At 42.9% G+C, this 54,632-nt stretch overlaps 1 protein-coding gene across 4 annotated transcripts; it reads right to left on the bottom strand.

Annotated features, from left to right (window-relative positions):
- Positions 1-3,321: 3,321 nt before the first annotated feature.
- On the bottom strand, positions 3,322-54,374 carry LOC109874401 (Kv channel-interacting protein 1-like). 4 transcript variants are annotated; one of them, XM_031809470.1, is made up of 10 exons: positions 20,670-20,783; positions 12,740-13,218; positions 12,471-12,566; positions 8,549-8,673; positions 7,895-7,964; positions 7,699-7,769; positions 7,120-7,227; positions 6,923-7,027; positions 6,718-6,780; positions 3,322-6,156 (listed from the first exon to the last, which is right to left on the bottom strand). In XM_031809470.1, the coding sequence occupies exons 3-10, from the start codon at positions 12,478-12,480 to the stop codon at positions 6,109-6,111; spliced, it is 600 nt and encodes a 199-aa protein (XP_031665330.1). In that variant the 5' UTR covers positions 12,481-12,566; positions 12,740-13,218; positions 20,670-20,783; the 3' UTR covers positions 3,322-6,108. The 4 variants fall into 4 exon arrangements, with proteins under 4 accessions (XP_031665330.1, XP_020321872.1, XP_031665329.1 ...); XM_020466283.2 differs by lacking the exons at positions 12,471-12,566; positions 12,740-13,218; positions 20,670-20,783 and adding exons at positions 53,302-53,663; positions 54,000-54,374; XM_031809469.1 differs by lacking the exon at positions 20,670-20,783 and adding an exon at positions 53,302-53,396 and having other exon boundaries at positions 12,471-13,218.
- Positions 54,375-54,632: the final 258 nt, after the last annotated feature.

Below are 54,632 nucleotides of genomic sequence, written 5' to 3'. Positions count from 1 at the left end.
TCTCCTTCTCCATGGCCGACATGAGTAAGACATTTATTTTTATTTATTTTTTATTTTACCTTTATTTAACCAGGTAGGCAAGTTGAGAACAAGTTCTCATTTACAATTGCGACCTGGCCAAGATAAAGCAAAGCAGTTCGACAGATAAAACGACACAGAGTTACACATGGAGTAAAAACAAACATACAGTCAATAATGCAGTATAAACAAGTCTATATACAATGTGAGCAAATGAGGTGAGAAGGGAGGTAAAGGCAAAAAAGGCCATGATGGCAAAGTAAATACAATATAGCAAGTAAAATACTGGAATGGTAGTTTTGCAATGGAAGAATGTGCAAAGTAGAAATAAAAATAATGGGGTGCAAAGGAGCAAAATAAATAAATAAATTAAAATTAAATACAGTTGGGAAAGAGGTAGTTGTTTGGGCTAAATTATAGGTGGGCTATGTACAGGTGCAGTAATCTGTGAGCTGCTCTGACAGTTGGTGCTTAAAGCTAGTGAGGGAGATAAGTGTTTCCAGTTTCAGAGATTTTTGTAGTTCGTTCCAGTCATTGGCAGCAGAGAACTGGAAGGAGAGGCGGCCAAAGAAAGAATTGGTTTTGGGGGTGACTAGAGAGATAAAACTGCTGGAGCGTGTGCTACAGGTGGGAGATGCTATGGTGACCAGCAAGCTGAGATAAGGGGGGACTTTACCTAGCAGGGTCTTGTAGATGACATGGAGCCAGTGGGTTTGGCGATGAGTATGAAGCGAGGGCCAGCCAAAGAGAGCGTACAGGTCACAATGGTGGGTAGTATATGGGGCTTTGGTGATAAAACGGATTGCACTGTGATAGACTGCATCCAATTTGTTGAGTAGGGTATTGGAGGCTATTTTGTAAATGACATCGCCAAAGTCGAGGATTGGTAGGATGGTCAGTTTTACAAGGGTATGTTTGGCAGCATGAGTGAAGGATGCTTTGTTGCGAAATAGGAAGCCAATTCTAGATTTAACTTTGGATTGGAGATGTTTGATATGGGTCTGGAAGGAGAGTTTACAGTCTAACCAGACACCTAAGTATTTATAGTTGTCCACGTATTCTAAGTCAGAGCCGTCCAGAGTAGTGATGTTGGACAGGCGGGTAGGTGCAGGTAGCGATCGGTTGAAGAGCATGCATTTAGTTTTACTTGTATTTAAGAGCAATTGGAGGCCACGGAAGGAGAGTTGTATGGCATTGAAGCTTGCCTGGAGGGTTGTTAACACAGTGTCCAAAGAAGGGCCGGAAGTATACAGAATGGTGTCGTCTGCGTAGAGGTGGATCAGGGACTCACCAGCAGCAAGAGCGACCTCATTGATGCATACAGAGAAGAGAGTCGGTCCAAGAATTGAACCCTGTGGCACCCCCATAGAGACTGCCAGAGGTCCGGACAGCAGACATATTTAAGGGTGTTAACCCTTGCAAGGCTGCCGGCCCAGATGACGTCCCTAGCCGCGTCCTCAGAGCATGCACAGACCAGCTGGCTGGTCATATTAATCTCTCCCTATCCCAGTCTGCTGTCCCCACTTGCTTCAAAGTGTCCACCATTGTTCCTGTACCCAAGAAAGCAATGGTAACTGAACTAAATGACTATCGCCCCGTAGCACTCACTTCTGTCATCATGAAGTGCTTTGAGAGGCTAGTTAAGGATCATATCACCTTTACCTTACCTGACACCCTAGACCCACTTCAATTTGCTTACTGCCCCAATAGGTCCACAGACGATGCAATCGCCGTCGTACTGCCCTATCCCATCTGAACAAGAGGAATACCTATGTAAGAATGCTGTTCATTGACTATAGCTCAGCATTCAACACCATACTTCCCGACGGGCCGCCCCTAGGTGATGAAGGTAGGAAACAACAACACCACTTCGCTGATCCTCAACACTGGGGCCCCACAAGGGTACTCCCTGTTCACCCATGACTGCGTGGCCATGCACGCCTCCAACTCAATCCTCAAGTTTGCAGACGTCACAACAGTAGTAGACCTGATTACCAACAATGACGAGAAAGCCTACAGTGAGGAGGTGAGGGCCTTGGGAGAGTGATGCCAGGAAAATAACATGTCACTCAATGTTAACAAAACTAAAGGAGCTGATCGTGGACTTCAGGAAACAGCAGAGGGAGCACACCCCTATCCACATCAACGGGACCGCAGTGGAGAAGGTGGAAAGCTTCAAGTTCCTCTGCGTACACATCACTGACGATCAGAAGTGGTCTACCCACACAAACAGTGTGATGAAGAAGGCGCAACAGTGCCTCTTCAAACTCAGAATGCTGAAAAAAATAGTCTTGCCCCTAAAACCCTCACAAACATTATCACTACCTGGTATCACCGCCTGGTATGGCAACTGTACCGCCCGCAACCGCAGGGCTCTCCAGAGGGTGGTGTGGTCTGCCCAACGCATCACCGCAGGCAAACTGTTTATCTATGCATGGTAACTTTACAAATGACCTTGACTAACCTGTACTCCCGCACCGGTACCCCCGTATATAGCCTCGTTATTGTTATTTAATTTTCTTGTTACTTTTTTGTTTTATAAAATGTCTTCCCTTTATTTAGTAAATATTTTCTTAACTCTATTTCTTGAACTGCATTGTTTGTTAAGGGCTTGTAAGTAAGCATTTCACGGTAAGGTCTACCTACACCTGTTAAATTCGACACGTGACAAATAAAATTATTTGATACTACCTGCCCTCCAGGACACCAACAGCACCCGACTTCACAGGAAGGCCAAAAAGGTAGTCATGGACATCAACCACCTGAGCCATGGCCTGTTCACCCCGCTATCATCCAGAAGGCAAGGTCAGTACAGGTGCATCAAAGCTGGGACCGAGAGACTGAAAAACAGCTTCCATCTCAAGGCTGTCAGACTGTTAAATAGCCATTACTAGCCGGCTTCCACCCGGTTACGCAACACTGCACCTTAGAGGCTGCTGTCCTATATACATAGTCTTAGAATCACTGACCACTTTAATAATGTTTACATACCGCTTTACTCATCTCATATGTATATACTATATTCTATTCTACTGTATTTTAGTCAATGCCACTCCGACATTGCTTGATCTAATATTTATATATTTCTTAATATTATTATTTTACTTTTAGAGTTGTGTGTTTTGTTAGATACTACTGTGCTGTTGGAGCTAGGACACAAGCATTTTGCCACACCCGCAATAACATCTGCTAAATATGTGTATGTAACCAATAAAATGTCATTTCATTTGACTGACTAACTTCATATTTTATTTAATCCAGAGATCCCTCTCTCTCCTCTCCCTCTGTGCACACACACACACATTTTCTCGAAACATTTTATTGGTAGCATTTGCAATGTACAACAGAACATGAAAGCTTAAGCTCTCTCCTATCTGTCTCAGTCAAAGATAGAGTATTGTATGAGGTGAACCTCTTTGTTACATTTTATATTCAGATTGTTTTAAGCGCTGATTATCATTCATCATTATTTACCCCTTTGAAACCTGAGGCAAAAATAATTGCAACATAATCAATATATATCTATAGTGCATTTGTAAAATAGTCAGACAACTTCACTTTTTCCTCTTTTCAAACTTTACAAACTCAACTATTCATTTGCAAATTTATACAAAATAACTGAAACATCACATTTACATAAGTATTCAGACCCTTTAGTCAGTACTTTATTGGCAGCGATTACAGACTTGAGTCTTCTTGTGTATGACGCTACAAGCTTGGCACACCTGTATTTGGGGAGTTTCTCCCATTCTTCTCTGCAGATCCTCTCAAGCTCTGTCAGGTTGGATGGGGAGCATCGCTGCACAGCTATTTTCAGGTTTCTCCAGAGATGTTAGATTGGGTTCAAGTCCAGGCTGGGTCTCTTCAAGTCTCTGGCTGGGCCACTTAAGGACATTCAGAGACTTGTCCCGAAGCCACTCCTGCATTGTCTTGGCTGTGTGCTTATGGTCATTGTCCTGATGGAAGGTGAACCTTCGCTCCAGTCTGCGATCCTGATGACTGCCACCAACATGCATCACTGTAGGGATGGTGCCAAGTTTCTTCCAGGCGTGACACTTCACATTCAGGCTAAAGAGTTCCATCTTGGTTTCATAAGACCAGACAATCTTGTTTCTCATGGTCTCAGAGTTGTTAGGTGCCTTAAGGCAAACTCCAAGCAGGCTGTCATGTGCATTTTACTGAGGAGTGGCTTCTGTCTGGCCACTCTACTATAAAGGCCTGATTGGTGGAGTTCTGAGAGATGGTTGTCCTTCTGGAAGGTTCTCCCATCTCCACAGAGGAACTCTAGAGATCTGTCAGAGTGACCATTGGGTTCTTGGACACCTCCCTGACCAAGGCCCTTCTTCAGCTCTCGGAAGAGTCTTGGTTGTTCCAAACTTGATGGAGGCCACTGTGTTCTTGGGGGCCTTCAATGCTGCAGACATATTTTGGTTACCTTCCTCAAATCTGTGCCTCGACACAATATTGTCTCTGCGCTATACGGACAATTCCATCGACCTCACGGCATGGTTTTTGCTCTAACACGCACCGTCAACTGTGAAAACTTATATAGACAGGTGTGTGCCTTTCCAAATTATGTCCAATCAATTGAATTTACCACAGGTGGACTCCAATCAAGTTGTAGACACATCTCAAGGATGATCAATGGAAACAGGATGCACCTTAGCTCAATTTCGAGTCTCATAGCAAAGGGTCTGAATACCTATGTAAATAATGTGTTTTTTATATTTAATAAATTAGAAAACATTTCTAGAAACCTGTTTTTGCTTTGTCATTATGGGGTATTGTGTGTAGATTGACGAGACAAATAAATAATTTAAATAATTTTAGAATAAGGCTGTAACACAAGAAAATGTGGAAAAGGGGAAGGGGTCTGAATACTTTCCGAATGCACTGTATCTATTTGCCATAATGTACACTGAGGAGGAACTGACAAAGTCAGCACAAATTAGTAATTAGTTGAAGAAAAATTATAGTTGTTTCACATTAGAAGAATGTTGATTTTGTCCTGTGATGAGTTTGGGGGTTTAGCTTAACTCCTGTGTCCCTCACTACACACTTCAACAGACAAGTCAAAACACCAATGACCAACACCTTTCACGTTGAGTTACCCAGATGTTAATTTTCTATCATTAGTTTGATCCAGCCATCATACAAGAGGATGTATCATCAGTCATAAACCAAGTCTATTAGGTGTATTTATAAGCATACAGTAGAACAGGCATCAGTCAGGGACAGACACAATTACAAGGATAGACAGGAGTGCGACAGCCAAGCCAACAGAGGTACAGAGGTCACCACGACAACAGTGAAACAGAAACAACAATTAAAACAAACAAATAATACATTAGGACAACCTCATATTTTTCGAGCATAAACACATTAATAAATAAGCAGATATGTAGATCATAGCTATCGATAAATCAATCACTGAATGAATGAGTTTAAAGGTCCAAGTCCTGGACAAACTAATGGTTGGTAGGGCGCATACACGTAGAATCATGATTCTATTTCTATGGTAGGGAGGGAGGAGTCCCTCTGGCTCAAGCATGCATCTATTTTGGCAAAAAGAACAGAGTCAAAAGAACCCAAAGTATCCCGGCGTAGTTTCAGTGTTTGACAGGTAGGGGTCAGGAGTCTTTCAGGAGTTTCCACATAGGCCTAATCGGGGAGCAGCGTATGGGTTTGAGTTTTCTCAGCTGTGTCACACTGCAGTCTATATTGTATGATCATCTGATTTACAAACCTTTATGTCACATAAAAAGGCAGAAAGCATTTTCCAGGTAATTCGTTTGCATACTCCCAGGCTCAGCAGGGTTCTCTCAGCGGTTCTGGCTTCATCTGATCCATACCCAGGCAGGTAGCCAGGCAGAGACATTATTTGGCAAACATATGAATGCTGACAAGTTAGATGAGAGGATGAGAGAGATAGATATACATCCACATTCATCCACTCTGACAGACACGCACGGATAAACAAACATGTGTGGACACACGCACATGCGCACATGAACTCACACGAATGCACTGAAACACACACACAATCTCTCTCATTATCTAATTCTCTCCTTCCTTCCATCGGCTCCTTTTTTACATCACATTTTCGAAGAGCTGCATGGATCTCATCATCATTTCATCCTGAGGGGAGAAGAGGAGAAAGATGGTAAGACAGAATGTTGCAGCTCGGATGGTTGAAGGGCAGCTCTCTGAGAACTGCTGGAGGATCTTGGATGGTTGGTGGCCTGGCGGTTGGGAGCTTGGGCCGGAGGCCGATAGGTCGCTGGTTCGGGTCCCCATTTTGACTTGGTGGGAGACGTGCCCTTGGGTGAGGTGCTTGACCCTGGTTGCTCTTGTGGGTCGCTCTGGACAAGAGCCGGTTAGATGACTGATTGTAATGTAAATTTTGAGCAACTTCACTGCACGTAGATTGTATGTTTTAATAATATTCAATAATAAAAAAAATATTAAAATATATATATATTTAATAAATTAGCTCAAATCTATAAAAGCCTATTTTCACTTCATCATTATGGGGTATTGTGTGTAGATTTAAGATCATTTGTTTTATTTAATTCATTTTCGAATAAGTCTGTAATGTAACAAAATGTGGAAAAAGGGAAGGGGTCTGAATACTTCCCGAATGCACTGTGGACACCAGCAGCAATATAAAATGTATAAACATGCATGTTCTATACATACCTCCTGGCATGCGACAATGAACTCCTCTAAAGTCACAACTCCAGCTTTGTTTTTATCCATTTTCTGTGGGAAGGGAAAAAGTGAGTGAAATGTACATTTTTAGGTAAGTATGAAATTGTTATGTGGTTTAAACTGTTGTGCCCTACTAAGGGGTAGAGTATGCATGTGCTTTAATATTACATTATACTCTAGGATATCAAGTCACCTGGAAAAAAGCATCCACATGCTGTTTAGGGACATCTCCCTTGAGTGCAGGGTAGGTATATTTCCCCATCATGTCGTAAATGGCCCTCACAATCTCAGTCATCTCCTGAAACACATAAATACAAACGGTATTAAAACAAGATTACTTCATATGTGAATCTTTCAATACATAACTGACATGTAAATACAAACAGAGACCTCTCTGTTAATGTATCCATCATTGTTGATGTCGTAAAGATGAAAAGTCCACTCCAGCTTCTCTCTCATAGTGCCCCGCAGCAGTGTAGACAGTCCCATTACAAACTCCTGAGAGAGTCACCACATGAGCGAGATTAAAGATAAAATACTTAGTAAAGACTGAGTGAATAAGATAGACATAATTCTTCATATTCCTTCATTTAAAGCTGGGGTCGGCAACAGGTGGCCCACGAGTGATTTATTTTGGCGCCCAAAAATTTTCAGTAAAGAAAAAAAAACATGTTTATTTTTTGGGGGATTTTCTTTCTTTTTTTCTTTGTTCCAAAGTATTCCCACGAATAAAAGAAATACATTATATGATTGTATCTCAATGTAATCAAGGTATGAATGTATTTTTATTTTCAAATTACAATATCTTTTTGGGCTTAGTTGTGGTCAATTTGCAGTGTACAAATTATTATAAATATGTTCTGGTCCCCCGTCCATCGGCTCCAACAAAAATCATCCCACGGCTGAATCTAGTTGCCTCCCCTGATTTAAACTGTCCACTGAGTAATAGTGATGGTGTTTGGTTTTTACCTCAAACTTAATGGATCCATTGTTTGTTGTGTCAAATGCATTGAAGAGATAATGAGCGTAAGTGCTGGCATCTGCAACACAACCAGATACAGGCGTGAGATTTTATAACCCCATAGTAGTGCTAGTAAACGAGTCCCAAACAAGTAAGGAAAGTCATGTTATGTGTCTAAATGAGAGGTATCTGGCTGTACTGTACCTCCATGGGGGAAGAACTGGGCGTAGATGTGTTTAAATGTTTCTTCATTCACCACTCCACTCGGACACTCCTGTGGAAACCATGTGAAAACACTATTTCAAGCTAAAATAATGCAGCTTCTTCTGGGTAACGGCCAGATCAACCAATCATTTACACTCGAATGGTACCACCCATGGTTACAGAGAATTAGCGTCAATCAAATCCGACAGCTAATTAACTGGAAATTAACTAGCAATTTCCATATAACTTGTATGTGGGTGTATGTCAATGTGTGGGTGGGTATTTGAGCATGTGTGTATGTAGAGAATATATGTTTATATATATTTTATTTAAAAAATGTTTGGTTTATATGGGTAATGCAGCATGTAATTGTTGCTATGGTGTATGATAGGCTTAGTTGTTCTGGCTGCAGGCCGTACAATCTGATTAGCACCATATGAAGTGATGAAGGCGCGAAGCTAAAATCATTTACATATTGGAGTCGCAGATGAAAGAGAACAGAGCTTTGACAAACACTTGTGAAGATGAGAATCAACATAAGCAGGAGTATACATAAGTGGCAGGGAGAGAGATAGAGTAAAGACAGGCAGAAAGAGAGAGGAAAAGAAGACACAGATAGACAGACAGTAAAGAAAGGAAGAAGGCTGTGCGTACATTCTTGAAGCCGCGGTAGAGGATCTGTAGCTCTCTCTTGGTGAAGTTGGTCTGGGCCTCCAACTGCTCCAGACCCTCAGGCCTGTGACACACCATGGTCATCTCCAACTCATCATCAATCTTGTCTAGATAGATAGAGATTCATTGTATGTTTATATAAGGGACAGATCAAAATGTATTGTGGGGAGGGGCTGTTCCAACTTTATGTGTCATTAAAAAAATGCACCCCCCCCTCCCCAATGCAAAATATATTTTCATAAGATCCTCCCCTTGTACAGTAAAATAAATGGAAAACCCTCCCCCCATAGAATTAATTACAGATAATGTTTACGATCACAAAAACAATAACTGTAGTAACCCTATGTTCATAAACGCGGATATCAACTTCACCACTTCAGCAAGCTTTTGTGGCACAGTTGATCCCACACAGGGCTACAGGCCAGAAGGTTGGGGGTTCGCCAACCACCAGAGATGAGCTCACTCTCTTTGCCTGTTTCATTACACTACGATCAGAACTGGCTACCGACAATGATCAGCTAAGGGGAAATCAGATTTTCAACATAATTATATAAAATATATTCAATGAATTTTCCGACAACAGGTTTCTATGCCAATGCACCATACAACCAATAAACAAAGCATACCGACTTCGGCATTTCAATATCATGGCACTTCAAAAGTTTGGAAACACCTACTCATTCCAGGGTTTTTCTTTATTTGTACTATTTTCTACATTGTAGACATCAAAACTATGACATAACACATATGCAATCATGTAGTAACCAAAAAAGTATTAAACAAATCAAAATATATTTTATTTGAGATTCTTCAAAGTAGCCGACCTTTGCCTTGATGACAGCTTTGCACACTCTTGGCATTCTCACAACCAGCTTCACCTGGAATGCTTTTCCAACAGTCTTGAAGGAGTTCCCACATATGCTGAGCACGTGTTGGCTGCCTATTCTGTCCTCACAGGCACCTGTGAGGCCCAAATGGCCTAAATGTTCCATCCTAACAGGCACCTGAGTCTGTGTAGGGATGTGATTTGAATGTGACTGAAGGAGTGGGATGGTTGTTTAGATTTATTTTTCTATTTTGCAAAATCATGAAAAATAAAAAACAGAAAAGCTTTATTTACATAAGTATTCTGACCCTTTGCTATGAGACTCGAAATTGAGCTCAGGTGAATCCTGCTTCCATTGATCATCCTTGAGATATTTCTGCAACTTGATTGGAGTCCACCTATGGTAAATTCAATTGATTGGACATGATTTGGAAAGGCATTACAGCTCTTTATATGAGGTCCCATAGTTGACAGTGTATGTCAGAGCAAAAACCAAGCCATGAGGTCGAAGGAATTGTCCGACACAGGATTGTGTTGAGGCACAGATCTGGGGAAGGGTACCAAAACATTTCTGCAGCATTGAAGGTCCCCATGAACACAATGGCCTCCATCATTCTTAATTGGAAGAAGTTTGGAACCACCATGACTCTTCCTTGAGCTGGCTTCCCAACCAAACTGAGCAATCGGGGGAGAAGGGCCTTGGTCAGGGAAGCGACCAAGAACCTGATGGTCACTCTGACAGAACTCCAGAGTTCCTCTGTGGAGATGGGAGAACCTTCCAGAAGGACAACCATCTCTGCAGCACTCCACCAATCAGGCCTTTATGGTAGAGTGGCCAGACAGAAGCCACTCCTCAGTAAAATGCACATTACAGCCCACTTGGTTTTCCAAAAGACGCCTAAAGGACTGTCAGACCATGAGAAATAAGATTCCCTGGTCTGATGAACCAAAGATAGAACTCTTTGGCCTGAATGCCAAGTGTCACGTCTGGAGGAAACCTGGCACAATCCCAATGGTGAATTATGGTGGTGGCAGCTACATGCTGTGGGGATGTTTTTAGCAGCAGGGATTGGGAAACTAGTCAGGATAGAGGGAAAGATGAACGGGACAAAGTGGGGCGAAGGTTCACCTTCCAACAGGACAACGACCCTAAGTACAGTGGCTTCGGGACAAGTCTCTGGATGTTCTTGAGTGGCCCAGCCAGAGCCCGGACATGAACCCGATCGAGCATCTTTGGAGAGACCTGAAAATAGCTGTGCAGAGACGCTCCCCATCCAACCTGACAGAGCTTGAGAGGATGTGTAGAGAAGAATGGGAGAAACTAGAGGTGTGCCAAACTTGTAGCGTCATACCCATGAATACTTGAGGCCGTAATTGCTGCCAAAGGTGCTTCAACAAAGTACTGAGTAAAGGTTCTGAATACTTATGTAAATGTGATTTTATTTGCATACATTTGCAAAAATGTCTCAAAATCCATTTTTGCTTTGTCATTATGGGGTATTGTGTGTAGATGGATGAGGGAAAAAAGGTTTTAATCAATTTTACAATAAGACTGTATCGTAACAAAATGTGGAAAAGGCCAAGGGGTCTGAATACTTTCCGATCGCACTGCATGTCTTCAATCATTTCCAATGCCTTTGCGAGTGATGTGTCAAGGACTGTGTCTGCAGCTCTTTTCTCCCTTCTTCTCACACCCCTGCTACCACTGCTGATGCTGTGTGGCATCGGTGAGGAGCAATCCAGTGAAGTACGTCTTTGAGGTGGGCTCAGGATAGAGCTTCCCAGGTCCTGCATGGAGACTGTTTCTAATTCTGCACTGCAAATCTGTGCAGGATATGGACTGGGGGCTGATCACCAGACAGCACTGATGGCAGAGCTAGTGCTTGGGGCCAGTGAAAAGGCAATGCTGGGGCGCAGAGAACAAACCAGGTGCTGTCTCCATTCACTGGTGTTTGAGCGTTGAAAAAGAAAAGTAAAGGGCTATTTAGTACACATCCAAAACATTAATGAACATCGAATATCATTAACCGAGACTACAATAGACTATATATTGTTGCAAACATTTGAGCAGAGTTGAGTAGGCCTGGCCTGGCCTAGCTACTCAACTTTGCTCAAACAAAATTATTTTCTTTCTATGACAAAATGGCATTGGATCAAAAGTTGTAAAGATCTTTAGTTTGGTTGGTTGGCTTGCTTGCTATCCCTGCCTGTGTACGCTGCTAGCCAGCCAAATAGCTAGCGCTAGCTTGCTAGCTACTGTTAGCAAAACATGGCTACTCTTTTCGCCGACTACAATATAACATACAATAACATACCCCATCCTTTGGTGAAGATGGCATGTTGCTTTCAGTCTTCCCATGCTCCACGTGCCAAACAAGCCAGCAGCAACATTTCTGGAGTAGCCTTTCCACCGGAATCTCCACTGCGGCCCTTGTTTCTTTTCTTTGCATTGTCGAACTTGTCACAAACTCTTCCCCAATTTTTTGAACAAGTGGTTGGGTCGGACCCCAGTGTCTCCGCAATCTCCCTCCATGAATTGGCATTTACATGCTAGTCTTTATATAATGCAGTGGAGAAGGTACTTCTTTACCTCCTCAGTCAATCGATGCTCAATGTTGTCGTTTGTCATGTCGAATCCACATAGTTTCGGACTAAATCAACAAAAAGCAGAAACTCGTGTCAACCCTACAGTTGACCAATCAAGGACGAAGGTGCACACTTTGTACAAAATTATAAAATGCAGTACTACAGGATATTTCTTAACGTAGCTCTTTATTAGCTAGCTATAACTGGCATGTTCACGTATCGCCAACCAGGATCAAACTGACGATGACCTAACCATTTGGGTAGTCTTAACCAACCATAGCACAGTATGATATGGCGGTAAAATGCATCCAATTACAATTCAGTATGTTTACACATATGAATATTACAGAGGGGTGTAGACTTCGGCTTCCAAACTTCGGCTGGTCCTTGAGAAAAAATGTTGTGTGCCCGAACAGCCGACGAACCCTAACCGAACTCCAAAACGAACAAAAACATCGCAAAATGAAGTCATAGTATATGCACAAACTGTACCTGGAAGCATGCGGCCGCCTTTGAGGAGGGAGGGAGCAGGTTAGCATTTTTTGTCATCAATCTTGTTCTGGAGGTAGCTCTGCAGAGTGTCACTACCTGGCACAGACACAAAATCAGATTTTTTTTTAAGCCTTAACCTTAAGCACACCGCTAATCCTAATGCCTAACCCTAACCTTAAATGAAGACCAAAATGTAAATGTTTGGTTTCAGGAATTTTTACAATATAGCCAATTTTGACTTTGCAGCTGGCCCATCTAGTGGAAATTACTTAGTTCTGCCTCCTGGACAAGACTCATAAACATCAACCTGGGCCTCCTGAGTGGCGCAGTTGTCTAAGGCACTGTATCACAGTGCTAACTGTGCCACTAGCGATCCTGGTTCAGGTCCAGGGACTGTCGCAGCTGGCTGATGTTCTTGTCCCATCACACTCTAGCAACTCCTGTGGCGGGTCGGTCACCAGGTGTACAGTGTTTCTTCCGACACATTGGTGTGGCTGGGTTAAGTGGGCATTGTGTCAAGAAGCAGTGTGGCTTGGCTGGGTTGTGTTTCGAAGGATGCATGTCATCCTGAAGGGAGGGAGGAGGGATGAGAGGTATGGCAAATTGGACTCCCTTCATTGACTTGGGGAACTGTACTGATGGTAACTTTGTGCTTTGGGTGCCAGAGACAGATGGATGTTGGGTAATGATGTGATGAGCTGGTGTCCTCTCAGGGGGGTTGTTTATCACTCAGACAGCCTCTGGTATACTGTAGGAGAGGAAACAGACACATCAGTGCTCCTCTCAGAACAAACATAGGGGCGTCACGCACTCCAAAAATCTGATGGGGCACAAAGTATGTGAGGAAGGCTTGAGGGTGGTCCGGGAACCCCTCCCTGTCCGTAAATTGGAGAATTTGGCATTTTCAAAAAGCTCTTTCCTGCAATCTAGAGCCATAATCATTATGCATCATTCTATGTAAAAAATACAGTATGTCTATTTTTCTGCATATCTGAGTTGCCTGTATCCGACTGGTGGTTCTATTTTTTAAGAAACTAAATATTCTTCTCTGCATCGCTGCTAACATCTGGGTAAAAGAATGAAAGGATTGTGAGTCTTATTCAGTACATTTAGTTTAGTTTTTCTAAAGTCTACCAACCTTGCCAGCAGGCATGCCAGGTAAGATACAGTAGTTAGACAAACTACCCACTGGGCACAGACATCAATTCAAAGTCTATTCCACATTGGTTCAAAGTAATTTCATTGAAATGAGGTGGAAACAATGTTGATTCAACCAGTGTGTGCCCAGTGAGTAGCTACTCTGACTTGATTGATAGCCTGAAATGGCTTCTTGGTAGCTAATTATGAGGTTGGGCGATCTTTATATACAGTCCAACTGTTAGGAGAGGGAAACTGCTGAGGGGGGAAAAGACCACAATGGAATGATAGATGTGAAGGGTCCCTGATGATGCCGCGCCCTACGCAGACACCACTTGTGCTGGAGGTCTACAATGGCAGGGAGCTGGATCAGGGACCCTTCACATCTATGCCACAAACTGTTTGCCCTCCTACCATCAGGCAGGCGGTACAGGTCTCTACGTTCCTGCACTAGCAGGCTCAAGAACAGTCTCTTTCCAACTGAACTCTGTGACACGGCACTAGCCACATCCACCCACCCACCACTTAGTACTGCCTCTCAGGGACCTTGTTGTATTACTCTCTTTGCACTCTTCACGGTACTACTGGACTCTGATATTGCTTTGCAAAGTCTGATTAAGGACTTTATTCAGTTGTACATGTGTACCTCGGTAACCTCATTGCTGCTATTTCTGCATTTCAATTGCATGCCTCCTTGCACTTTCAATTTGCCTTCATTGCACATTAGGCTTGCCATTTGTACTTGCCATTTGCCTTCATTGCACATTTATACATCCTACTTAATGATATACATTGTACTTAATTGTTACACTTGTACATTTTTTGTACTCTTTTATTTGCGCTTCTGTTTAGATGCTAACTCAAATCAAATCAAATCAAATCAAATTTATTTATATAGCCCTTCGTACATCAGCTGATATCTCAAAGTGCTGTACAGAAACCCAGCCTAAAACCCCAAACAGCAAGCAATGCAGGTGTAGAAGCACGGAAGTACAACTGCATTTCGTTGTACTGTACTTGTTCAATGACAACAAAGTTTAATCTAATCTATACACTCACATATGCATGTGCTCACACACACACACACACACACACACACACACACACACACACACACACACACACACACACACACACACACACACACACACACACACACACACACACACACACACACACACACACACACACACACACACACACACACAGGGTGCGAGGGAGGGAAAGGGTGCTAGGGAGGGACATGAACATGAAAGAAATGAGACTGATGCAGGGGAAATGGACCATGTGGAAGGTGGTACTTTGCAGGGGGCGTCAGTGAGCCCACCCCCCTCCCATCATTCAGACTGAAAAGACTTACTGACTGCTGTACTGACCTTCCTGTAACTCCTAATGATTCACACTGCATCACAATGGGTGTCTGTCTGTACCTCTTTCACATCATAGTTCTACATACTTTTGTGTGGTAATCATTTGGGAACGGACCATATGACACTCCATCGCTCTGTTTGGGTGAAGAGTGGAGTGGTCTTTAGTGCCTAGCTCCTACACGCAGCTCCTTGGTAATAGGTCCCTTAACACACTGTGTAATCACCACTCTACCAATCTGGACACCCTTGCTGGATAGGCATTTCTTTATCCGTTGAATCCATTTGTGCAGTACAGCTCATATTGAATCTTGATATATTGTGTTTTGGTTGTTAGAGGGTTAAATCCTCTGCTCATTACTGTATCAGGGAGATGTGATTTAATTTGAATCCATACTTGAACTGATCAAATGAGGATGTCAGTGAATTCAGATCACGTATCAGTACCAAACAGTGGCGGACAGTGCCGTTTAAGATGAGGGAGGACATTTTTTTTAATGAGCATAGCCTTATTTCTATTACAGCATATTGGATGACTGTCATTCAATGTAACAGTGATAGGTTTAGGCTACAACATGATGCTAGAATTTTCCCTGTATCCATCCTGAGGTTACTACAACCTAGCCTATGAATTACATTTTACAACGTAGGTGCATACAGGTCGAGAGACAAATTTAAGGTGACAGACAGTGACACATGGACAGCCAGTGACATTCAATACAGCCTTGCACACTCTTGCCTGCATCTAGCTGATATAGGGTGTAATCATTAGTTCAACAGTTGCAAACAAGAGTTTCTATTGAACAAATTCAGGTATGTTTATCCCCATTTTGTCCCGTTTGCTTCCGTTTAAGAAACGTTTTTCAACAGAATCAGCGGAATGAATACACCCCTGATCACATGTAAACACAGTTCACTTTCATAGCAGGCACGTTGTAGTCATTCTTGTATCTATGCACTCTCCTCTTACCTCTTCACTTCGCTTGTGGACTTCAATGCACAACACATCAGCTGTATGTGACTGTCAAAAAAACCTTTCCAAGCCAAACCGTTACACACAGCTTACATCGTTGTCACCATATTAGCTAAAGTAATGTCATAGTCAGCATATCTAATGGGACTAAAACATTAGTCAACGCGCTACATTCATACAGTAACATTGCAGTGTACAGTCAGTAAGTAGTTACACCGACGGGCCTCATTGCAGTATATTTGTAAAACCAAAAGCTTACATTGACTTGGAAGAGTTCCAATGCTGTGTTGGAAAGTCATAGTGTGCTAGCTAACATAGAATCCCTCTGTTAATTCAGGGTGTTACAGTAGGCTAAACTAGCTAGCTGCATTTGCTAGCTAAGTAACGTTTTGTGAAACTGAAAGTAAAAAAATATATTTCTCTCTTGCTTCTCCTTCATTTTGATTTTTTTTGTTGTTGTTCAACTACTGTCTTTCTCTCTCTTTGAGTCAACTACTCACCACATTTTATGCACTACAGTACTAGCTAGCTGTAGCTAATGATTTCAGTACTAGATTCATTCTCGGATCCTTTGATTGGGTGGACAACATGTCAGTTCATGCTGCAAGAGCTCTGATAGGTTGGAGGATTTCCTCTGGAAATTGTCATAATTACTGAGTAAGTCTATGGAAGGGGATGAGAACCATGAGCCTCCTAGGTTTTGCCTCTTGAATGTATCCAGAGGAGGACGGAAGCTAGCTGTCCTCTGGCTACACCATGGTGCTACCCTACAGAGTGCTGTTGAGACTACTGTAGACCTTCATTGCAAAATGTGTTTTAATCAATTATTTGGTGACGTGATTATATTTAGTATAGTTTTATCTAAAAACATTAACTTTTAAAATGTTTTTACTATTGTTATTTTTATGAAATTTGCTGAGGAGGATGGTACCTCCTCTGAGGAGCCTCCACTGGTACGAAAACTGATCATGCAGTTGAAGAGGACAGACTACAGGTTTATGATCATCTGGATTAAAGATAATGAGGTAATGAAGCATACACGTTAGAGGGCTCTTCTTCAGGAGACAGACTTCACATACTCATCACAGACTCATTCTCACAAAGACACTCCTTCCTCACTAACTTTGTTACGAGGAATATCTTTATCACACTCTATGTGAAGTTAATTCACCGTGATTGCTGTGAAATTGACAAATTCTTCAAACGACTGGTGAGAATTTATCCCCCTTCTCTATCCTGGTCCCGCTCTCTTCCAATATTGGTTATTCTACTCCTCTTGTTTTAATTTCCACCTTACCTTTTGGTCAATACACTCTCTCAGTCCTTCTCACCAATCTCTCTATCAATCTTTCCCTCGCTCACTGTTGGAATCTCTGACATTTTAGACATTTATTTTTGAAATAGAGACAGACAGATTTCCAACATGTTTTGAACACAGGCACTAATTGAATACATGTATTAAAAAGATGAACACATAAACCAGCAAAGTGCATGCGTAAGACCTCCTCCTACGTAAACCAACATTGGTAAGGAGAGCTTCACTGAATGCTGGTGTGGCTGGCTTATTGTTCTGTGTGTTTCTTTACTGTCGGCCTGACTGAACAAGATTTACATAATGGATACTGACAGGCTATTTACTATAAAACTCTACAGCATACACACACCTCAGAAAGCCCTTGCTCTGCTGCAGATAACTAGCTACTCCTATAACACAAACAGGCACACACACTCACACCACACATACCAGTAATCATGAAAAAGAGTACAGAGGACAACCTGAATAACATCAGTTAATTACTTATAGAGTAACTAACACAGAGCTAGGGAAAGGGGAGAGAGATAAAGTGGGAATGAAAGAGGATGAAAAGAGGGTAGGAAATAGTGGGTGGTAGGACAGAGTGAATGTGTGAAAAGGAGGCAAGCTTTAGTGATGAAGAAAAAAAGAGGGAGAGAGTGAAAGAGAGGAGAGGACGACACAAACACATGGAGGCAGAGAACAATAGAGGAATCCAGTTTACACTCGTAGAAAAAAAGGTTTCCAAAAGGGTTATTCGTTTGTCCCCATAGGAGAACCCTTTTTGGTTCTAGGTAGAACCCTTTTGGGTTCCATGTAGAACCCTCTGTGAAAAGGGTTCTTCCTGGAACCAAAAAGGGTTCTCCTATGGGGACAGCCAAAGAACCCTTTCAGGCTTCTACTGTAGATAGCTCCTTTTTTCTAAGAGTTTTTGGAAGATGGGACAGCCTGGTTACATGGAGAAACCAGCTTGGCCTTTCAATACTAACATGGCCTCAATACTTTTATCCTACACAACTACAATACTGACACAACTACAGTCTGATTACTAATGCACAACATAGCCTATGGACAGAGCTTCAAAACTACACATCACTGAAAAATAAACCCAATTAACTGAAAGACAAACATTCCCATTACTGAGTCCCTTGGCAACAGGACCAAATAAAACCTCTGTGGAAATAGGTCTGGACACAAGTTTGTGGGTAAATCAGACAGTCAGAGAGAGTGTCAGAGATGAGTACATAATCAGTAAGGGTCTAGATCCCCAAGGCGGCACAAGGTGACTGTGTATCTGACATGCTATAAGCACCTCTGTGTCACACACTCCATCTCTCCTCCCTAGTAGAAAACAAGCTGTCTGAAGGAGGTTTTTCTCTCACAAACTGTTGAAGGGGATTAGATGTGTTAGTGATGGTCAAATCATTTACTATGTGTTGCCAAGTGGTTTTTGAGATTAATCTGAATATATCACTGCGTCTAATCTCTGGGAATCAAGGTCACATGATCAAAACTAACATCAGCCCTAATCACTGACAGGATTTTAATCAAGGAGATCAATCCTCCTAGATGATTGCTAATGAGATGATGTATGCATGCAGAATTGGCAACCCTAGCCCCAAGCCATAACTAATATAGCATTAAAATGTTTTAGATAGTCAACAGTTTGGAAATGGTCACAGTGTGTCCCCCCTAAAACAACTGAAAGTTGGTATAGTAGATTGGATAGTGCATCATCAGTTTTACTCTGGTCATGTTAGTCATTGCATAACTTAGAGAGCTATTTATAACTTGTCAAAAATGTCCAGATCAAGAAGCCATAGCTAGGTTTTTTAGCCCATAGATTTTGTAGTAACGTTTGAGTCACTCAAATATTACATAAATACACATTAGACATGGAAAAAAGTATAGAAATGCAAGAAAATTTGCTTAAAACTGCAAAATGTTCTCTGCACCACATGACAAAATGTGTCGAATTGCAGGAAATAAGGCTTAAACCTGCTATTAGTTTTCTTTCTGCCAACAAGAGGGGTGTGAACAGTTTATCTCATGAACAGTGCTTGTGCCCATAGAAATAGATGTGGGCCGCAGGATCTTTTCCAACGCTGGAAGGGGGGACTGAGTGAAAAAGTTTGGGAACCCTGCTCCATAACTTCATCATCCATCCAAAAGGCACCACAGAGTATTGTTCACATTCCCCTTATGCCCCCACAACCCTGTAGTCTCCATGACAACGGCCCTCTCAAGCATACGGAAAGGAAGAGTTATGAGATGTGAGCAGAGTGCTAATGTACATGCTCACACACAAACACACCCACACACACTCTTTCTCTACCGAGTACACATGCATGCGTATCTGTGCACACACAAGCAAGAGCTTACACACGTACACACGCTGTAATGAAAAACCATTGAGTCATGGGCAATGATTCTGGACCCTGTCTTTCTCAAGGGCATCTCTCAACCATGACTGTGGTACAGCCACGTGCACCACAGCAAGAAATGACACATATTTCACAGCGGTCTCCCCTGATCACTGTTCCTCAGTCTCTGTTTAAACTTGTGTTAGCAATGCTATCCATCTCTCTCTTATTTTCTCTGTTAGTCAGTCTCACTCTTGCCGTCCCCTGATTTCTCATTTTGTCCACACTTGTTAGTGTACAACCTTTAGGGCAGCACGAGTGGAACTCATTCCTCTATGTTTGTCTATGAGCAGTAATGGAATTAATTTATGTGGGACTATTGTACTTTATTTGCCTCCTTATTGACTTATCTGTCTGTCTATCTATCAGACATATTAGAGAAGGTAAACGTTTGTGAAGCCCACAAGTATAATGCAATATAATGTTGCAAAGAAAGCAGTCTAAGACTTGTTCTAAGCAAGAAGATCTCCCTTATATTGTCATATTATCATCTCATTGTGATGAGTTATGATCTGAATCGATAATCATTGACCATCAGATTTAAACAATGAAGTCACAGAGAATGATCCAATAGATTATAATATCATATCATTGTACATACCAGCTTTAAGTATGTGTCTTACTATAGAGACTAAGACATGTCACAGCCAAGCTGATGGTTATTCCCTCAGTCATTAGTGTGTAGTTCAGGTGCTCTATTCTGTTTGGTTGTCCCTCTATGTGTCTTGTCTTTCTAGTTTGTCGTTCTCTGTCTCTCTGTCCTCGTCTCTCTGGTCTGTCTGCTTGTCTGTCTCTCTGGTCTGTCTGTCTGTCTGTCTGTCTGTCTGTCTGTCTGTCTGTCTGTCTGTCTGTCTGTCTGTCTGTCTGTCTGTCTGTCTGTCTGTCTGTCTGTCTGTCTGTCTGTCTGTCTGTCTGTCTGTCTGTCTGTCTGTCTGTCTGTCTGTCTGTCTGTCTGTCTCTGTTGTGTCTGTCTCTCTGTCTGTCTGGTTGATGTTGTTGACGTACCTCTGGACGGTCGTCTCCTCTGCTTGGTCTGCATGGTCAAAGTGCCCACCACTGCGCCCATGTTGTTGCCGTGAAAATCTGCTTGTTCAAACAAACGACTGAGCAGTCCTCTTCTCTCTATTTATCTTCCCTTTTCTGTCCTTCTCCCTCCCTATCTCTCTGAATAAGCCCCTGCCCCCCTCTTGTCTCGTCTCTCAGTCTGGTCAACGTTGGCTCTCTCTATGGTGGTGCCCCTGTTCCTTTACCGTCGTTTCTGTGTGAATGAAATATAGCTCAAATTCTCCTTCCCCAAACGTACACAAGCTGCTCCTGCTTCTCCATGCCCCTCCCACCCTTCTCTCCACTCCTCGGTCACCACTCTCTCTCTTTCCCTCTTTTTCACTCTCCATTCTTCCTTCCTTCCTTCCCTCTCCCTTCCTCCATCCTTCCCTCCCACCCTCTCCCTCTCTCTCCACACCCTGTTGTTATGCAGTGTCAATAACTGTTGCTGTGCTCACACCCCCATACAATGAATGGCATGGATGTAGAGTACGTAATGCTGAGAGTGTTCCATACTGTCCACATTTCACTATGGTGCAGCATCTTCTCTCCATATGACCTTCCCTCCATGTCTACCCTATGACAGAGTGGAATATCTAAAGCTAAGTGGGCCTCTCCTCCTGTTACCTTAGAGCTCTCTGTATTTCTAATCCACTAGCACACACACACACACACACACACATACACACACACACACACACACACACACACACACACACACACACACACACACACACACACACACACACACACACACACACACACACACACACACACACACACACACACACACACACACACACACACACACACACACACACTGCATGATTGCTTCGACATATGGCAGTGTCCTGCCTTGGTGTTGCATGTTATGTGTATTTTGCCTGAGAACAGCATGTCAGAGCCAGGTAGGAGGGATGAGGAGGGGAGATGTGGATTCTTCATTTCATGAGAAAAAGATAATGAAGGAACTTATAATGACGACTGATTTTATGTAAAAAACATATACACAATCCCATGCATCCACCCACACACAGAGTTGTGTATGCATGTACGCACGTAAACACACACTCGCGTATGCATGCGTGCACATGCTGTGTGTGTGTCTCAGAGGGCAGCCCAGTCCTCCAGCTGGAGTGTCCTTCTCTATCTCTAATGGTCTGTATAAATAGCTGCTTGTTTTTGGCCACCTGCTTGTCTGACGTTTGTTCTCATTAAGTCCCATTAAGCCGTCATTGTAAATAAGTATTTGTTCTGAAAAGACTTGCCTAGTTAAATATAGGTAAAATATATTTGTTATTAAAATACAATTAAGTGAGAGGGTTGACATGACCCGAGAGAGAGAGAGAGAGAGAGAGAGAGAGAGAGAGAGAGAGAGAGAGAGAGAGAGAGAGAGAGAGAGAGAGAGAGAGAGAGAGAGAAAAAGAAAAAGAAAAAGAAAAAGAAGGAGAGAAAAAGAAGGAGAGGGAGGGGATGTTCTTCAAGTCAACTCAAAACTTCACATCCTAATTAATTATAAGAAAACAAACTTTTCCGAGGACTGAGATTCCAATTCCTCCCAATGATGGTGAATTTCTGTCTGCAGAGCACATTGTGGCCTATTATAGACTAATATAGTCTTTCCTCTGCACATGGCGGGATTCTACTCAACCCGATCTCTGTTGCATTCGAGTGGTGAATATTGTTTGACATAACTGTCATGGTTCTACATGCTGTGGGAATATATAAGTAACTGCATTATTACGATGGGCACAATTAGTATTCAGAGAGGGGGAATAGGGAGAGAAGAGAAATAGAGAGGGGGTAATATCAAATACAATTTTAATTGTCACATGCACCAAATACAACAGGTTTAGACCTTACAGTGAAATGCTTACTTACAAGCCCTTAACCAACAATACAGTTCAAGAAATACAGTTAAGAAAATATTTACTAAATAAACTAAAGTAATAAATAAAAGAAAAAGTAACACAATAAAATAACAATAACGATGCTATATACAGGGTCAATGTGCGGGGGTTAGTCATTTGTACATGTAGGCATGGGGTAAAGAGAAAAATGCATAGATAATAAACAGCAGTTGCAGCAGTGTCAATGAAAAATAGTCCGGGTGAAAATGTAATTAATTGTTCAGCAGTCTTATGGCTTGTGGGTAGAAGCTGTTAAGGAGCCTTTTGGACCTAGACTTGGAGCTCCGGTATCACTTGCCATGTGGTAACAGAGAGAACAGTCCAAGACTTGGGTGACTGGAGTCTTTGACAATTTTTTGTGCCTTCCTCTGGTACTGCCTAGTATATAGGTCCTAGATGGCAAGAAGCTTGGCCCCAGTGATGCACTGGGCCATACGCATTACCATCTGTAGCGCCTTATGGTCGGATGCCGAGCAGTTGCCGAACCAAGTGGGGATGCAACCTGTCAGGATGCTCTCGATGGTGCGGCTGTAGAACTTTTCGAGGATCTGTGGACCCATGCCAAATCTATTCAGTCTTCTGAGGGGGAAAAGGTGTTGCCGTGCCCTCTTCACAACTGTCTTGGTGTGTTTGGACCATGATAGTTTGTTGGTAATGTGGACACCAAGGAGCTTGAAACTCTCGACCCGCTCCACTACAGCCCCATCAATGTAAATAGACTGACGAGTTTCAGAAGAAAGGCCTTTGTTTCTGGCCATTTTGAGCCTGTAATCGAACGCACAAATGCTGATGCCCCAGATACTCAACTCGTCTAAAGAAGGCCAGTTTTATTGCTTCATTAATCAGCACAAAATTTTGCAGCTGTGCTAACATAATTGCAAAATAGTTTTCTAATGATCAATTAGGCTTTTAAAGTGATACACTTTTTCAACAATAGTCATTTACAACATTTATAATGTCTAAACTGTATTTCTGATAAATTTTATCTTATTTTAATGGACCAAAAAATTGGCTTTTCTTTCAAAAACAAGGACAGTTCTAAGTGACCCCAAACTTCTGAATGATAGTGTATGAGCGGTCACTCTGGGGAAGATGTCGTCGATGCACTTATAGATGAAGCCGGTGACTGAGGTGGTATACTCCTAAATGCCATCGAATGAATCCCGGAACATATTCCAGTCTGTGCTAGCAAAACAGTCCTGTAGCGTATTAATCTGCTTCATCTGACCACTTCCGTATTGAGCGAGTCACTGGTACTTCCTGCTTTAGTTTTTGCTTGTAAGCAGGAATCAGGAGGATATAATTATGGTCAGATTTGCCAAATGGGGTGCGAGGGAGAGTTTTGTATGCGTCTCTGTGTGTGGCGTCTCTGGTTGCACATGTGACATGCTAGTAGAAATTAGGTAAAAAGGATTTAATTTTGCCTGCATTAAAGTCCCCGGCCACTAGGAGTGGCACTTCTGGATGAGCATTTTCTTGTTTGCTTATGGCCTTACACAGCTCGTTGAGTAGTAAGTAGTTAGAAAGACTGAATCCCCTCTGGGCTTGAATTATGTGTAGGAGAAAAATTTGGAAATTCAGAGCCTACCAAACCTAGGCAGCTGTGTCTGATTCTTAACACTCCATTAATAGACAGTCCTCTCACAACCACTATAACCCAGTCTATTTAGTCCTTAAACCTGTTACGGCTTGACGTTCCGCTAGCGTAGCGCGAAATTCAAATTAAATTAATCGAAATATTTTACATTCATAAAATCACAAGTGCAATACACCAAAATAAAGCTTAACTTCTTGTTAATCCAGCCACCGTGTCAGATTTCAAAAAGGCTTTACAGCGAAAGCAAACCATGTGATTATTTGAGGACAGCGCCCCATCATACAAACACATGAAAATCATATTTCAACCAAGCAGGTGCGACATGAAAGTCAGAAATAACGCTACAATTCATACCTTACCTTTGAAGATCTTCTTCTGTTGGCACTCCAATATGTCCCAGAAACATCACAAATGGTCATTTTGTGATTTATTTGGCTAGTTTGATTCAGAAATACACTGGTTCCAACTCGCCCAACATGACTACAAATGATCTAATAAGTTACCTGTAAACTTGGTCCAAACATTTCAAACAACTTTCCTAATCCAACTTTAGGTATCATAAAACATAAATAATCGATAAAATGTAAGACGGAATATACTGTGTTCAATAGCGGATAAAATCAAAGTGGAGCGAGCTCCAGGTCGCGCGCACCAAACAAAAGAGTCCACTTGGCTTGGAAAGTACAGCCGTACTTCTTCATTTCTCAAAGGAAAAACATGAACCAATTTCTAAAGACCTTTGACATCTAGTGGAAGCCATAGGAACTGCAACCAGGTGCCTGGATGGTTTGTCCTCTGGGTTTCGCCTGCCAAATAAGTTATGTTATGCTCACATACATTATTTTAACAGTTTTAGAAACTTTAGAGTGTTTTCTATCCCAATCTGCCAATTATATGCATATCCTAGCTTCTGGGCCTGAGTAGCAGGCAGGTTACTTTGGGCACACTTTTCATCCGGACGTGAAAATACTTCCCCCTATCCCAAAGAGGTTTTAAACAGGCAATCAAAATCAGGTTCCTCACTAAAGAAGTTAATATGAACCAGGCATACACAGAAACAAAGAAATGAACCATAACCAGTCTACTCAGGATCCAGGACTCAGAAGCATGCAACAGCACCCCTATCTTCATTTTGAGACAGACAGACAGACAGACAGACAGACAGACAGACAGACAGACAGACAGACAGACAGACAGACAGACAGACAGACAGACAGACAGACAGACAGACAGACAGACAGACAGACAGACAGACAGACAGAGAGAGAGAGAGAGAGAGAGAGAGAGAGAGAGAGAGAGAGAGAGAGGGGGGAGTTAAAATTCCCACCAGCAAGCTCCAGGGGATTTGAATCAAGGGCTTCAAACATTCTTAGGGGTTTTGTGTTTTTACCCAGAATGTCTAATCCCATTAACTCTGTACCAACAGCATAAATTCTCTCTCTCTCTCTCTCTCTCTCTCTCTCTCTCTCTCTCTCTCTCTCTTCAGACATCTGTATCCTCTCATCCTCTATGTACCCGCCTCCCCCTACTGAAGTTCCCCCCCTCACTATTAGACATGTACAGTATTCACTTGATCATGTACAACCCCAACAAAAGCCTATTTCTGGCTCTTTCTCTCTCTCTCTCTCTCTCTCTCTCTCTCTCTCTCTCTCTCTCTCTCTCTCTCTCTCTGTGTGTGTGTGTGTGTATATGTATATGTGTGTGTCAGTGCTGTAAAAAATCTCCCATTGTTTAAAATGCATTCCCTCTCAATTGGGCAAAAACAAAGTCCATAGATACATCAAATGGTTAAATTATGCAACTATGATGAGAAGAGATCCAACAGACAACTACCCTTGATATCAATAGCTAATACATTCAGTATTCCCTTTACATCAGTTTGTGTTATGTCCTTGGACTCTGTCAGATGCCCTTTGTACTAATCTCAGTACTGACAATAGATCAGTGTTGCTCCACTAGTTTGAAACACTGTCATGTACAGTATGTCAGCATAGCCAGTAGAAGTAAATGATCAGGCAGTGTTAGTATAGCCAACCATCTGAAAGACAACAGGTTACACACAAGCTAACGTTAGTCTCTTAGTTACTAAAGTAAGAATGTTTTAAGTCTGTGTGTGTGTCTGTGTGTGTGTTTTTGCACTTGTACGCATGGATGGTTGCGTAGGTTACTTTCTAAATGTAATCCATTAGTTACTAGTTATTTACCTGTCCAAAATTGTAGTCAGCAGCGTAACTTTTGGATTACCCAAACTCAGTAACATAATCGGATTACTTGCAGTTGCTTTTGGATTACTTTCCCCTAGAAGAAGACAAAAAGGATCCATCAAACGCATGTGCTGTGTCATCATAGTGGTCTCTGACTTGTGGTCAGACTCGCTCAGGTGGAACAAACTTAAACCTGCACCTTTTTTCAACGCTGAATTGAATGTCATTGAAAAAACAAAGCATCATAATGTTTTTTTTCTCGCAAACATCCTTTCTGAATTTAAAAGGAATCCAAAAAGTAATCATGTAGTTTTCTGTAATCTTACATGTGATGAATTACACCCCAACCCTGTGTGAGTGTGTGTGAGTGTGTATGCATGGAATGGATTGCATGGTACGTGAGTGCCCTGGTTGACTTGAAACAGAATCTTAGCAGACATGCAGTAGCGTTTAATTAAACATCAAGGCATGAATATTAATGGGTGTGTAACCATCGGCCTCTCCCACCATTCTCATACTGTATCTCCCATTCTTATCTCTTGTTTACAGCCTCTTCCCTCTTTTTCTCTGCTTTCTATCACCCCGGTCTCTCTCCCTCTCTTTCTTCATGAAAAACAGCTCACAGCCAATAGTAACAATTAAGAGATAATGGTTTTTGAAAAAGCCGATCAGTAACACTTAGATAACTGCTCATAGAGAAAAGACACAGAAACACCAGCACAACACCTGAACATCTCTCTCACTCTCTCTCGCACACAAACACACACACGCACGCACACACACACACGCACGCATGCACACACACACACACACACGCACACACGCACACACGCACACACACACACACGCACACACACACACACACATTGCCCTAAAAACATGCTCAGTTTGGTCACTAACTCCCCTAACACTCACAGGAACGCCACACTGTATTAAACATACTCACAGGACCCTCAAACTGTACTAAACACACTCACAGGACCCTCACACTGTATTAAACACACTAACAGCACTCTCATACTGTACGAAACACACTCACAGTACCCTCATACTGTATTGGACACACTCACAGCGCCCTCATACTGTATTAAACAAACTTACAGCACCCTCATACTGTATTAAACACACTCGCAGCACCCTCATACTGTATTAAACACACTCACAGAACCCTAATACATGATTAAACACACTCACAGCACCCTCATACTGTACTAAACAAACTCAAAGAACCCTCGTACAGTATTAAACACATTCACAGGTCCCCCACACCGTATTAAACACATTCACAGGACCTCCACACTGCATTAAACACATTCACAGGACCTCCACACTGCATTAAACACATTCACAGGACCTCCACACTGCATTAAACACATTCACAGGACCTCCACACTGTATTGAACACACTCACAGGACCCCCACACCGCATTAAACACATTCACAGGACCTTCACACTGTATTGAACATACTCACAGCACCCTCATACTGTATTGACACACTCACAGCACCCTCAAACTTGATTAAACACACTCACAGGACCCTCATACTGTATTAAACACACTCACACAAAGTACCTCCTCTATAACAAATGCAAACAGTCCGCTCACATCAAAGTTTACATTTGTGTAAAGACTAATGTCCTGAAACCTCATAAACAAAATCAATGATCAATAAGTGAACAGGCTCAATTCACACCCTGAAATCGGTCTCTTGGAGAGTGCTGCGCTATTGACTTGGTCATTTCACAAACACTCACATACACACACACACGCACGTACACACTTTCTCTCTCACACACACACACACACACACACACACACACACACACACACACACACACACACACACACACACACACACACACACACACACACACACACACACACACACACACCACACACACACACTTCCATGTATATGATGATACATTCTCATACCTCGTCTTCTGTAGTCAACCTGTTTGGTGTGCATGGGGAAAGTCCCCAGCACAACCCCCATCTCAATGTCTCTTCCTCTTCTCAAGATTTTTGAGTTCTCTACCTCTCTCCGTCCCTGTCTTTCTGAGTTCCTCTCTGTAATTCTGTTCTCTATACCTCTCAGTCTCTGTTGCTCTAATACACAAGTGCATGCTCCTCTCTGTTGTAAAGCATTGTCTTTGTTTCAAAAGTCTGTGATCCTCACTCTTCCTCTCTCCCTCTCTCTGACTGTTTTTTCTGCTCCCTGAATCCTCCTCTCTAGTTCCCCCTCCTTTACTATCTTGTGGATTTTCACATATGCACTTTTTCCTGGGATGCACATTTGATTAACACAGTTTGTACTTCTCTCCTTCTCGTCTCAATTCTTCAGTGCCCACTATCTCATACAATCCCTAAATACGTGAAGGAGACGAGATTATTGTTAAACCCTTTTTTGTGGTAGATCAATGGTTTCTCTTTCCCTCCTAAGAACCCTTCCTCCCTCATCTTTCGTTCATGAAAGTCAACAGCACTAATAAACACAACATACAGTACTTGGAAAGTTGGCCAACAGGCTCATTCAAATGCAACAAACTACACCGGTACTTTATAATGAAAAGTTGAGAGTAGATTAATTAACACATCCCAGAATGCTCCTGACCATGTCCTGCCCTTTGTCTCCACACACGCTCAGTTTCAGTACAACAGTATTCACAGAGTTAGTTCCCCTACCCTTTGCCAATGACAACTGTCCACACTAGCTATTGTATGTATCTGTCAGGGATGCGAGTCGAACACGCCCAGTGCTCTTCAGACACTGAGGAGAGATCAGGGCCCTTATCCATAAAGCGTCTCAGGGTAGGAGTGCTGATCTTGGATCAGTTTTGAATTTTAGATCATAATGAATAATGTTATCTGGACAGATCCTAGGTCAGTACTCACACTCTGAGACTCTTTGTGGATACGGGCCCAGAGCTGAGAAGATTAAGAAGATTAAATATAGATTAAATGAGATAGTTAATTAGAAACCTCTGGGAGGATGGTGAAAGGATGTTTTAATCTGTGTATCACTGACTAAATCTCCCCCTACAGGGAGAACAGAGGGATCACACAGGACAATACAGTGGAGATCGGAGTGCACTGGAAGGGACAATTAAAAACTACAACATTTGTTCACTTTCTCGCTGTGGGTCGTCGTCCTTGGATGGTGTAATGATGTGAGAGAGAAAATGTTATGAGTTGGTAGAAACAGTTTAAATTAGGGAAAAAGATGGCTCCACGGAGAAAGGGGAATAGAGAAACTGATGATCTGACGAGAAAATATCCTCCGAAAGAGAGGAGGGAGTGCTGGAGATCAGGGGGAAATTATGAGACTTTCCCCTGTCTATGTGGATGGTACTGTCAGCTGCCATAACAAGCCTCAGTGATGCTGGGCCTCAATTGAACCCCCTTTAATCTGTCCACACAAGAACCCTCATCGTTTCATCTTCCTGTAACTCTCCCCCACACTCCCTCATTTTAACCTTAACATCCATCCCTCTCCTGCTCTGCTCTCTTTTTCCCTCTCGTCACACCGGGTCCTGACAGAGAGGAGAGGACACCAACCAGCAAAGAGGAGTTAGGAGGAGAGGAGGATAGAGGAGAGGACACCAACCAGCAAAGAGGAGTTAGGAGGAGAGAAGGGCAGAGGAGAGGACACCAACCAGCAAAGAGGAGTTAGGAGGAGAGGAGGGTAGAGGAGAGGACACCAACCAGCAAAGAGGAGTTAGGAGGAGAGGAGGGTAGAGGAGAGGACACCAACCAGCAAAGAGGAGTTAGGAGGGTAGAGGAGAGGACACCAACCAGCAAAGAGGAGTTAGGCGGAGAGGAGTGTAGAGGAGAGGACACCAACCAGCAAAGAGGAGTTAGAAGGAGAGGAGGGTAGAGGAGAGGACACCAACCAGCAAAGAGGAGTTAGGCGGAGAGGAGTGTAGAGGAGAGGACACCAACCAGCAAAGAGGAGTTAGAAGGAGAGGAGGGTAGAGAAGAGGAGCCTGTATATCTCTCTCTACGTTCCCCCTCATTTCTTAATATTGATTTACACATGTGTACTTGACACTTGATCATTTACAACCCCAACAAAATACGATTTCTCTCTCAACTTTACAATAATTTGCTTTATATGCACACACAACACACCACCAGCATATACAGATAAATACATTAAATCATACATAACTATGAAATCAAATCAAACTTTATTTGCCACATGTGCCGAATACAACAAGTGTAGACTTTACCCTGAAATGCTTACTTTCAAGCCCTTAACCAACAGTGCAGTTCAAGAAGAAGAAAATATTTACCAAGTAGGCTAAAAATAATAATAATAGTAATAATAAAAAGTAACACAATAAGAATAACAATAACGAGGCTATATACAGGGGGCACCGGTATCGAGTCAGTGTGCAGGGGTACAGGCTAGTTGAGGTAATCTGTACATGTAGGTGGGGACGAAGCATATGCATAGGTAACAAACAAACACAGAGTAGCAGCAGTGTACAAGAGGGGGGGTCCTGGATGGCAGGAAGCTTGGCCCCAGTGATGTACTGACCGTTCGCACTACCCTCTGTAGTGCCTTACAGTCAGATGCTTAGCAGTTGCCATACCAGGCAGTGATGCAACTGATCAGGATGCTCTTGATGGTGCAGCTGTAGAACCTTTTGAGTATCTATGGACCCATGACAAATCTTTTCAGTCTCCTGAGGGGAAATAGGAACAGGAACTTGAAACTCTCGACCCGCTCCCCGTAGAGCCCCGTCGATGTTAATGGAGGCCTGTTCGGCCCGCCTTTTCCTGTAGTCCACGATCAGCTCCTTTGTCTTGCTCACATTGAGGGAGAGGTTGTTGTCCTGGCACCACACTGCCAGTTTTCTGACCTCCTACCTATAGGCCGTCTCATTGTTGTCGGTGATCAGGCCTACCACTGTTGTATCATCAGCAAATGTAATGATGGTGTTGAAGTCGTGTTTGGCCATGCAGACATAGGTGAACAGAGAATACATGAGGCGATTAAGTACACACCCCTGAGGGGCCCCCGTGTTAAGGATCAGAGTGGCAGACGTGTTGTTGACTACTCTTACCACCTGGAGGCGGCCCGTCAGGAAGTCCAGGATCCAGTTGCAGAGGGAGGTGTTTAGTCCCAGAGTCCTTAGCTTAGTGATGAGCTTTGTGGGCACTATGCTGTTGAACGCTGTGCTGTAGTCAATGAACAGCATTCTCACATAGGTGTTCCTTTTTTCCAGCTGAGAAAGGGCAGTGTGGAGTGTGATTGAGACTGCGTCAGCTGTGGATCTGTTGGGGTGGTATGCGGTGGTATTGGAGTGGGTCTAAAGTGTCTGGGAGGAGGCTGTTGATGTGAGCCATGACCAGCCTTTCAAAGCATTTCATGGCTATTGACGTGAGTGCCATGGGGCAGTAATCATTTAGGCAGGTTACCTTAGCTTCCTTGGGCACAGGGACTATGGTGGTCTGCTTGAAACATGTTGGTATTTCAGACTCGGTCAGGCAGAGGTTGAAAATGTCAGTGAAGACACTTGACAGTTGGTCCGCACATGCTCTGAGTAAATGTTCTGGTAGTCCGTCTGGCCCAGCGGCTTTGTAAATGTTGACCTGTTTAAAGGTTTTGTTCACATTGGCTACCGAGAGCATTATCACACAGTCGTCCAGAACAGCTGGTGCTCTCGTGCATGCTTCAGTGTTGCTTGCCTCGAAGCGAGCATAAAAGTAATTTAGCTCGAGTCTGGGTTTCCCTTTGTTGTCCGTTTTCAAGCCCTGCCACATCAGACGAGCGTCAGAGCCAGTGTAGTAGGATTCAATCTTAATCCTGTATTGACGCTTTGCTTGTTTGATGGTTCATCTGAGGGCATAGCTGGATTTCTTATAAGTGTCCGGATTAGTCTCCCACTCCTTGAAAGCGGCAGCTCTAGCCTTTAGCTCAATACAGATGTTGCCTGTAACCCATGGCTTCTGGTTGGGACATGTACAGTGGGGCAAAAAAGTATTTAGTCAGCCACCAATTGTGCAAGTTCTCCCACTTAAAAAGATGGCCATTCAATATTATCGCTTGCACAGTGCTCCTTGGGATGTTTAAATCTTGGGAAATCTTTTTGTATCCAAATCCGACTTCAAACTTCTTCACAACAGTATCTCGGACCTGCCTGGTGTGTTCCTTGTTCTTCATGATGCTCTCTGCGCTTTTAACGGACCTCTGAGACTATCACAGTGCAGGTGCATTTATACGGAGACTTGATTACACACAGGTTGATTGTATTTATCATCATTAGTCATTTACGTCAACATTGGATCATTCAGAGATCCCACTCCTTGAAAGCGGCAGCTCTAGCCTTTAGCTCAATACAGATGTTGCCTGTATGTAACCCATGGCTTCTGGTTGGGACATGTACAGTGGGGCAAAAAAGTATTTAGTCAGCCACCAATTGTGCAAGTTCTCCCACTTAAAAAGATGGCCATTCAATATTATCGCTTGCACAGTGCTCCTTGGGATGTTTAAATCTTGGGAAATCTTTTTGTATCCAAATCCGACTTCAAACTTCTTCACAACAGTATCTCGGACCTGCCTGGTGTGTTCCTTGTTCTTCATGATGCTCTCTGCGCTTTTAACGGACCTCTGAGACTATCACAGTGCAGGTGCATTTATACGGAGACTTGATTACACACAGGTTGATTGTATTTATCATCATTAGTCATTTACGTCAACATTGGATCATTCAGAGATCCTCACTGAACTTCTGGAGAGAGTTTGCTGCACTGAAAGTAAAGGGGCTGAATAATTTTGCACGCCCAATTTTTCAGTTTTTGATTTGTTAAAAACTGAAATAAATGTCGTTCCACTTCATGATTTTGTCCCACTTGTTGTTGATTCTTCACAAAAAAATACAGTTTTATATCTTTGTGTTTGAAGCCTGAAATGTGGCAAAAGGTCGCAAAGTTCAAGGGGGCCGAATACTTTCGCAAGGCACTGTACATGTTTACACATACAGTTTATGTACAATGATTAAGAAACTACACCAAGACAAACAAAACAATCACAGATAACACAAAAACATACAGCAGCAGATTATTACATTTACACACAGGTTATTCCCCTAACAGGTTATTCCCCTAACAGGTTATTCCCCTAACAGGTTATTCCCCTAACAGGTTATTCCCCTAACAGGTTATTCCCCTAACAGGTTATTCCCCTAACAGGTTATTCTCCTAACAGCACAAGAACTTGCATTACCCGAAACAGTTACAGGCAATACAAAAATAAAAATCCTCCAATAAATATTTAAATTGGGCGACAGGGGGACAAGAGTCTCAAGTTTAAGTTAGTCTGCAGGCTATTCCATAGGCAAGGAGCGTAACAGGAAAAGGCAGCCATACCCAACTCTGTGGAAATCGCATGGGCCTCAAGTGTCATCCATGCTTGAGACCTGGTTTTAGGAATTCTAATTCTAATATTGATGAGTGATGAAAAATAAGAAGGTAGTTCATTCAGAAGTGCTTTATAGACAAACACGAGAGCATGTTGTTCTCGTCTCATGGACAGCGAAGTCCAACCCACATTTTGATATTAAACACAGTGGTGAGTTCTGTAGCTAACACCCATAATAAACCTAAGTGCGCAATGATAAGTAGCATCCAGCGATTTAAGTGTTGATGCCGTAGCATGCATGTAGATAATATTCCCATAATCTATAACAGACATAAAAGTAGCTTGTACAATTTGTCTTCTATTTGTAGAGGACAAACATGTCCTGTTTCTATGGAGGAAGCCTAGCTTGATTTTTAGCCATTTATAAAGTTCATCAACATTCATTTTAAAACACAGTTTATCATCCAACCATATCCCTAAGTATTTATATGCAGAGACCTGATTAATTCGAGAACCATCTAAGCTTGTCAGTGTCAGTTTAATAAAAATAATAATGCATAGATTGAAATGATCATGTAAACATGTACAGTGCAAGTGTATTTTCAACCAACTTTTTGAACCTATTATAAATCATAAAATGTGTTTTCTTTGCATTTAAAACAAGTTTCAGTTGTATAAAAGACCCTTGTAATATCTTAAAATCTGTCTCCAATAGTGATAATGCTTGGTTGAAGCGATAGAGTACATGACAGTGTCATCAGGGTATAAATTAATTTGACACTTTCTTATCTCATCACTGATATTGTTTATGTAGAGAGTGAACAGTAATGGACCAAGTATAGAACCTTGTGGTATCCCTTTAACCAACTCCAATGTCTCCGACTGGATGCCGTCGACTGTAACAGCATGACTTCTATCCTTTAGATAGTCATGAAACCAACGACAGGCATCCAGTCCCAGTCCTATTGACGACAGCTTACCCAAAAGTATCGCATTGTCTACAGTGTCAAAAGCTTTAGACAAATCTACAGGATTCATCATTGGATGAATTCCGGAACATATTCCAATCTGTACTAGCAAAACAGTCCTGTAGCTTAGCATGACCACTTCCGTATTGAGCGAGTCACTGGTACTTCCTGCTTTAGTTTTTGCTTTGAAGCAGGAATCAGGAGGATATAATTATGGTCAGATTTGCCAAATGGAGGGCGGTGGAGAGCTTTGTATGCATCTCTGTGTGTGGAGTAAAGATGGTCTAGGATTTTTCTCCCTCTGGTTGCACGTGACATGCTGGTAAAAATGTTTGCCTGCATTAAAGTCCCCGGCCACTATGAGCGCCACAAACATGAGATCACCATGCCATACATATCTTGCTCCAGCTCCTAACAGAGAGCATATTTCACTTCTCATCAATCAAGCACTCCTCCCACCTCTCCCGCAGACATCTATATCCTCTCATCCTCTCTGTACCCTGCCTCCCCTCCTGAAGTTCCCCCCTCATTATTAGACATGTACAGTATACAACCCCAACAAAAGCCTATTTCTCTCTCTCTCTCTCTCTCTCTCTCTCTCTCTCTCTCTCTCTCTCTCTCTCTCTCTCTCTCTCTCTCTCTCTCTCTCTCTCTCTCTCTCTCTCGCTCTCTCTCTCTCTCTCTCTCTCTGACACACAGTCTGAACATTTTCTTGTCCACATCTTTTCAATTCAAAATCTCTCTCTCTCTCTCTCACACACACACACACACACACACACACACACACACACACACACACACACACACACACACACACACACACACACACACACACACACACACACACACACACACACAAATTATTTAAATTCAAATGATTCCCCATTCCTATAATATACTATTTGTTTAGAATATTATTTCTCATTCATGGTATTCTACTTTCTGACATGACCACTGATAGGACAGGAGCACATTGCCATCTGGTGGCAAAATTAGATAAAATGAGTCTCACCAGACAAAAAGCAAAGGAGAAGAATGTATTGCTCTATTTTCTTCACATTTTGAAAACTCTGGTTTCTGTATTTGAGAGTTGAATCTCTAATAGATCAGTGTTTCACTACCAAATCTGTTGATATTTTAAGAGGTGCATTACAATGAAGCATACATACTCATCACATAAAGCATATAAACACAGAGCACACACACCGGTACACAGAAAACACACAAACACACACAGTGTAGCAGTGCCTGTAATAAGTTGTTGTGGTGCCAATTCATGACCAACAGGTGGCAGCATTGTAGACAATTGTAATTAAGGTTGAGACCTCTTCTATGATACGCTACTCCAAATATGGCCATATCCGATATACAGTGCCTTGCGAAAGTATTCGGCCCCCTTGAACTTTGCGACCTTTTGACACATTTCAGGCTTCAAACATAAAGATATAAAACTGTATTTTTTTGTGAAGAATCAACAACAAGTGGGACACAATCATGAAGTGGAACGACATTTATTGGATATTTCAAACTTTTTTAACAAATCAAAAACTGAAAAATTGGGCGTGCAAAATTATTCAGCCCCCTTAAGTTAATACTTTGTAGCGCCACCTTTTGCTGCGATTACAGCTGTAAGTCGCTTGTCTCTATCAGTTTTGCACATCGAGAGACTGAATTTTTTTCCCATTCCTCCTTGCAAAACAGCTCGAGCTCAGTGAGGTTGGATGGAGAGCATTTGTGAACAGCAGTTTTCAGTTCTTTCCACAGATTCTCGATTGGATTCAGGTCTGGACTTTGACTTGGCCATTCTAACACCTGGATATGTTTATTTTTGAACCATTCCATTGTAGATTTTGCTTTATGTTTTGGATCATTGTCTTGTTGGAAGACAAATCTCCGTCCCAGTCTCAGGTCTTTTGCAGACTCCATCAGGTTTTCTTCCAGAATGGTCCTGTATTTGGCTCCATCCATCTTCCCATCAATTTTAACCATCTTCCCTGTCCCTGCTGAAGAAAAGCAGGCCCAAACCATGATGCTGCCATCACCATGTTTGACAGTGGGGATGGTGTATTCAGGGTGATGAGCTGTGTTGCTTTTACGCCAAACATAACATTTTGCATTGTTGCCAAAAAGTTCAATTTTGGTTTCATCTGACCAGAGCACCTTCTTCCACATGTTTGGTGTGTCTCCCAGGTGGCTTGTGGCAAACTTTAAACAACACTTTTTATGGATATCTTTAAGAAATGGCTTTCTCCTTGCCACTCTTCCATAAAGGCCAGATTTGTGCAATATACGACTGATTGTTGTCCTATGGACAGAGTCTCCCACCTCAGCTGTAGATCTCTGCAGTTCATCCAGAGTGATCATGGGCCTCTTGGCTGCATCTTTGATCAGTCTTCTCCTTGTATGAGCTGAAAGTTTAGAGGGACGGCCAGGTCTTGGTAGATTTGCAGTGGTCTGATACTCCTTCCATTTCAATATTATCGCTTGCACAGTGCTCCTTGGGATGTTTAAAGCTTGGGAAATCCTTTTGTATCCAAATCCGGCTTTAAACTTGTTCACAACAGTATCTCGGACCTGCCTGGTGTGTTCCTTGTTCTTCATGATGCTCTCTGCGCTTTTAACGCATTTATACGGAGACTTGATTACACACAGGTGGATTGTATTTATCATCATTAGTCATTTAGGTCAACATTGGATCATTCAGAGATCCTCACTGAACTTCTGGAGAGAGTTTGCTGCACTGAAAGTAAAGGGGCTGAATAATTTTGCACGCCCAAATTTTCAGTTTTTGATTTGTTAAAAAAGTTTGAAATATCCAATAAATGTCGTTCCACTTCATGATTGTGTCCCACTTGTTGTTGATTCTTCACAAAAAAATACAGTTTTATATCTTTATGTTTGAAGCCTGAAATGTGGCAAAAGGTCGCAAGGTTCAAGGGGGCCGAATACTTTCGCAAGGCACTGTAATCACTTTGTGGCGTTAATGACTAAATAATTCCAGCCCGTGCAATTTTTGTGCTTATTTAATATATTATAGTCGGATTCTCATTAAATAATCTTTGTTGTGGCGAAAAAACATGGCTTAGATAATTCACTTAGACTTCATTTCCAACATTTTGATACAGCCTAACTGATAAAACTGCACAGTTTTGATTTGTAAAGTTCAAATAGAGTGTAGTCTTGCAATCGCAATATGTAATCAAATGTGAAATATAACAATATTCTATTTAATCATATATCGACCCAATATAATAGCTTTAATCATTCTCCTGTCATCATCACATCAAGCCAATGATCTCTCATTTCCTTATGATTGAATGGAATACCGGAAGTACAACAACTTAACCGACGTAATAGAACACAAAGAGTGCATTTCTTCCCTCTATTTGTCTCATTCTATACTACACTATATAATTGTGTAGTGTACCTTGCCATACCATACTATAAAGTACTATACTATATACCATACCGAATCGAGCGTAGTGCCATACCCTCCTGTACAATCCCCATAATTAAATAACACCTATGTTTGAGCCTACAACTAGGAACAGGGGTGAGAAATGGGCAGTGAAGATCTAGTCAATGACAGGATCAGTATCTGACAGTGGGGAACCATCAGAGCCCTCTACGCCCTCAGAGAGGGCCTTAGGATAGATACAAATCTGTATGTGTTTTTATATATTATAATTTGTAATTTTGTTTTCCATTGATTTAATGTTTTTTTTGTCTTAATTGTAATGGTCTTCTTATTGAATTTCTTCAGTTTGTGTTGGAAAAAGAAGACATTGACTTCAATTAGAGCAGCATTTTGAAATGACAGTAGATTCAACCAATCACAGATTGTCTTGTAATAGGTGGGATAATTGTATGATTTCTCAAAGCCTAAGTATAAGTCACTAATTCAGAGCCAATAGCGAGCATTATCTTGTTTTCTCACGCTTAAGCCTAGCTAACTGGCTAGCTTTTTGCAGTGAGTGTATGTAACGATGGTGATGGCAAATGCAGAGAGAGTAATCGAGGACAATGGGGTGGCTCAATTGTTAGAATTGACCTTTTCAAGACAAACTTTTTATGAAAAGTTCAATCTTATACAGACTGGGAGACCAACTCCTGCAATGCCTATTTGGTGCAACGAGAAAATAGTTTTGAAAGGTATTTTCAAGTTAATAATTATGAGCGCATCCGTGGATAACCGGCCGTGAGCTGACAAAAAAGCTTACAGTTGGAATTGCTTTCTCTTCAGCACTGATAATAGCTCAACCTGGACAACTGGTTTCAAAGATTTAGCCTGTTTGACAAAGCCAGCACTTCGACACCAAAACTCAACTTCACACCTGCGAGCTACAGTGAGCTTAAAAACATTTGGGGAAGCAAGAGTAGACCTTCTTAACGAGCAGTGGTGCAATGAGACACTTGCCCACAATGATAAAGTCAGGCACACAGTTGTGTTTTTAGGCAAGCAATAATTAACATTCAGAGGACATGATGAGGGTAAAGAATCAGCTAATAAGGGAAACTACTTGGAAATACTGGATTTCTTGGCTGAGTACGACAGCACGTTAAACTGCCATTTGGCTACGGCTACCGTAGCCTGATTACCTGAATTTAATGATATGAAGGAAGAATTGAAGAAAACCCCCTTTGTAACCATCATGGTTGAAGAGATGACAGACATCAGCAATGTAGCCCAAATGTCTTATGTGTTGCGTTACACAACCGATGGTGGTGTGAAGGAAAGTTTTTCAAATATGAACGCCTCGGCTGTGGCTCACAGAAGCAGCACACGTACACAAAGGTTGCAAATATCGATAGCAGGAACCACGTTAGAAGAAAATACGGTTGCGTCGTTTGAAAGAAACATTTGCCAAAACAAACAGTAACTCAAATAAAAAAGAGTGTGCAAATCAGTCGTCAAGGCAAAGGGTGGCTACATTGAAAAATCTCAAATATAAAATACACTTCGATTTGTTTAACACTTTTTTTGTTACTACGTGATTTCAAATGTGTTATTTCATAGTTTTTATGTCGTCACTATTATTCTACAATGTCGAAAATATATAAAAAATTAAGAAAAACCTTGGAAGGACTAGGTGTGTCCAAACTTTTGACTGGAACTGTATATATAAACAGTGCCTTGCAAAAAGATTCATCCCCTTGGCGTTTTTCCTATTTTGTTACAACCTGTAATTTAAATAGATTTTTATTTGGATTTCATGTAATGGACATACACAAAATAGGCCAAATTGAGACTAAAATTGAGCTTTAGGGTCATCAAGGAAAATGCTTGGTCTGACGCAAAACCAACACCTCTCATCACCCCGAGAACACCATGTCTACAGTGAGGAATGGTGGTGGCAGCATCATGCTGTGGGGATGTTTTTCATTGGCAGAGACCAGGAAACTGGTCATAATTGAAGGAATGATGGATGGTGCTAAATACAGGGAAATTCTTGAGGGAAGCCTGTTTCACTCTTCCAGAGATTTGAGACTGGGGCGGAGGTTCACCTTCCAGCAGGACAATGATCTGAAGCATACTGCTAAAGTAACACTCGAGTGGTTTAAGGGAAAACATTTTAATGTCATGGAATGGTCTCATCAAAGCCCAGACCTCAATCCAATTGAAAATCTGTGGTATGACTTAAAGATTGCTGTACAACAGCAGGAACCCATCCAACTTGAAGGAGCTGGAGCAGTTTTGCCTTGAAGAATGGTCAAAAGTCCCAGGGGCTAGATGTGGCAAGCTTATAGAGACATACCCCAAGAGACTTGCAGCTGTAATTGCTGCATAAGGTGGCTCTACAAAGTATTGACTTTGGGGGGGTGAACAGTTATACACACTCCAGTTTTCAGTTTTTTCTTGTGTTATTTCTTGTTTGTTTTTCACAAAACAAATATTTTGCATCTTCAAAGTTGTAGGCAGGTTGTGTAAATCAAATGATACAAACGCCCCGACAAAATATCTATTTTAATTCCAGGTTGTAAGGCAACAAAATAGGGAAAATGCCAAGGGGGTGAATAATTTCGCAAGCCACTGTATACAGTTGAAGTCGGAAGTTTACATACACCTTAGCCAAATACATTTAAACTCAGTTTTTCACAATTCCTGACAGTTAATCTCAGAACAAATTCCCTGCCTTAGGTCAATTAGGATCACCACATTATTTTAAGAATGTGAAATGTCCGAATAATAGTAGAGAGAATCATTTATTTCATCTTTAATTTCTTTCATCACATTCCCAGTGGGTCAGAAGTTTACATACACTCAATTCATATTTGGTAGTGTTGCCTTTAAATTGTTTAACTTGGGTCAAACTTTTCGTGTAGCCTTCACCAAGCTTCCCACAATAAGTTGGGTGAATTTTGGCCCATTCCTCCTGACGGAGCTGGTGTAACTGAGTCAGGTTTGTAGGCCTCCTTGCTCACACATGCTTTTTCAGTTCTGCTCACACATTTTCCATAGGATTGAGGTCAGGGCTTTGTGATGGCCATTACAATACCTTGACTTTGTTGTCCTTAAGCCATTTTGCCACAACTGTGGAAGTATGCTTGGGGTCATTGTCCATTTGGAAGACCCATTTGCGACCAAGCTTTAACTTCCTGACTGATGTCTTGAGATGTTTCTTCAATAGATCCACAGAGTGGTGACTGGGGAGATGTAGAAAGCAGGTGTTAAACCAGAATGGGGACTGTGGAGGTGTTAAACCAGTGTGGGGACTGGGGAGGTGTTGAAACAGAGTGGCGACTGGGGAGGTGTTGAAACCAGAGTGGGGACTGGGGAGGTGTTGAAACAGAGTGGGGACTGGGGAGGTGTAGAAACCAGAGTGGGGACTGGGGAGGTGTTGAAACAGAGTGGGGACTGGGGAGGTGTTGAAACAGAGTGGGGACTGTGGAGGTGTTGAAACAGAGGTGGGACTGGGGAGGTGTTGTAACAGAGTGGGGACTGGGGAGGTGTAGAAACCAGAGTGGGGACTGGGGAGGTGTTGTAAGTGGAGGAGAGGAAAGGAGAGTGGTCCACGATGTACTGTTTAGAAGGCTGAGTCACAGTGAGCATGTCTTGAAGGGCAGAGTCAGATGACTGAGAGAGAGAGCAGTGGGGGGTAAGAGGGAGGGTTGTTGAATACATAAGGGTCAGGGATAGAATGTAATGGAGGGGGGAAATGGGCTTGCTGTGGTCCCACACCACACACAATGGGACCTGAGTCCAGGTCTTCTACCTAAACTCACCCAAGTGTATGACAATATGCATGATCAGACCTTGAACATAGATGTGAGTGTATCAAGGTGTGTGGGCCCATGAGAGTTTGGCATGTGTTGTGTGGGTACCGGTGTGTGTGTGTGTCTGCGTGCGTAAGACTCTTCATTGTGTTTGCCTGTTCGTGAGAGAATGTGTCTGTATCTCTGTGTGTGTCCAAGCGTGTGAGTCTGTTTTCAGTTTATGCTACTATGGTCTCTCCAGAGAATCGCCCACCTTTACCCATACTCCTCTGGGAGAGAGCTGAGTGATTGGGCAGAAGATGTAGTCAGCAGCACCACTCTTGTTGCCCTCACTCCCACTTCAATGTTTCGCTTCACTCCCTCAAGCTTCCCCCTCACAACCCCTGAAAGGTCTTTCAAAAATAACTCTTAACCATAACCATGGTAACTGATACAGCTCAAGCACGTCTATGGTAATTAGCTTGGTATTATTTTATTTATTAATTCAGTTGTTTAGATATGCCTGAGGAAATCAGATCTGCGAAAGTCCTATGGACAGATTTGCTAAAAATAACACTTCACGACTCCAAGGGATGTAATTTGTGCAATTAGAAGTTAGATTCTACCGACATAGACAGGGCTCTAACTCTTCTAGCTCCACAATGAAATAGGGTGCAGGCCAGGCAGCAGGCTGTTAGCCAGCCTGCCAGCTTAGTGGAGTCTGCCACTAGCACAGTCAGTGTAGTCAGCTCAGCTATCCCCATTGAGACCGTGTCTGTGCCTCGACCTGGGTTGGGCAAAACTAAACATGGTGGTGTTCGCCTTAGCAATCTCACTAGGATAAAGACCTCCTCCATTCCTGTCATTATTGAAGGAGATCGTGATACCTCACATCTCAAAATAGGGCTACTTAATGTTAGATCCCTTACTTCAAAGGCAATTATAGTCAATGAACTAATCACTGATCATAATCTTGATGTGATTGGCCTGACTGAAACATTTACTGGAATTTACTGTGTTAAATGAGGCCTCACCTCCTGGTTACACTAGTTACCATATCCCCCATGCATCCCGCAAAGGCGGAGGTGTTGCTAACATTTACGATAGCAAATTTCAATTTACAAAAAAAAGATTTACGTTTTCGTCTTTTGAGCTTCTAGTCATGAAGTCTATGCAGCCTACTCAATCACTTTTTATAGCTACTGTTTACAGGCCTCCTGGGCCATATACAGCATTCCTCATTGAGTTCCCTGAATTCCTATCGGACCTTGTAGTCATAGCAGATAATATTCTAATATTCACATGGAAAAGTCCACAGACTCACTCCAAAAGGCTTTCAGAGCCATCATCGACTCAGTGGGTTTTGTCCAACATGTCTCTGGACCTACTCACTGTCACAGTCATAGTCTGGACCTAGTTTTGCCCCATGGAATAAATGTTGTGCATCTTAATGTTTTTCCTCATAATCCTGGACTATCGGACCACCATTTTATTACGTTTGCAATCGCAACAAATAATCTGCTCAGACCCCAACCAAGGAGCATCAAAAGTCGTGCTATAAATTCACAGACAACACAAAGATTCCTTGATGCCCTTCCAGACTCCCTCTGCCTACCCAAGGATGTCAGAGGACAAAAATCAGTTAACCACCTAACTGAAGAACTCAATTTAACCTTGCGCAATACCCTAGATGCAGTTGCACCCCTAAAAACTAAAAACATTTCTCATAAGAAACTTGCTCCCTGGTATACAGAAAATACCCGAGCTCTGAAGCAAGCTTCCAGAAAATTGGAACGGAAATGGCGCCACACCAAACTGGAAGTCTAGCTTGGAAAGACAATACCGTGCAGTATCGAAGAGCCCTTACTGCTGCTCGATCATCCTATTTTTCCAACTTAATTGAGGAAAATAAGAACAATCCGAAATTTATTTTTGATACTGTCGCAAAGCTAACTAAAAAGCAACATTCCCCAAGTGAGGATGGCTTTCACTTCAGCAGTAATAAATTCATGAACTTCTTTGAGGAAAAGATCATGATTATTAGAAAGCAAATTACAGACTCCTCTTTAAATCTGCGTATTCCTTCAACGCTCAGTTGTCCTGAGTCTGCACAACTCTGCCAGGACCTAGGATCAAGAGAGACACTCAAGTGTTTTAGTACTACATCTCTTGACACAATTATGAAAATAATCAGGGCCTCTAAACCTTCAAGCTGGACCCTATTCCAACTAAACTACTGAAAGAGCTGCTTCCTGTGCTTGGCCCTCCTATGTTGAACATAACAAACGGCTCTCTATCCACCGGATGTGTACCAAACTCTCTAAAAGTGGCAGTAATAAAGCCTCTCTTGACCCAGAAAATATAAAAAACTATTGGCCCATATCAAGTCTTCCATTCCTCTCAACATTTTTAGAAAAGGCTGTTGCGCAGCAACTCACTGCCTTCCTGAAGACAAACAATGTATACGAAATGCTTCAGTCTGGTTTTAGACCCCATCATAGCACTGAGACTGCACTTGTGAAGGTGGTAAATGACCTTTTAATGGCATCAAACCAAGGCTCTGCATCTGTCCTCGTGCTCCTAGACCTTAGTGCTGCTTTTGATACCATCGATCACCACATTCTTTTGGAGAGATTGGAAACCCAAATTGGTCTACATGGACAGATCTTATCTGTCGGAAAGATATCAGTTTGTCTCTGTGAATGGTTTGTCCTCTGACAAATCAACTGTAAATTTCGGGGTTCCTCAAGGTTCTGTTTTAGGACCACTTGTTTTCACGATATATTTTACCTCTTGCGGATGTCATTTGAAAACATAATGTTAACTTTCACTGCTATGCGGATGACACACAGCTGTTCATTTCAATGAAACATGGTGAAGCCCCAAAATTGCCCCCGCTAGAAGCCTGTGTTTCAGACATAAGGAAGTGGATGGCTGCAAACTTTCTACTTTTAAACTTGGACAAAACAGAGATGCTTGTTCTAGGTCCCAAGAAACAAAGAGATCTTCTGTTGAATCTGACAATTACTCGTAATGGTTGTACAGTCGTCTCAAATAAAACTGTGAAGGACCTCGGCGTTACTCTGGACCCTGATCTCTCTTTTGACGAACATATCAAGACGGTTTCAAGGACAGCTTTTTTCCATCTACGTAACATTGCAAAAATCTAAAACTTTCTTTCCAAAAATGATGCGGAAAAATGTATCCATGCTTTTGTTACTTCTAGGTTAGACTACTGCAATGCTCTACTTTCCGGCTACCCGGATAAAGCACTAAATAAACTTCAGTTAGTGCTAAATACGGCTGCTAGAATCCTGACTAGAACCAAAAAATGTGATCATATTACTCCAGTGCTAGCCTCCCTACACTGGCTTCCTGTCAAGGCAAGGGCTGATTTCAAGGTTTTACTGCTAACCTACAAAGCATTACATGGGCTTGCTCCTACCTATCTCTCTGATTTGGTCCTGCCGTACATACCTATACATACGCTACGGTCACAAGACGCAGGTATCCTAATTGTTCCTAGAATTTCTAAGCAAACAGCTGGAGGCAGGGCTTTCTCCTATAGAGCTCCATTTTTATGGAATGGTCTGCCTACCCATGTGAGAGACTCAAACTGGGTCTCAACCTTTAAGTCTTTACTGAAGACTCATCTCTTCAGTGGGTCATATGATTGAGTGTAGTCTGGCCCAGGAGTGTGAAGGTGAACGGAAAGGCTCTGGAGCAATGAACCGCCCTTGCTGTCTCTGCCTGGCCGGTTCCCCTCTTTCCACTGGGATTCTCTGCCTCTAGCCCTATTACAGGGGCTGAGTCACTGGCTTACTGGTGCTCTTTCATGCCGTCCCTAGGAGGGGTGCGTCACTTGAGTGGGTAGAGTCGCTGATGTGATCTTCCTGTCTGGGTTGGCTCCCCTCCCTTGGGTTGTGCCGTGGCGGAGAACTTTGTGGGCTATACTCCGCCTTGTCTCAGGATGGTAAGTTGGTGGTTGAAGATATCCCTCTAGTGGTGTGGGGGCTGTGCTTTGGCAAAGTGGGTGGGGTTATATCCTTCCTGTTTGGACTTGTATCACCGGGGGTATCATCGGATGGGGCCACAGTGTCTCCTGACCACTCCTGTCTCAGCCTCCAGTATTTATGCTGCAGTAGTTTGTGTCGGGGGGCTCGGGTCAGTTTGTTATATCTGGAGTACTTCTCCTGCCTTATCCGGGGTCCTGTGTGAATTTAAATATGCTCTCTCTAATTCTCTCTTTCTCTCTTTCTTTCTCTCTCTCGGAGGACCTGAGCCGTAGGACCATGCCTCAGGACTACCTGGCATGATGACTCCTTGCTGTCCCTAGTCCACCTGGCCGTGCTGCTGCTCCAGTTTCAACTGTTCTGCCTGCAGCTATGGAATCCTGACCTGTTCACTGTGCTATCTGTCCCAGGCCTATTATTTGACCATGCTTGTCATTTATGAACATTTGAACATCTTGGCCATGTTCTGTTATAATCTCCACCCGGCACAGCCAGCAGAGGATTGGCCACCCCTCATAGCCTGGTTCCTCTCTAGGTTTCTTCCTAGGTTTTGGCCTTTCTAGGGAGTTTTTCCTTGCCAACGTGCTTCAACACATTGCTTGCTGTTTGGGGTTTTAGGCTGGGTTTCTGTACTGCACTTTGAGATATCAGCTGATGTACGAAGGGCTATATAAATACATTATATTAGATGGGTTTATTAGTCACATTCATCGATGTAATCACAGGGTACAGTGAACTTCTTTTGCTCCGAGCTCCAACAGTGCAGGTAAGTAAATCAGAGGGACTGCATCTCAGTGCTAGAGGCGTCACTACAGACTCTGGTTCGATCCCAGGCTGTATCACAATGGGAGTCCCATAGGGCGGTGCACAATTGGCCAACAACTCATTGTTGTTGGTAACCAGGCCTGGCACTGTCATGTCGTCAGCAAACTTGATAATGGAGTTGAAACTGAATGAGGCAACGCATTCATGGGTATACATGGAGTACAGGAGGGGACTGAAGATGCACCCTTGTTGGGCCCAAGTGGTGAGGATCAGTGTGGAGGAGATAATGTTGCCCACCTTCACCACATGGGTCCAGCCCGCCAGGAAATCTAGGACCCAGTTGCATAGGGAAGAGAGCTTTGTGATGAGCTTAGAGGGCACTATGGTATTGAAGGCCAAGCTGTAGTTGATGAACAGCATCCTCACATATGCATTCCTTTTGTCCAGGTGGGTGAGGGCAGTGTGCAGTGCAATGGCAATTGTGTCATCTGTGGATCTGTCAGTGCGGTAGGTGAATTGGAGAGGGTCGAGTGTGTCGGGGAGGGAGGAGGTGATGTGGTCTATGACTGGCATCTCAAAGCACTTCATGATGACAGTAGTGAGTGCTAAGGGTCGGTAGTCATTCAGTTCAGTTACTTTCCCTTTCTTGGGCACAGGGATGATTGTCGGCATCTTGAAGCAGGTTGGGATAACAGCCTGAGCTAGAGAGAGATTGTAAATGTCTGAAAACACAACAGCTATCTGGTCTGCACATGCTCTGAGGGTGCGGCTGGGGATACCTTGCAAGAGTTAACACGCTTGAATGGCTTCCATACATCCTCCGTGGAGACGTATCCCCCGTTGTCCTCAGGGGCTCTCCTCATCAGCTCAGAGTCATTATGCTCGAAGCGGGAGAAAAAGGTGTTTAGCTTGTCCCGTATGGAGGTGTTGGTGTTCTAGGAAATAGTTATACCTTGTCTTCACATTTGGAGCAATGTACAAGGACAGAATAAAGTGACAATTCTGTCGGATCAAATATCTTTCTCAATCCAGAGTAAAAACACAGGAATATCATATAGCTGCTTTAACCTTAGACACAAAAATGTCCTTTAATTAATGGACCATGCATTCTTAATGAATATCAATTGGTTGAATAGAAAACATGGACCTTTACTGTTGTCTTGGGCCTGTTGTGATTGTAAAGAATTGATAGGCGTTGGGCCAAGGAGGTCATAAGTCATTTTAAGAGTTTATAGTACCCCCGCTGCCATTAAATGTAATACAGGCTTATAAACATAGAGGGGGGGGGGGGAGTTCATAGTGATTTGCAATAGCAATAGACATATAGCAATAGACCACATGTATGTGTCATTATCAACATATTTAAATATGTGTGTTTAATTTGAAAGCTCAAATGGACAGTGAGCGCTGAGCAGTGATGTGTAATGGGCCAAACTAAATGCTTTCTCTGACTTTTATCAGAGAAGATGGGGTCATCCTGCAGGTGGTTTTTGAAACGAATTAAATCTTTGTTAGAATCCATTGAGTCTAAGTTAGGTAGGGTTTCCTCCAAGGTCGAGAGAGAAGTACCTGTTGTACACTCCAGTCGCTAACAAGCTAATTGTATCTGTGGTCTCTCTCTCTCTCATTTTATGACTCCATTGCTCAATATTTCGATAACTTTCACTCCTCTCATTCCACCTGCTCTCTCTGAGTGTTTCTGTGTGTGCTGAGTGGATGACTGGTGTAGCAGAGGAGCAGTCCCACGGCACTCCAGCTAGTCCCTGCAGCCTGCTGATAGAAGGCATCCCAGCCAGCCCCTGCAGATAGGAGACACCCCAGCTAGCCCCTGGCAGATATGAGGTACCCCAGCCAGCCCCTGCAGCCTGCAGATACAGTAGGAGGCACCCCTCCCAACCTCATGCAGCCTGCAGATAAAAGGCACCCTAGCCAGCACCCTGCAGCCTGTAGATAGGAGACACCCCAGCCAGCCCCTCCAGCCTGCAGATATTAGGTACCCCAGCCAGCCCCTGCAGCCTGCAGATAAAAGGCACCCTAGCCAGCACCATGCAGCCTGCAGACAAGAGGCACCCTAGCCAGCACCATGCAGCCTGCAGATAAGAGGCACCCTAGCCAGCACCACGCAGCCTGCAGATAAGAGGCACCCTAGCCAGCACCATGCAGCCTGCAGATAAAAGGCACCCTAGCCAGCACCATGCAGCCTGCAGATAAGAGGCACCCTAGCCAGCACCATGCAGCCTGCAGATAAAAGGCACCCTAGCCAGCACCATGCAGCCTACAGATAAGAGGCACCCTAGCCAGCACCATGCAGCCTGCAGATAAGAGGCACCCTAGCCAGCACCATGCAGCCTGCAGATAAGAGGCACCCTAGCCAGCACCATGCAGCCTGCAGATAAGAGGCACCCCAGCCAGCACCATGCAGCCTGCAGATAAAAGGCACCCTAGCCAGCACCATGCAGCCTGCAGATAAAAGGCACCATAGCCAGAACCATGCAGCCTGCAGATAAAAGGCACCATAGCCAGCACCATGCAGCCTGCAGATAAAAGGCACCCTAGCCAGCACCATGCAGCCTGTAGATAAGAGGCACCCTAGCCAGCACCATGCAGCCTGCAGATAAAAGGCACCATAGCCAGCACCATACACACTGCAGATAAGAGACACCTTAGCCAGTCCTGCAGATAGGTGGCAACTCAGGTCAGGTCCTATCAGCCTGTGTTTATGGCTGAGGTCACGATGCACCCCAGGCATACACATACACACAAATCCAGAAATACACACAAACCTATGTAAATACCTGTATACACACACAATCATCTTGTTCTCATTATTTACTCATTGTGTGAGGAAAGAGAAGAGGTGGAAGAGAAGGGTGGTAGTGTTGTGAGCCTGAAAAAATGTTGGATCTAATGTTACATTTACATAAGGCACTGCCGGAGAAAATTTGGCATCAGAACATTCCAGCTGTGCCAATGAGAGAAGAAAACGTATTTGTAATGAGAGGATGAAAGGACAGAGGGTACAGTAAAAAAGGAAAGATACTGGAACATAAGGAAATCAACAGGAGAGAGTTGGAGGGAGAGGGTGAGAAAGATAAAGAAGCCTGAAATGGAAACAGTAAAGAACATCTTGTAAACTGACACTTCAATTGTGTCTTTAGCCTCAAGGAGAGGGTAGTGAGAGGAAGGTCTTAGTCCTGCATGAATTCAGGTTTAGAATCCACACACGCACACACTGAAACATATATGCACACACACACACATACACACAGATGTGCACACGCGCCCCCACACACACACACACACTGCTTTGCACAATCCACAAAGGCAGAGCAGGCACAAAGACAAGCTTATGTTGAAATATCACATTGAAGGCTGATACAGCATTAAAGTAAAAGTAATGTGGCCACACACACACACACAAACCCCCGAAAGGTAAAAAGCACTCAGGTAACAATGCTTTTCGCCAGAGCGTGAGGGAATGGTTTTACTTCTGGTTTTACTTCCAAAAGGGCCAGATTGATCGATTTTCAAAAAATGTCAAGCACTTTTTCATTTTCCTCCAGATCTTACAGTACCACATAGATCTTACTGTACCACACATATCTTATAGTACCACATAGATCTTACTGTATCACACAGATCTTACAGTACCACATAGATCTTACTGTATCACACATATCTTACAGTACCACATATATCTTACTGTATCACACAGATCTTACAGTACCACATAGATCTTACTGTACCACACATATCTTACAGTACCACATATATCTTACTGTACCACACATATCTTATAGTACCACATAGATCTTACTGTACCACACATATCTTATAGTACCACATATATCTTACTGTACCACACATATCTTATAGTACCACATAGATCTTACTGTACCACACATATCTTATAGTACCACATATATCTTACTGTATCACACAGATCTTACAGTACCACACAGATCTTACTGTGCCACACAGATCTTACTGTACCACACAGATCTTACTGTGCCACACAGATCTTACTGTACCACATAGAGCTGTAAAGCAGGGTCAAAAACAAGAGAGCAAGTCTTGTTTTTGCTCACTGAAAAATACCATCAAACAGAGACACACCATTCCACGATAGGCCATGCTAAACTGACCATGCTAAACCGACCGTGGCACCTAGATTAGGGTTGCCATGGGAAACTGGGAAACAGCTCACAATTAGCATATTTTCAATGGCTGATTGTAACTGTTGCAGGCCGTTTCTGTGGACTCTTTTTTTTCAGTTATTGAGTCTCTTTGTCCATGTGTGATAGTTTTTGCTCGTGTACAGGTTTTTGCTCGTGTGTCTACACACACACACACACACACACACACACACACACACACACACACACACACACACACACACACACACACACACACACACACACACACACACACACACACACACACACACACACACGTTAGCCTAACGTTGGACCAGTTACCGAAAGGTCGCTGGGTCGAGCCGACTAGTTGGAAAATATGTGGATATGACCTTGGGCAAGGCTTGAGTGCAAAAATGAGGTAAACAACCTCTCCCTCAACGTCAGCAAAACAAAGGAGTTGATTGTGGACTTCAGGAGGAACCAGGTTGGGCACTCTCACATCCTCATCAACATTGCCACTGTGGAGACAGTCAAAAACATTTATCCTGCCCCAACCCCCCAATTGACACTTATCATTGTTACAGCTGTAAATATGTACAGTTTATTTCCTTCTTAAAATGCATTTGAGCCAATCAGTTGGGTTGTGAGAAGGTAGGGGTGGTATTCAGAAGATAGCCCTATTTGGTAAAACACCAAGTCCATATTATGGCAAGAACAGCTCAAATAAGCATAGAGAAAAGACAGTCCATCATTTCTTTGAGACATGAAGGTCAGTCATTGTGGAAAATGTCAAGAAATTTGAAAGTTTCGAGAGAGAGACAGAGAGACTCTGACAGTAGTGCCAGGAACAGGCCAGCCTTTATGCTTAGTTCTCAACACTTGCATTACCAAGCATCAAACCAAAACTGTCAGTTAGAGGGACTGCTCAACTACCACTGAGTGTTATCAGGCCCTGTCAGAAAGTCTTAGCTCCAGTGAAATGTTCACAATTGTGGTTTAATTTAACTGCCATCTAATACTGCCTGGTTCATTTGACAGTGATGGATTGGCTAGTGTAGATTTTGCAGCCCAGAGAAAGTGAACAGGTTGTTCTCACTTTTTCCAGCCTGTGATATCATTGAGAACATAGACTAATGGCCAGCGTCTGAATGATTTGATTAGTCTCCATTGAAGAAGCTCAATAAAAGGTTGCTGAACCTGAGGAGCCAGAGCCCGTGCCTCCAGCCACTCTCACAGCCTTCTGCAGACACCAGGTAGAGCAGGCAGTGTGTGAAGAAGAGGACGATAAAGTGGACAATAGACTGTATGTGATAAGAGGATCTTTATTAGTCAGAGTGGTCAAGTGCTGTATATAGAAATAGAGCAGCATTTAGGGATCTGTCAGGTCTCCCTGAGCTGTGTTGCCATAGTGACACACCATGCAGCGCTTTTCTGCTGATGTGGGGATAGGAGGTGAGGGATAGAGACAGCAGGCCACTGATACCAGAGGGAGATACAATCAGATAGCTGTGTGAAGGAGGTAAGGAGAGAGGAAAATGCAGGGATAAAGGACAGGCGTAGGAGAGGACCTGGTGAAACAGGAGGGGGAGGTAGAGAGTAAAGACACAGAAGTTGCCTAGGGGGAGTAAACAGAGGATACGCCAGTGTCACAACTTGAGCTCATCACTTAGTTCCTCAGGGGCGATGACGGGGCAACAACGGGGCATCACTGGATGGATGTGACACCACTGTTCACTACTGTCAGCCTCAAGCTTGACCCAGCACCAAGCTAATGTCACTGTTACCCTAGCTAATGTCACTGTTACCCTAGCTAATGTCACTATTACACTAGATAATGTCACTATTACACTAGCTAATGCCACTGTTACCCTAGCTAATGTCACTGTTACCCTAGCTAATGTCACTGTTACCCTATCTAATGTCACTGTTACCCTAGCTAATGTCACTGTTACCCAAGCTAATGTCACTGTTACCCTAGCTAATGTCACTGTTACCCTAGCTAATGTCACTGTTACCCTAGCTAATGTCACTATTACACTAGCTAATGTCACTATTACACTAGCTAATGTCACTGTTACCCTAGCTAATGTCACTATTACACTAGCTAATGTCACTATTACACTAGCTAATGTCACTGTTACCCTAGCTAATGTTACTATTACACTAGCTAATGTCACTGTTACCCTAGCTAATGTCACTGTTACCCTAGCTAATGTCACTGTTACCCTAGCTAATGTCACTATTACACTAGATAATGTCACTGTTACCCTAGCTAATGTCACTATTACACTAGCTAATGTCACTGTTACCCTAGCTAATGTCACTGTTACCCTAGCTAATGTCACTGTTACCCTAGCTAATGTCCCTATTACACTAGCTAATGAAAAAAAGCAGAAGAGCTAAAGGAGTGTTAGTTGAGGAGGGTGCAGTACCTTTAGTGAGGGTCCCAAAAACGAGTCTGCGTAAAGACTGGATGAACTTGAGCACCCCCTGTCTGCAGCGGCAGGTACAGCCAGCCATCCTGACACAGAGACAGAGAAAATCCCTGGAGAAAATCTGCCACTGTCCTTCTCACCCACTCCTAATAGAGTAGAGTAGGTAAAATAGTCTCTCAAAGGGTCCTTATAGGAGAGAGGAATGCCTCCTTCAAAGTGTTGATAGGAGTCTAAGGTGGAGAAATATATCCAGTGGTTCCTTACACGCGAAGGAGGTATCCTTTGAAATGATCCTGGTAGAAAACACAAATCTTCTTGACAAGGTCCTTAGAGAAGAGATTGGATCCTCACTGGGAAAACTGTGAGGAAAGATGAAGTCGCTTGTAAGTTAGAGGTACCTGCCTTCTAGCCTTTCTAACATTGATGCATTCAAACTCAATAATTTACTCATTCAGACAAACACTCACGTAATCACGTATACATTCAATCACACACTCACTAATACACTTTCTCACCAACACCAACACTAACCCACCCACACACCCGCACCCGCACACACACACACACACACACACACACACACACACACACACACACACACACACACACACACACACACACACACACACACACACACACACAAAACAGTCAACAAGTGACACAAAGAGATGTTAGTAGGTAAGAAATACTCGGACCTCCGTCTCTCAAACTTTTAAAAGGAAAAGTTGTTTTCTGCTGTCGGATAAGAAGGGAAATATGAATAACCATCGTGGAGAGCCGAGTGCACTGCTGAAAGTTCCCTGTGTCCATGGAGATGACGAGTACCTCCTCTCCCCTCCTGTCCTCTGTATTTATGTCTATTTGATCACCCTCTATCTCCCTCTTTCTGGTGTGTTTCTCTGCATGTCTCTGTGGACAGCCAGCGGGGTCTCTCTCTGTGTGTTGGCTGGTCCTCTCTGGGCTGCTTGTAGCTGGAACCCTGCGGCTGTGCTGTGCTGCTGTGTAGTGTAGCTGTGTAGCTTTGCTCCAGGACAGATCGCTGCAGCAGAGAACACCAGCCACCACCCGACCGCTTGTGCTTGTGTTCTCTCTCTCTCTCTCTCTCTCTCTCCCCCTCTCTATCCCTCTCTATCCCTCTCTCTCTCTCTCTCTCTCTCTCTCTCTCTCTCTCTCTCTCTGTCTCACACACATACACACTCTTCCTACCCCACTCGGGTGCATACCCAATTGCAGATGAGCCTCCAAAAAACTGACATCCCTCTGCTCCATCTTCCCCTTCCACCACGTAATCTCTTTTTTCTTTATTTCAATTTATTTTAAGTGAGCCT

This window comes from Oncorhynchus kisutch, linkage group LG29 (assembly GCF_002021735.2).
Source record: "Oncorhynchus kisutch isolate 150728-3 linkage group LG29, Okis_V2, whole genome shotgun sequence".
Lineage (NCBI taxonomy): Eukaryota > Metazoa > Chordata > Actinopteri > Salmoniformes > Salmonidae > Oncorhynchus > Oncorhynchus kisutch.
The sequence above is the reverse complement of the archived record's forward strand: the minus strand, read 5'-3'. Positions and strand labels throughout refer to the sequence as shown.

Coding starts and splice junctions, on each gene's coding strand:
- LOC109874401 (XM_020466283.2), bottom strand. CDS start 53,389: ATGGCTGGCTGTACCTGCCGCTGCAGACAGGGGGTGCTCAAGTTCATC. Junction 8,674..53,301: donor TTTTGGGACCCTCACTAAAG/GTACTGCACCCT, acceptor CTATCTATCTAG/ACAAGATTGATGATGAGTTG. Junction 7,965..8,548: donor TCTACCGCGGCTTCAAGAAT/GTACGCACAGCC, acceptor TGGTTTCCACAG/GAGTGTCCGAGTGGAGTGGT.